We start from the raw sequence: 52539 nt of genomic DNA on the forward strand, positions 1-52539 counted from the left end.
CAGAATACCAGGGACACTGGCACTATGAAGACCCTGAGGGCAACAAAGAGATTTGTTGTTGACACCATGTTCATCAAGTAAATTAAACAGCCCCTTGATTAAAAAGAAAAAATGTCATTCAAATTAAAAACCAATATAAATCCTAACTTACAGCATGAGAGGCCACTTGGCGGTATTTGCTGAGATCCTCAGCTCTGACGAGCTCCTCTGGGACAGTTTTTCCTCTCTGGAAAAAGCCATCAAAGCAGTAAAAACAAGTGTGAGTAGATATTACCACCACAACAATTATGAACTTGTGCTAGATAAACTTTACATAACATTTAGATAGTAAAGGAGAAATGGGCACAAATAAGCTAAAGAGAAGAGCAATACTATACCTTCTTTCTTTCTGTGGTGAGGATAGTAGCTTTGTCTTGAAGCTGCAAACAGAAAATAGGCATATTGAAACACATCTTAGACCTGCTAAAGAAAATAGAAAGCTCATAGCCAAATAATGATTTATGTATAAATGGAAGGACAAACAACTGACCTTTTGGATGATCTCCGGGGTCATTCCCACCTGTTCACTAATCTCCATGGGCTCTCCGCCAGTACCCTGAGATGCAGAGAAAGGGATTGTTAGGAGGAAGTATGGCAAAAGATTTTGATAAACATATGTTCAGTATCTTATCGACTGGAACATATTTCAATCACTCACTGCTGTAGCTGGCTGGGAGGCAGGGAGTGCCTGAGGAGCGACCAATCCAGCCTGGGGTTTGAGTGTGGCAAGAGCTACAAATAGAAAACAGACGCCATTAGGGAAAAGATGCTTTCACGATATAATCTATGAGCTTGTGTTTTTTGTGAGTTAGATTCTGGACAGACTTGGTGATTGTTTAAAAGCTGTTCTTTGTGCTTCATAAGTTATGTCCTACAATAAAGCACACACAGACAACCCACCTTCTCTCGCAGCAGTGACCTCTTTGGTGAGTCGAGCGATGACTCTGCAGGCAGCATCATGTTGGTAAAGCGCGTGGGACAGTTCTTGGCGAGTAGTCTGCAGCTGTTGCCGCAGGGTGAAGCTGTGAAGCATAACAGCGTCCTAAAACAGAAAAAAGAAACAGGATGAAGGAACCCTTCATATTGTCTAAAAATCAATATTTAAAAAAAGAAGACGAATGAAGAAATGGCCAAAACTGACAAGATTCAAACACTTTAAATTATTGTCATCTCGAGATCACAAGTTAATTATAATGTCATCTCCACTAAACAAGCTTTGTTATGAAGAAACAAAAGGTTGTTTCCTTTTACGTCAAATGTTTGGGTGAAATCAGTCGACGGTCAATGTATTCAAGCAGCCTACCAGATCGAGTTCACAGTGGTGTGCTTAGCGAAGTTAGCATTACACCGGTTTTCCGTGTGTGTGTGTGTGTGTGTGTGTGTGTGTGTGTGTGTGTGTGTGTGTGTGTGTGTATATATATATATATATATATATATACACACACACACACATACAGGTTTTAACACCTACTTTTAAATTGTTTTGTTTTCTACTAACATGAGAAAGCAAAGCTCATTTTCTGCAACATAATTCATTGTGATCGAGATAAAACATTTTTGGCATCATGTCCGTTTAGGGCCTCTGTACTATATTAGAAGCTCTTTTGCAATAGTCAACTTGGCGTATAATTACGGTCTACTAAAGAAACTGTCACTGAAACATTGATACATTCTGATTTACTTCAGGCTAATTACCATTAAGAATGTTGGTTAAAAATGGCATGGGGGAAAAAAAAGAAGTCACCTGTTGATTCAAAACAGACATCATGGGTACAATTTACAGTACGACGGTATTTTGTTGTGGATTTCTCTTGTTCCACCCCCTCAAGGTTAACAATACTCACCCATTCATCTTGAAGTGACTTGAGAATGGCAGGAATGCTTGTTGCTGATGGAGCCTTTGGTCTAATAGGATGGGACACTAAAACAGAGAGAAGTCGCTCATGTTTAGTTTGGTTTCATTTTAAATAATCAAATTGGTTATTTATTGTAATTTGTGAGATTTCAATAACAATTGCTGCATGATAAGATACTTCATACAGTACTCTACAATAGGGGACTCATACTGAAGCAAGTACAATATCTGATATTTGCACAAGTTTGTGTTTAAAACAATGGGTCAAACAAGCAATGGTCAATTGACAAACTATTAAATCACCAATTATGCTGATAATCGATTAAACTTTTTCCATGCGAAAATATCAAATATTTCCAATGTCCATCCCCTCAGTTGTGAGAAAAGTATTATTATTTTCTTTTCTTACAGTAAACAGGGTGTTTTGGTGGGTTGGAAGTGCTAGTTGGATAAAAGAAGAACTCTAGTACAAATCCATGTTAGGCTATAACACATTGTGACACGACACTTCATTATTTTCTGACATTTTACAAATTAAAAGTTGTATCGAGAAACGAATACCCAAGTTAATCGATAATGAAAAAATAAATTATGAGTTTGCTACATTGTACATCAATTTCACAATATTGGCAAAAAAGACTACAGATCATATCAGATTAACACTGATATAACTTTTTTTTAAACTCTTTCAGTTCTCACTTTAGCAGGTACACCCAACTATAATCAAAGCAGCTTCATGACGGCTATAATGGTGGTTTGGCTGCTTTAGAGAATGTTCATTCATTCATTTTTGGGGGTATTTTGCAAAGCAGTTAAAGAGCGCTCCGTTATACTAAGGGATTCAACTGCATTAGTTTTTGCTAATGGTGGTGCATTAACTAATACACCGGCCACGTAGTGCAGCTCTCCAGCGGCTCCCAGTCGCTTTACCTTTGATATCTACGAGCTGCTCCTCAGACAGCGGCTGTCCGTTCATCGGGTCGGTCCCATTCTCTGCGATGTACTTTTCGATCAGCCTCCGCTCGAACACTTGGCTGGACACCGGCGACACGCACGGGTGCTCCGGCACCTCGTTGGAGACTGGATAAAAGGCAGTAACATCTTAAAGATCACACGACACCGACGACAACACAACCACAGACAGGACGGATTGAGTATCACGAGTAGAAGACGGGACTGCATGGCCGTTAGCTGAATTAGCAAGTAGCATTAGCGCGGTGGCGAGCTAACCTATACTTCTTCCGTCATATCAATGAATCCAACTTCACTTACTTGCACAAACCAACGACATCTTTTCAACAGAGTCCTTATAGTCTCTTCTGCGAATCGATTGATGCTAGGACTGTGCCTTGATAGTTATTATCTCTAAAGTAGTCTTTCCTTATGTTTTGCTCGAATTGGAAATGGCACGCTGTCCTTTCATTGCCGCTACAAACGGACTTCTTCTTCTACGCTTTCTTCCAGCAGGGCTGCGAAGCTTCGCAGCTGCTCCACTGCCCCTACCGGCGGAAAGACACCACTGCTCTCAACAATGCACCAATAACGGGTGCTGGAATTAGGAGTGGATGGACAGAGGATTAACCGACGACACAATTTGACAATTATATGTGTAAATTGTTATTATGACGTGCTTTCTTCAGCTTCTATTAAAATAAGAGCAACATCGTAGTTTTTTCAATTTTAACATGCCACCTTGGGCTTTGTGAGCTGATGGCCAAGTGTTGACTTCCTGACATTTTCTGATACTGACAATTAATGAAAACAAATCATCGTTTTTTTTTCAGCCAAACATATTTAGATGATCATCAACAAATTGGATATAAAATGTGTGTTAAAGATATATTTATTGTTTAACAGATGACGTTTTGAACGTCCAAAAATATCACAAGCAGCAGTCCAATCTCTTTTCTCAAAAGAAAGATTTGGTGATAAGATACTATCCTGTACACAACGTTCATAGATTAATAGGCTATTGCAATATTTGGTGGAACAATTCACAAAGCTACTACAATTACCTTGAGGGTAAATACACTGTATCACTGCAAAAATCACTGAACTGCTGAGCAAACATTGAACATGATAATTAATTGTTGTTGCATTTAGAAATGGTTAGCATGGTGGATGGAGAAAGACACATACATAAACTCTCTATTACTGTACAGTACTTTAGAATTCCCTTTTGCAAACTTTTGTATCACAACTCTTCTTTCTACATAGCCCTAGACATCACATCACAAGCACACTCGTACCAACACTCAGCAAATACAGTGTAGATCATACTGGCCCTGAGGGTCTGGAGGTAGGTAACAGCAGGAGATTTCAGGAGCACTATCATCAGTGTCCAGAAATGTGTACTATGAGACAGGAATGCTAATGCTCAACTCATGCTTCATAAAAAAATGACATGCAATTATCATACCAAACCATTAAAACTAGGCTAAAATGCAAAAGGCACAGGTGGGGTATTTCTCTTCCTAATCCAAAACTGTAGTTCCTCCACGTTACTTCTTCTCTCTTCTTCCTTCAGCTCCAATTCTCTGTTTTATAAGAAGTTCAGTTTCTCTGAAGTGTAAACACTGCAGGATTCAGAAGTGTCCCTGTCTAGTGGCAGTGTGGAAAAGTAACCTTGTGATGTGCTCCTCCTGCCTTTATCTCCATCTTTTTTAATCTGAAATTGAATACAGTCCTCAGAGGAGTGCAGGCAGTCTGAAGCCCCAGGCACCGAAAAGGAAATCCTTCTCTCTTCCTCACTGTTGTGAGGTGTGTCCCGCTAGAAAGGAATAAAGACACATGTTTAAAAAACATTTTAGCCTGTGATATATAAATACTCACAACTGGGGTGTGGTATTACCTCAATGGTTGAATTACGACAAGGGGAACTCGTTGCTGCCAATCTGTGTGCTTCCTGATTCTCAGCTCTCGGAGTTTCAACCACAACTGGACCGTAATCCTAGAAAAATAAGTGGCAGCACACAAGCACATATGGTACATGTACACGTACACAATGCTATTGAAGAATTTTAAGCAAAGGCACAAAATATGTTCACTGATTTAATTCAGCCCTTGAGCCTTACAGTATGAGGAGGGCTGGCTCTTGGGGTAAATTTCCTTGGTGTTCCAGGCGGTTGAGAGTGACTGTAGTAGCCTGAGGGTTGAGGGCTTGGCTGGCTGTAATCCTGCAGAGACAACCATACACAGACAGACATGTAAAAGTCAGCGCAGCCACTTGATTTGATGACGTGGTGGCAAAGAATAGCTCACAGCTGACTTGATATTATACAACTAACTTGCATGCTTCGTTTGGTGTAATAGCTCAACTTTTCAGTCATATCTCATTATATGATCTGCATATGGGTAAACATTAAGAAAACAGGAACATGAAGTGACTTAGTAAGGCCACCAGGAGACATAAGAACAGCGTTAATGCTCCTTGTCGTAAATTGTGGAAGTATGTGGGTCCCTAATAGACGAGGGAAGAGCGTGACTTCAATAGATATTCCCTCTCTATAGTTTTGATGAAGGTGAAAGAGAGCACTGTCTATTTCCATCTCCATGCATTTATTCAGGTGTATTCTTTAATTTGTCACCTATCTGTATATTTTTGTTGTATGTCTGCTTCAATAAACCTCAGCATGTTGGCATTTTGGTATTGTATTTGGGGTCTTTGATATTTTTAATCTAATCTAATCTAATACCAGAAGAATATGAAGACTGCTGCAAATCACAAAGATAAACTGAAATGTTAGAACGTGAAACTGAATTGAAGAAGAAATGCAATGTCTAAAATACTGAGCTCAAGTAAAAAAATATGTGTTAGATGGCCATTTTTCCTATAATTACAAAACCTACTAAATAATAAAATGAGAAAGAGAGCAGATTTATTTTAAAGGCGAAAAGTATATCCCTCATATTAATGATCCTATCTGTCAGCTGTCCCAACCCGCAGAGCCACTAACCAGGTTCTCCTGATTTCCTTACCTGGATGTTAACCCTCGGAGGGTTGGCTGGTGGCGTGCGGTTTGTTCTGAGGCCAGCGATGATCTGTGACAGGCTGCAGTTTGGGTATCGCTTCATGAACAGAATGAAACCAACAAGTGACACAAACATGCCAGAAGGGACAGTGATGGACTTGAGAAATGCTCGCCATCTGACTCCTTTTTCTGGAGAGAGCAGAGACACAGAGACGGGACGCATAACAGAATGAGAAAACAAGAAAGTCAGAATAAAAATAAGAACACATTTAAAGACATGCTGTCACTCACCGATCACCTGCAACCAGGTGGAGGATACTAGGTTGCCAACCACATCTCTGATTTCATAAACCCCGTCATGCCTTGAAGTCAGCCTCATTATGATGACCTCATTGATGGTGCCGTTCCTGCCCAGCGAGATGAGGCCCCTGTAGCGCATGTCGTGGTCCGTTATATGGCCCTCGCGGATCAGCTGCACTGGGCCACGGGGGGGTTTGGGGTCAAAAGGGCCCAGGGAGGATTTGTCAGTGTATCGGGTGGGGGTAAAAATGAGGTGGGCATGAGGGACAGGAACAAAGAGGGGCAGGTTTAGAGACTCCTTGGTAAAGCGGGTGACATTGAAGGAGTGCCCTGCACCCAGGATCATGAATACATACAGACAGGGGTGCAGAAGGAAGGAAATGCGACGGTATGAGAAGGTGTCAGGTGGAAAGGGAAAGATAAAATATAAATGTTATAGATGATAGGACCCTAAAGTTAAAGAAATTCATTAGTCAGCTTCCTAAAAGTTATCCTGTCATCTTCCATCTTTGCTCACCGCGGACAGTGAGAGTGCTGTGGGACAGGACCTTCCCCTTGCTGCCCCTAACAGTGTAGTTGCCTTGGTCTGCTTGTGTCACTCTCTCGGCCACCCAGACCTTCCCTCCCCGCAGCAGCCGCCCCCGGCCTGAATCGCTGGTCACAGGGTCCGTCCGGTTCCACAGAACAACTGGCATGGCCTCCGGGGGAGCACCCCGGGGAGAAAACTCCAGTAGGGAGCCATTTTCAGGGATGTTGTGCTCATATTTATCCCCGTAGTTTCTGTGGTAGGACTTGATGCATTCTGAAGCAGGACGAAGGAATGAGGGATGAGAGAGAGGCAGAGAATGATCAGCAGTATTGAACGTATCTAAGTACATTTAATCATGTTTTGTTCTGAAGTACAATTGTGAGGTACTATACTTGAGTTTTTGTATGCTACTATACTTCTACTTTCTACATTTCAGATATTACTTTTTGCTCAACTGCATTGACCCTTGTAGTTACTGATTACCTATCAGATTGAGATTTTGCATAAAAAACACACACAATGTGCTTAAAATACAGAATGATTGTTAAAGATATTAAAGCAGATTAGAACATTGTTAACGTGTGACACCTTACTAAAAAGCAGAATCTCTTTAATGCCATTTATTACATTTCAGGTGTCTTTGAGTTTGTCAGCAGTTCAACCAAAGAGACATTGCCCCTCTAAACTTCTCTTAATGGTTTTATTGGTGATGTGTTGTGAAAAGGAGGAAACTCTTGTACCTGAAACAGTCAACCGAACAGCCTCGTAGGTAAAACCAGAGTACAGTTTGATGGCATAAAGTCCCTGATCACTGTGAGTCACTTCTCTCAGGACGAGCATCTTATCTCTGGTCCACTCAAACCGCCGGTCTCTTACCTGCAGTTGTACAATAAATTGTGTTTGGAAACTGGTACAGAGAAGCATCAAAAAGCATCAACACACTTCCACTTACAATGGTTTTGTCCAGCAGGGTGCGCCGCGGCCCCTCAGGGTCCGGTGTAAAAGTCACCGTTCTGGATGTTGAGTACACAGGCAGACGGAATTCCCTCCCAGCACACACCATCTGGGCTTCTTCTCTTTCACCTAGAGTGGAAGAGAAAGTCAGCAACCTCTTCAGAGAATATGTTTTGTAGGTAGAGGATGTGTGATGCATTTGACTCACTTGGTACAACCCATCCTGTGGGGAGAGCAGAAGTCATCTAATTATTAGTCATCCACTCCAACACAATGCTTAGACCTCACATACAATTTGGAATATTATTGAGGAGGTGGTACCACTTTATATTAGAGTTTACAGTTAGATTTGAACTGGGTTTTTGAATTGTGCAGTAATGAATGACTTAGCTGATGTTTGATGAATAATGGAGTTATTTTTCAGCCAGGTTTTAGAGGTCGCAGTAGCACAGAGTAAGTTCTTGTTCAGGTCACCAACGACCTTCTGGTATCTGACAGTCATGATCAGGCTGTCCTTGTTTTATTAAAGACACTATACTCTGATTAGACAGGCTACGTCTTAAAATATTAATTTAAAAGAAAGCTTTTATGCATATTTTACCTAGTTTTACCTTTCCAACATTGCTATTTTATATTGTCCCAGTTTAAAATGTTCAATCCCCTGTGATTTACGATCTCGTTGTTTGTCTTTATTATTAGCCTTTTCCTCTTACACGTAAAGCACTTTGTAACTTTGTTAAGGAACGTGCTTTACAAATAAGGTATCATCATTATTATTACTTCTAATGCTGTATTGATCAGTTCTAAATCAATAATAAGAATATATTTTTGTTTTCCCAGGCTGTGGTGATTATCCTTCTCCAGTGTGACACATTCTAATTCTTTAAATCCACAATTACACACTAAACTTCAGCCTAACAAAACAGCAATGTATTTCCCCAAAACAACAAAATAAGCCACCAGGTGTTAATCAATTTATCAACAATCAATAGGCTGACAAATCTGGAATACTACTTATTTTCCCCTGACGTTGTTTGTTTAAAATACAGATCATCAAATTAATGTTTTAACCTCAAATTATCATTTATAACTGTGGATTCAACAGATTATGTTAATAATCCTTTGTCAATGATTTCTGAATGCATTTGCATGTATAATTGCACATGACAGCTGGCAGCTTCTTAGAAAGTGAGAAATCTGTAACTCTCTATTCATGACTTCATTAACATTTGCATATGAAAACTGTACATCTTATCAAAATGGGGAAAACAATGCAGTTGATGGTTTACCACATAAAAAAAGGCTTTACACCAGTCAAAGGGACCTGGCAAATTGAGTAACTTATAGAGATGATATATAAAGCATTAGGAAATGATCAGTCAGTCATTATTTAAGCAGTTATTTGCAGGGTATGAAAACCAGAGGGTGTTTTATTAAAAGTGCACCAACGTGATATTCATGAACTTACCCAGAGCCAGAGGAAGGGCAAAAAGGACGGTGAGCAGGACACAGGAGGACATCTTCACCTGTCAAGACAGACCAAGATAGTTTTATCAACAAGCACAGTGGACAGAGATTGTCATTCACTCTCCTCTGAAAACGAGCCGCGGTACATGCCATCATCGCTCAACAAGCTACCCAAGGGGGAGCTCAAAGACATCTGTGGTTGTTTCTGCAGAGCGATGCATGCGTACATCCAAAGATAGCTCAAATCAATATTGTCACAGTGATCCATGACGTTCTGTCTGCTGTCTGGATGTCCATTCAGGTGTCCAACATGCTTCCCAGCCGATGGACAACATTTACTGCGATGCAGCGGACCATCAGGCCGCCAGCTATTGATAAACGTACACATGATCACATCGTCTGTGACGCATCTGAACTCACCTGGAGGGTGTGTGGAGAATGAATCCCCCGCTGTATATTTGTGAATGATTATGTCAATGTGGATAAGATGATAACGACGTCCTCTGCAGAGCGCGCATGGGCATTGGTCCACTTCTTGTATTTATGGCGATGGTGTGCTGTATTCTCTGCAGCTCCTACGCAAGATGCGTCACATGTTTCGTTATGTTTGCCAGGTCCTGGGTATAAATGCGCTATTAGCGTAAGAAAGTTCCCAGTTACAACGTGGGATCTGACGGTCTGTGTGACAATGTTACGTCTGAAACGTTCTCAAGAATTTACAAAAACACAAGGACACATGCTCACTTTTATTAGACTATTACTAGACTACTACTTAGTATTACTTAATATTTTTTCTGCAGATAAAAATTGCACTGAAGTAATAATCGGAGATCTTGTACTTAACTTGAGTGTATCCAATGCCACTTACAGTACTCGAACTCCACTTAAATTTAGAGGGAGGTACTGCACTTTTTACATTCATTCGACAGTTATAGAACATTTTCAATAAAAAAAAAGTACACACAGAAATATGATGCTTTCATACAATAGTATGTGTTTTTCTAGATCAAACTACCAAACCTAATTAGCTCAATCAACTACAACACACACATTAATCAAAATACATTGACCCATTAAACCCAACGAGTCCATCACCTCCTGATAGTCGGTATTTGCGCAGTTTGCGTAGTGTGCAGAATACGACGCAAACAGAGTGTGAAGGAAGCCTCGCCCAGTACATTGTTTTTCTTCTAACACGCAAATTTGACCGTAACACAGAAGGAAACTACTTTGCAGTGAGTAGACATCCTCTTGCCTGCACGTTGTTCATATGTTGTGCTTGATGTACAGTTTTGTGCTCTCATTTCTCGTTTAGACAAACGTAGTGGCCGTAGTAAAAGTGTACATGCTGTGCTAGTAAACGTCTTCTCTCTCTGCAGGACATGTTACTGTTGTACGCGGCTGTTGCCTGCGTTTTGTTCGGTGGTGAGTACAACTTACACAACCTCACGGTCCGCTTTCACCAAGAAGGAATGACCCGAGAGACATGATTAGTTTCATATTTGACATCTTCCTCCCTGACTTTGCATATGAAATTACACAACTTGTATTTCACAGCTAAAACAGTGATTAGCATGTATGTAAGTAATCTATTGATTCGTTTTTTATACTGTGGAATTATGTAAGATCAAAATGTCAAGTTAATTACGTAACGTTTATTAGACTAGAAAGTAGTCTCTTAGGTGAAATGGGAAGTATTTCATCCAAGCTTATTTCAAAACTGCGGTCAAGTGAGCCCACATTCGCCGAGTGAGCCGCAGTTGCAATTCTAAATGCACCTCTATTCAAGGTGTTACGGTACGGGGGCCAGCTCAATGTCACAATATTCAAACAGCTATAAAAACAGATCCATCGACATTGTACATACATATTCCACTGCAGGCCTGTTCAGGGGGACCTCTACTATGCCCATGTGCATGGCCTCAAAATATTACTGTACAGTTTTTGAGAAAAGTGAATTCAAAGTCAGCTTGAATTTCATAATGATATTCATAATTTCACAATTTTCAAACAGCTATAAAAACAGATCCATAGACTTGTACATAAATATTCCACTGCAGGCTTGTTCAGGGGGACCTAAGCTATGCCAATGTGCATGGCCTCTAAATATTACTGTACAGTTTTTGAGAACATTGAATTCAAAGTCAGCTTGAATTCCATAATAATATTCACAGTTTCACAATATCTCAATATTCAAACAGCTATATAAACAGATCCATAGACTTGTACATAAATATTCCACTGCAGGCTTGTTCAGGATGACCTCTGCTATGCCCATGTGCATGGCCTCAAAATATTACTGTACAGTTTTTGAGAAAATTGAATTCAAAGTCAGCTTGAATTTCATAATGATATTCATAATTTCACAATTTTCAAACAGCTATAAAAACAGATCCATAGACTTGTACATAAATATTCCACTGCAGGCTTGTTCAGGGGGACCTAAGCTATGCCCATGTGCATGGCCTCTAAATATTACTGTACAGTTTTTGAGAAAAGTGAATTCAAAGTCTGCCTAAATTTCATAATGATATTCATAATTTCACAATATTCAAACAGCTATAAAAACAGTTCCATAGACTTGTATATCAAAAATCCACTGCAGTCTTGTTCAGGATGACCTCTGCTATGTCCATGTACATGGCCTCCAAATATTACTGTACAGTTTTGGAGAAAATTGAATTCAAAGCCTGCTTAAATTTCATAATGATATTCATAATTCCCCAATATTCAAACAGCTATAGAAACTGATCCTTAGATTGTATATTGAAATTCTACTGCAGTACTGTTCAGGGGAACCTCTGCTATGCCCATTAAGACGTCGTATAATATTACGTAGACATTATCGAATTGATCGTCGAAATTGAGAATCAACACTTAATGGAAGCGTTTGTCTTTTTAGTCATTTTGTATAAAGATACATTAATAGTTATATTGTTAGGGTAGGGCCCAAGCACAGACACAGGGACGTCAAGGTAGGGTGACGAAATGGACTTTATTTACTAAACACAGGTGATTTGGGTATAGCAGGAGTTGAATGCATGTTGAGCGGTGAAGTGACGGGGCGGCTGGGCAGGAATGCAGGCATGGAATCCTGGGTACAGGGAACAGGAGTTAGTATCAGTCAAAAACAATGTAAAGCATAAGAGTAGTCTAAATCATTGCAAGGACTAAAAGAGGCCCAGAGTCAACATACTCATTGAAATGGTGAAATAATCTGGCAACTGGAGAGCTGGAAGCCAGGGGTATTTAAAAGGAAGGATTTGATGAGATGACAGGTGCTGAAGATGATGTGCAGGTGTGGAGATGAGCCCAGGTGCTGTAAGCCACGCCCACGGCACGCACAAACACACACGTAACACAGACCAACAGGAGACACGAGACACATGGAAAAACCCCAAAAGGACCGGACTATATCTAAAAAGAGCCCCAAAACCACAAGAAACAATGTTTGTTGATTTATTTGCACAAAATAATAAATAAAAAATAAAATTTTTTGATCAATTCTAGTTTTGTTTTGTTTATCTGCAGGCAGTCGGGATGAAACCACCTGTTACAAGCATCACACTGAATCTGAAAAAGAAAAAATGAAACAATTGAATTTGAGAATTTCATTAAAACATGAATTCACCCCAAACGCAAATAGCATCTATTTGCAATTTTTCTAAACAAATATTTAATTTTATTGTCATGTTCATCGCTTGTAAAATGTTATTTTGATTGACTGACAATCAACTATAGCACAGGTACTATTTTAATTTTACAGCTGCCATGGTACAAATGCAAATAAAATAGCAAGGCAGAGTACATGGACATATCCGAGTGGCTCAGATGGACCATAAAGAAGTATGAATTAAAACAACACATTACCCATTCAGTGACTGGAGGCCTCAGAGTGGGTGGCTTTTTTGCCGAACACATGGCACACTGTGTTTCGATGTCAAAAACTAATGAAAAGAATTATAGAAATGTTACATCTTTTGTAGTACAATATCACAATATAAATTAATATGAAGAAAAGCTGTCACACACCTGATGCGCGGAGTAATTCAAGTGCCATGTTTTGTCGTTCATCAACAATGTTGTCCAATTGTGTCCCAAAGGCCATGCACATGGACATAGCATAGGTCCCTCTGAACAAGACTGCAGTAGAATTTCAATATACAAATCTAAGGATCTGTTTCTCTAGCTGTTTGAATATTGTGAAATTTCGAATATCATTATGGAATTTAAGCAGACTTTGAATTCACCTTTCTCCAAAACTGTACAGTAATATCTAAAGGCCATGCACATGGACATAGCAGAGGTCCCTCTGAACAAGACTGTAGTTGAATATCGATATACAAACCTTAGGATCTGTTTTTATAGCTGTTTGAATAAAGCTGACTTTGAATTCAATTTTCTCAAAAACTGTACAGTAATATTTTGAGGCCATGCACATGGGCATAGTACAGGTCATCCTGAACAGGCCTGCAGTGGAATATGTATGTACAAGTCGATGGATCTGTTTTTATAGCTGTTTGAATATTGAGATATTGTGAAATTACGAATATCATTATGAAATTTAAGATGACTTTGAATACAATTTTCTCCTAAATTGTACAGTAATATTTTGAGGCCATGCACATGGACATAGCAGAGGTCCCCCTGAACAAGCCTGCAGTGGAATATTTATGTACAAGTCTATGGATCTGTTTATATAGCTGTTTGAATATTGTGATATTGTGAAACTGTGAATATCATTATGAAATTCAAGCTGACTTTGAATTCACTTTTCTCAAAAACTGTACAGTAATATTTTCAGGCCATGCACATGGGCATAGCAGAGGTCCCCCTGAACAGGCCTGCAGTGGAATATTTATGTACAAGTCTGGATCTGTTTTTATAGCTGTTTGAATATTGAGATATTGTGAAATTATGAATATCATTATGAAATTCAAGCTGACTTTGAATTCACTTTTCTCAAAAACTGTACAGTAATATTTTGAGGCCATGCACATGGGCATAGTAGAGGTCATCCTGAACAAGCCTGCAGTGAAATATTTATGTACAAGTCTATGGATCTGTTTTTATAGCTGTTTGAATATTGTGAAATTATGAATATCATTATGAAATTCAAGCTGACTTTGAATTCAGTCTGAATTTTTCATTCTTCACTCTATTTGTTACAACTTACCCCAGTAGTGGGGCAGGTTGGGAGTACTGGAACTTCTTGTATTTGACATAATTTAATTAATTATGTGATAGATTGGAGAAGATGCATTCAGAAACATTCATTGTAGTGTCAAAATTGGAGAGCTCTAATAAGTTACAACCATCCCTGATGTAAGTATGTTCTGCGAATAAACGTGGAATAAAAGTTGTATATCTGGGTTGCTGAATTCATGTTTGCAATGAGATCAAATCAAACAGAAAACAACTGTCACCACTGCTCCCTCTCTCCAATTTGTTAAATATTACTTATTGCAAATGTGTTTTATTTATATTTTAAATATATATATATTAGCTATTATTAGTACTAATTAAGTACTGCATCTTGTTAATTAAAGAGCAGAACAAGTTTGAGGTGTTCATTAAATTAAATTGAAATAATTCAGTAAAAGTTTATAAAACACATATTCCGATTCTTCTTTACATTTTATTAGCTTTAAATCTTTATTTAAATTGTATTAATTTATACAGACCTTCTACATTTTGGTACATTTGACCTATCATAAGTTTAGTTCTGATTTTGAAATTGTATCATTGTTGTCTATTTTCTTTTTTAAAACATGGTTTATTTTATGTTATGATATCTTATTGTTTATCTTGTGGCCACTGGAACCAACAGAACATGCAATAATACATCTGCCGCCATTATTACATTTATATATATACAAAATAATTAACACATTTTCTGTGGTATCAAATTTAGTGAAGTTGCTTAAAGTATGCTATTCACATGTCCTCAGATGTTTTGAAATTGACTTATCTTAAAATTCCCTCCATCTATCTCTTCACTTGTATTCTTCTGATTGAAGGTTCATTTTCTGATGTTACGCACGAAGACAGGTGCTATGGCAGAAGTTTGACTTTACCACTTCACTATACACCACCTATTTTCAATGGACAGTTGTACTTCACTCCGAGTAATGGGGGATCCAGGCAGCTAGTGATGGATAAGGGGGAGGTGAGCATCTTTAATTAACACTATCACCCGTAGTGTGACAGAATCTACTCTCTGTTCTGAGTAAATGTTGTATGTGTGTTGTCCACTGATTCAGGCAAAGCACCCACGTCTCAAAGTCCAGATTGGCTCAGTTAAATTAACAGATTTGACAGAAAGGGACAACGGAATTTTTGATGATGGACATAAAGATGTTCTCCAACTGACAATTCAAGGTGAGAATGTTACACTATCTTGTATATTTAAAGGCCCTTTCACCAGAAAACCTTTGTGAAAACACTTATGTCTGTTGCAATAAGTCTTTCTGTATATGCCTTTTCAGATTGTGCATACACGGAAACGTGGTATTACGGGAGCAAATTCTCATGTGGTGTTCCTAGACAGGCTGAATTCCTGGAGTTCATTCCCCTTCACAATGTGGACCAGTTAAAGGTCTTGTGGAATCGCACCGACCGTCAGACCAATAAGGGAGGCAGAGGGCAGATTCGGCGTAATAATTGGGAGATTAAGAATGTCATTCTAGCAGACATGGGACACTACAACTTCAGAGCAAAAAACCACATTTTGCTGTCTAGGACACTGCTCGAAGTCAGAGGTGATATTAGGAAAATTAATCTGCATGTGAGCTTTTAGACTGCTGCGTATCTAATATAATGTTCTTACACTATACTCTTTATCACATACAGAGCACCAATCAAACTATACTAAAATGGCGAAGGAGCGGCTCTTCATCCGATATCCTCTGGGTACTCTCCAGTGGACTGTGGATTTTACACCTGAGGGGGAAATAGAAAAACAAAGATGGATGCATGACGGCAATATGCTCATAGAACCTTTTACAGAGAGGATAATGGCCAAGCATGATGGCTTCGCGATTGACCCTTTGGAAATCATAGACTCTGGCACCTTTGTGTTTAGGGACCCACAAGGCAACCTGGCCAAGACTGTGCATTTGTTGGTGAAACCGGGTGAGCAACAGCACATTATTTTGTAAAAAAACATATGAACTGATGATTCAAATTAACATAACTCACTCCAGGTTATTCTGCTCTTACAGAATCAGGTATGACAACAATTTTTTATGCTGGTATTATTGCCGGGAGTATCTTTGCTGTGATTGCCTGCTGTTGCTGTGTGAGGAAGTGCTGTTGTAAAAAGAGCTCCTCTAAGAGGGCCGAGCCTGCTCCTCAGACTGTAGCCACATCTGCTGTGTATTACCATGTAAGTACCTGCTCAAATTAGACCAACTGGTTGTTATATGTATTGTTATTTTTACTTCAATATCCTCCGTTCAATTGCAGGATACGAATCAACCTGTGGGCCCAAGTTACTCTGCTGCACCTGCTCGAGATCACTCTACTTATTACTCAATGAATTCCGTAGTTTCGAGAGAACGTACAACTATCTCACTTGACCCATTGGTAAGTGTTGTACAAAGGTTTTCAAACTACGAGGTGCGCCTCCACAGGGGGTCACAAGAGAGTTGTAGTGGGTGGTGTGGACGGACAGACACTGTGTGAGTTAAAAGGCATGCCGAAAACAACAGGAAGTTACTTATTGTGGTTTAATACACTAATTTGGCCCAAGTATAAAACAATACTCAAAAGCCCATGTATTTGAAAAAAGGTTTTCTTGCTTAACCATTTTTCCTGTTTGTACTGCCCGTTAAGGAATCCCTTCTTGTTGTGCTTATCATGTAAATGATGGGGGATACAATCAAGAGTCAAAAATACATTCAAATTGTGAATTGTATTCTTTAAATCCCGGGTGATCATGGGAAGTAATAGTCCGGAATTCGATGAGGTATAATTAAAAAGTATTTAATAAAATGTTCATCACAAAAACAGCTTATGCATTCTCGCTTGAGGCCCTCTCTTGCTCACAGATTCACAGTCTGTCCCCCAGTTACCTGCCGCCTCCGTGGTTCAAGAGCGCCCCTTCCAGTCTTGCATGTTAGTTTATCTCACTCACAGAGCTTAAGGCCACTCATTGGTTAGTTCTACGGCATGCGATTGGCTAAAAGTCCCACAGGGGCGGAGTCTCTCTTTGGCGCAGGTTTTGAAAATGGCTCCATAACATTCATGTTTTCCAGTACCTGAAGTCCTCACTCCGCCCTGTGTTTGCTAACGCAATATTTGACCTAGAAGGAATTGTTCTTCAGTTCTATATGTTACAACTTATGAGAATCTTGCTTCAGCCTACAGTCATCCTTCCCCAGAAACCTTTCATCTCGGCTGGCTCAAATCCCCCTCCAGTTCCTTATCTCGTGTCATAAACCACAGGACGAACCACAGGTGGTCCATTCTCTTTGTTCCTTAAGACCAAATGCTCCTTTGTAAAACCCTCAAACACTGTCCGTGTGCAAATGACCTCTGAACTCTGCAGTACAGAGTTCATGTGACCTCAGCAAACTAGTGACTCTGTGACCTGATAAACAATAATCTATCTTAAGCATTGCAATATACACATGGACATCATTACACAGTAATAAAAATGACCTTAAAATGCATACAATCACAAATCCTTCATAATAATATCCCTTATTAATTATCATATTTCATGCATTGTAATCTACACATAAACAACTCATTTTTCATAGATGTGCAAGTCCACATGTGACAAAGTAAGCTTAAAAAACACTACACAACATACAGTATATCTGAAGTCTGAGTTTATCAAATCAAGTTGGTATCTTTCAAAGTTTCTGCCTTTTAAGGACCAAATTCCCTTCTTATATTTCCCTGGACAGCGCTTCTTGCTGAGTTGTGAGGGACAGTAAGGCGAGAAGGACATTTTGTTAAAAAAAGATTGTAAGCTTAGAAGATTTTGTCGGCGATCGTTTAAATTGGTTTCACATTAAGAAGGAACCCTTGCTGGCCAGTATGACCAGGATGAGCTAGTGAAACATGTTGCATAGTTCTTATGGGCACCAGACTATTGTTTTAATTGTGAACCTACTCTTTAATACACACATACATGATACACACATTTATGGGTTTAGTGTGACTTATACTTTCCCGAGGATATCATTATCTCAAATAATTATGATCATTGTGAAAGAATGTCCATTAAGCCAATAGGAAATCATAGTAAAAAGACACTTCTGACAACTTCAGAACTTTCTTGAAAATCATCACTTTTTTGTAATTGCAAAATGTTTAATAAAGTTTTACAATACGTGAAAAACATAATAGCACACAGACAGTTGTTACACTAAATCTGGGCACACAATGTTTGGTTCAATTTCAAAGTAATCCATTGTTGTTTATCCATGGGGACATTGCAAACAGGAACTGCTGATATGTAATTCTGCTTAAAATGGTGCCAGTTTGCCAAAATGTATACAAATGTAGACTAAAAATACAGAACTCAAGTTGTAGCCCACAGCATAACACATTGAATCCATGCTAACAATATTCTTCTTTCCATCCCGCAAAGTATTATAAGATTCCTGCAATATGTTCTAATCTTTCTGACTTGCATGTGTTTTACCTTATAGGGGTACAGCCCAGTGAATATAGATGTGAACCACCCTCCGCCTGAGGTACACACAAACATACAAAATCCACTATAAATGCATGAAATGTACGTTATTAGCTTGACAAATAAAGGACTCTTAATTTTTAGATTGATTTTTGACTCATCGCGCTTATTGACACAGTTTCATTAAAACACACATGTGCCTTATTCTTTTTTTCCCTTCTCTCTCCAGGTTGGTCATCTCAGAAGGCAGGGGGTCGGTCCAGCTCCTTTACTCGGCTCTGATTGGCTCTCCTCGGACCCTGAGCCAAAGTTTGAGCTGAAAGGACCATCTTCTGCTCTCCCCCTCAGTTCAGACTCAACTTTCTGTGATGTTTATACCTCAGATAAACTCAACTTTCTGTAAGCAGCAGAACAAAAACTCAGTGATGCATTGTTGAATCCAGCATTGAACTTTGTGACTAGCGGGAACAGCCATTTCATTCCTTGATAGGACTTGATAGGACTGTGTGAAACACACATGAAAAAAGTATCCGCAAACCTGCAAAGACATGGGGATACGTACATGGGATAAGGACCATGTAGACTCTACAGAGAAACACAATATAATTCTCACTATGTTGACACAGGACCAGACTTATCGTAGGGTAACGTGTGGGGTCTTTCTTGCGATATAAATCCAAACAGAAATGCTATGCGATCAAATAAGTGTGAGGCCAGTTCAGTAACTCTTAATAACTAAGCAGTAGAGAGCAGGCGTTATAATAAATAAATCAATTTAAGAATAAAACTAACTAATTCTAGCTCCATACTGTAGTTATTGTAGAGTGAACAGCTATAATCGGGATATCTGTGTGAACTATAATAGTAATGTGTTTTAAACTCAGGTTACATAAGGAATGCATAATGTACACTTTCTCCTGCTGCATAGTATAACAAAGATAAGAGACAATGATGACTGTGAGTCTGTGTAGCATATTTTAGAGTGAGGACATCAAACTGACTGCACTCATGGAGATCAGAACACCACACAGCAATTAATGCTACTTTTATCAGCTGTACTTATATTTTTATATGATTGTTTCAAACCCGTATGTGCCAATTCAGCCATATATATTAACCTATCTAGGTGGCCTTTATCGTACCATTTTTACAAATTATATGTATTATTTGTATTATTGTTATGGTTTGTAAAAAAACAAAACTAAAGAAGTCCTATACTAGAAACTGTTAAACACAATTTTTTCGTGAATATTTGTTCATATTGTATAAGCTGGAGCTTTTCCCTTCAGCTGTGGCTTTGAGAAACCTTGAGCCTTGATCATTAGCCATGAAATCACTTTAAAAGAGCTATATTTGATATAAATATTGGTCTGCATTGTGTGTAAATATATGTAACTATACTTTGACTTTTGCTTTTTTAAATGACGTTTTCTTCTATTTCTTGAAAACAAAATAAACTGCCTCACTGGACTGAATAAAATCCCAGATCAGTTTATACCATGACAACTACACCATTTAGTATAGAAACATATAAAAAGGCAATTATGTAAAATTATAGACGCCACAATATAATCCTAAAACAATCCCCACTCTTTTATCTTTTACATTTTTGAAGTATGCAGTAACATTGTATCAAAAGCACCTCCTTTCACAGTTGGATATACGCTTTTAAATGCAACTTATGTATGGTTGATGAATTAATATTCGATGTAATTGCCTAACTTCATGTTGCTGGTTAAAGGCCAAATAACTCAAATGTAACAATGTGCCAGACCGAATTAACCAAACTACACGTGTGAAGCTTGAGAGAGCTAGAGAAGACAATCGTACAACTGCAAGTTTCCTGTGAGTTGTGTAATATGCTCAGTTACATGTGTAAAATGGTTGGAATACCGCTTTAATAAGTAGTTACAACGGATTTCTGCTCTATACCAGAATACGTTTATGTGGGAATTAGACATTCGAAAGACAATTTAATTCAGTCGGAAACGTCCATGCTAAACGCAACAGGGATCTCCGACGATACCTGAACGCAACACGAGTGCATCCGTTGACACGCCCTTTTCTGTCGTTTCAGGCAATGGAGACCGAGACCAACGGAAGGTTACTCTCGTAAAGCCGTAATAATAACGTTGTTGGGTGGAATGTGTGCATTGCACACCTCCTGTCTCAGTGTTGTGAACACACTAAAGTGTTTGTCATCAGTTTGCGTCTTGATTAACTATAAACTGGTCGTAAGACGGTTAACACTGGACTCGGGTCTCGAGTAGTGAAACACAGGAGATGATGATAGTGTTGTTGTTGCTGGCTGCCTTTGTTGGTACGGGTGAGTAATAATGCGTCTACTTGTTAATCGTACTTTAGCGAGACTGCTTTCAAGACCGTTTCTACCGAGTACTTGACTCAGCACCAATGAAGTAATATGTCTGTAGTCATCTTATCTTTAGGGTCCATAATTGAACACTAACTAGCTTATACTTTTAGTTAAAAGTACCCTTGTACTTTTATTCAAGAAGGATTTTGAATACAGGAAACGTAAGGGTACACGATGTTTTCTCTTTGTGGTTTTGTTACTTTTACGGAAGTAACAGATCTGCATGTTAGTGACGATGCGCCTTTATTGAATCCAGATGGGAAACACAGAACTGTAAACATATAGTTAGTATCACATTATGTATACTGTGATATTCTGTATGTCCAGGTGTATTGCTCAATTATTTTACATTTTATTGTATGATAGTCAACAACAAGTACAATTCTAAAATACAAATGCATGCTCAAATAATTTATGAAAAACAAGTCAAAAAGATATCTGGTACATTCACAATGTTTCTTCTGGACTTTCTCTCCCCAGGCCTCTCACATGGCAGTTTTGACGAGATGAAGTATGGAAACACACATTACATTCGAATACGCCAAAGCCCGGAGTTCATTGAATTCAGCCCTAGCTACAACTCAAACGTGACGACTTTGTGGAAACGGGGTGACCATCGAGTCAAATTGGGCCAAAAGTATATCATGACGGGGAGCTACTTTGCGATATATCATTTAACTCAGAAAGACAGTGGTCGCTACATATTGAGAGACGCAGATTTGAAGGAACTGTCCACCTACACACTTGACGTAAAAGGTGAAGAATCTTCTTAACTCTCAATCTATTTAATTTACTATCCCAGCACTTCTTTTTGTCAAGATACTGTGGCTGTAACACTCTTTTCTTACTCATTTGGGTTTAAGCATTTTAAGATAGCGTAATATTAAATTGGCTGTCAGTTAGTATAATATTATGGTTGCATGGCCATGTGGGTCAAGATAATACTCTGTTTATCAAAATCCTCTCTCAAGAAGGTCTCATGAAGGTCAAGCTAAAAAGAAGACAGTGCTTCATTTTCTTTACACTCTGAAGTGTTTATACTCAACATGGTATATGAACCAATTGTCAGGAAGCTAAATAAGGCTTTTTTGACACAGTCATTAACATTTGGAGGACCTCATTTAAAGTAAATACTTTGGAACATATGGATGAAAACATAGCATCGTTGAAATCAATTGTAACTGAAATCAATTTAAAGGAACAATTCCACATTTTGGGGAATTTGATTATTATTTTCTTGTTGAGAGTTTGATGAAAATATTGATAACTCTCATGTCTATACAGTAAACCTGGCGATATAGGAGTTGCTTAGTTTAGCACAATAGCTGAAAACAGCAGGTAACGTTAGCCTGTGTAAAGGCGACACAATCTGTACTGACAAGCTGCAAGTTTAAGAAAGGGTTGTGGGCCAGACTCAGTGCCTGTCGTTGCAACCTTTGGACAGAGCTAGGCCGTTTCCAGTTTTTATGCTAAGCTAAGCTAACCATCAGCTAGCGGGAGCTTCATATTCCCCACTGAAGGTCCACTGATATATATATTTATAACACTAAACGTTAGCAGAGTTTGATCATCAAAAGATTTTGCGTTATCATTTTATATACTGTCTCTTTTTTGTCTTCCAGCATTCACAAAGGCCTATGAAGAGAAACCTGGTGACAACTTCCACTTTAGTTTTAATCTGGAACCAAACTCCTGCAACATTTACTTCTTCCCAGAAAGCGACCGTCAGCCGAGAAAGTTGAAGAATGAGATTGTTCGTCAAGGCAGGCTGCAGGAAGGTTTGGATGAATTGCATTGCGTAGGGTTCGATGTATTAAAGCCATGTGGGATTTCAAATAAGGCCCTCCAGATGTCATGCAACGGACGCTATGAGATCAGAGATCAGAATGACAACACAGCCATAGTGGCGTCACTGGAAATGGAGCGTAAGTAACCTGTGTGTTTTTGAATGATCACTGTGTCATAAAAAACTTGATATTTAATGAAATAATAAGTAATAACTACTTCTAATAGCTTTTCTAGCCTAAAGGGTTTGTAGTTTTATCCTTTGCTGAATATAGCGGCTGAGGCCACTTTGAATTCACCCTGTTACAATTAAAAAACATCAGAAAGTCGTTAGAAACCATTGCTGAAGCATAATCTGCTGTTCATTCATATGCTCACTTACCGACCAGTCTGACCAACAAGACTTTGGTCTAAATTAATTGTAGTTAACTGACTGGCTCCAAGGTTCGCCACTCAAACATGACATGTTTGTGTAAAGGGATCAATGGAGGAACCCAATAAGTGCAAACTGATGAACACTAAATGGAAGACATGTGTGGTGGCATTATTTGTAACTCCTATTCACAAGCTTCAGATGAGATACTTAAAATAATGAGATGCAACAAACAACCTTTAAGCTTCCAAGTATTTATTCTTGCAAGAAGAAACAAGTCTGCAGGACGATGAACGTTCGGCAGAGAAGTACAAATGCACATAGCTAAAACGCCCAGTTATACTTTTAGCACATGCACATGCACAGATAGAGAGTGTGTAAGGACGGAAGGAAAGGTGACTTCATTGTATTATGGCAATTAGGGAGAGAGAGTGTTGTCTTAGGAAGGGTACGAGTTTCCGGGTCTTCAACGGCTGATTCATGAGTTGAAGGTTATAGCAGACAGATAAGGGAGAGAGATGTAACCTATAGGCAAGGAAGCAGATGTGTGTAGGGGGGGCGGGGGGGGTTTAGACAAGAATGTGTTAATAGGGGGATACCCATAAATCATGCGATTTCTCGGGAAGTTTAATGAGTATACTGAGGAGTTTCACAAAATAGGGGACTCAAAAGGTTGAATATGATATGATATGATATGATATTCAAACCTGCAACAATTATAATAATATTTTGGAGGAAATACTTTAGAACATGTGACGATATGGACAAAATGTATCATCGTTGAAATTCATTGTGACGTGAATTTTAAGGAATAGACCCATATTTGGGGAATTTTTGTTATTTGCTTTCTTGCTGAGAGTTGAATAAAAAGATAGATAACACGCTCATATCTTTACAGTCAACATGAAAATATAAGAGCTAAATGCTCAGCATGGCATAGCACAAAGACGGAAAACTACAACAATCCCTCTCAGCAAGAAAGCAAATAAACCAAATTTACCCAAATGTAGGATCATTCCTTTAAGCTGATCACAGCCGCCATGCTTTGTGAAAGACAAAACTAGAAACTGTCCTGGGCTGTAACTTTTGGGGTCTTGTGCGTCCTGTCTTCCAGAAATCACAAAGACCATTAAACTGAATCCTGGTGACCGTTTCGACTTCACTTCGAATCTGGAACCAAATTCCTGCAACATTTACTTCTTCCCAGAAAGTGACGGTCAAACGAGGGATTTGAAGATTAACATAGTTCATCGAGGCGGACTGGCGGGGCGTTATGATGATGTTGATTGCGTAGCGTTTTATCTGTTAAAGCCATGTGGGATTTCAAAAGAGGACCTTCTGATGTCATGCAAAGGACGCTATGAGATCAGAGATCAGAATGATGACACAGCCATAGTGCTGTCACTGGAAATGGAGCGTAAGTAACCTGTGTTTTTTTATAAGTGCCAGATGACTTTGTTTTTGAATGATGACGTTGTCATAAAAGTTCTTGCTTTTATCTACTTATTGGTGCCCATCAACTAATTGACTGATTGTTTCAGCACTACCTTATGAGTCTTCTCGTATTGGTATTGGGGTTGGGGTTTTCCTTTCCTCGCTCTTCTGCTATTGCCTGAAGTACTGCTGCTGTGGGAAGAGCAAAGCCAAAGAGGACAGATCTGAGATTGCTGCTGCTGCTGAACCAGATGCTCAATACCAAGTGGTAAGGCTACCTTACCGGTGTGTACAATCCTCTATAGTTAAAGGTCCTGCTGTTGATTACATAATTACCCATTGTGTTTCTGTTTCATTCAACCCGCAGTATGACAGCGAGCCTGTTGGAGCGAGGTCAGACCAACTCATGCAGCCCTCTGGGACACACAACCCCGCTCAGCCTTCTTATACTCTGGCTGGCCCGCTGGTTAGTGTGTGTTGCCTTTCATAGAGAGAACCTTTCTCTTGTTGGCTCAACACTTGAGCTCTGTTTATGCTCTTGCCCCATCACAACTAACATGTCATGTGTTGCTTCACTCTGTAGGATCACGATTATCCTGTGAATTTGCCGCCACCTTATACTGAGGTAGAAAATACTTGATAAATTAATTAAAGTGTAATTGTATTTGCATTTCATAGAGAACCTTTCTCTTGTTGGCTCAACACTGGAGCTATGCTTATGCTCTTGTCCCTTCATAACTAATATGTCATGTGTTGCTTCACTCTGTAGGTACACAAGCATCCTTCTGTGAATTTGCCGCCAGCATATTCTCAGGTCGGAAATACTTGATCAATTAAAGTGCTATTGTATATCTAAACATTACTATTTACAAACCATATTGGATTTTTGTTAGTAGCTCTCCAATGTGTTGTTTGTGATTGTCAGTGTTTCTTCAAAGAAACATGTTTGGCCTTGCTTCCTCAAATCACATTTGTAAAGACAATTTTTCCTAAAACGTTGAAACCTGCCTTATTTACATCCACGTTTATGATCTAGGAATCTTCCCTGCTTTTGCTGGTGCATTGCTATGTTTTATCCACATATATATATATATATATATATATATATATATATATATATATATATATATATATATATATATATATATTAAATGGTAATGTGAAACCTTTGGCAGCAAGGTCTATTGTGTCAAGCATGGGCACACGCTTATGCTTCCGTGTGCTTGTGTACGTTTTGGTTACATTTTTACTTTTCAATTGATCTACCACCATGTGCCATTTTTGGGAAACTCTCAAATCCCTCCAGTTTCTTCTTCTTGTTTATAATAAGTAAACCCCATATATACTCTCAAACAGAAGCTAATATCTATATTTCAATTCATCAATTTTAGCCTGCTTGTAATACTCTAATACACTGTGACATGTCTTTATCTTCTCCAGGTTTCAGCTTCAGCAGAGCAGCCAGACGCTCCAACTGTCCCTGTCTACTCTGACATTGAGCCAACGTTTGAAATGAATGGGGTGACCTTTCCTTCTGCTTCTCCACTCAGTTCAGACTCAACTCACTGTGATGTTTATACCTCCGAAAAACTCAACTTCCTCTGAGAGCCTTGATTTCTAAAGATACACTTCATTTGTTAACTCACTCATTAGTGTGACATTAAAGGAGTAGTTTGACATTTTAGGAAGTTTGGATAGTGTAACCAGTGCCCCCTGGCAGAAAGTGTACAAGGGAGGTTTTTTTTTAATTGTAGAAGTGTCCTTATATCCACATGCCGACATTTGCGAAGCTTGTTATTTACGGTAGATTATGATCAATATTTCCCCCAAACTGTATTCCACGAAGACCTGCCCTCCTCTGTCTCTGATTGGCCAGGACTCATTGCCTTCTTCGGCGAATTTGTATAGCTGATGAGCAAGCTTGGTGGGAGGTTAATAGTTAATGATTTCAACTCAGGTGTGAATGTTTTCATATTGATAGCGGCCTTGTGTAGTGCTCTCTTATATCACAATGTCTTGATAATGGGAGATTTTTTTTCTGAAAATGTTGCTATGCACGTTGCTGTTTATGATCCTTTTGGAAATTTAAATTTAAATATGGTGTTATGAGTAAACCTAATGTTAATCAAAATGTTTATATGGTACACTGATACAAAAGAACATTAATAAATTGCACTCCATATCAAATATATTACCGACACCCAAATCAAAGAAACAAGATATAACATTTTAATTAATGATGCTGGTCAGGGAATATAATTTGCACACTAGCAGTTTCCTCATTTCTAGTGTTTGTGCTAAATTAGATGAGCGGATTGTCATCCCTCCTCTCATCTAACTTTCAGCAAGAAAGGAATAACATTTCCCAAAATGTTTGAAGGAAAGAGTGGAGACCATATTTTGCATCTGAATTAGCCCTTTTAATTTTTTTGTTTTAGGTCGTAGAAAGGATTGAAAAACAAAGATGAAGAACCTTTCATGTTCATTAGATTGAGAGAGCCTGCATTGTTAACAATAATGTCCTACCTCATGAGTCTCACTTTAGGAGCTCGCTAGATTGTCAGAGTAGGATAATGAGTGAATAGCTGCCTCCTTCAGGGACACATGATTTATTGCAGACCAGCTTAACTGTGAGCATTTTCAGGGAAGACCCAAAGATAAAGTAGTCCTATCTTTCCAAAGTTCTCTGTATTTAAAACAAGTCTTTATTGCACTTGAGTTACTTGCACATTTGCGGGATGAAATTCAGCTTGCAGCTCAAGTTCACTTAAAAACTTGTAATATTTGATGCTTGCATTGTAGTTTAGTGTGGATTCTGAATAAGAATTCACTTCAAATGAGTTGTAGATGTTAGCTAATATTGATACTTGTTGCTGTATTTAAGTTGCTCAGGCAAGCCACACAACCATATCTATATGTGTTTTAGTTATATTGTATGGATGAATATAAAAAGAATCGCAAGACCCAGTTGCCTTTTCCATGGCATAAAAACAACTCTGCACTGCATGTACTATAGGCCAACACTGTACCATCAGCGCTTTACTTTAAGTCCAACTTAATATAAATAAATATATATTGGGACTTTTACACACATATACACACACACGCACACACACACACACACACACACACACACACACAATAACATGTATTACAGCTGCAATGTGCTACTTTCATGACTCCATTTTGTCAGTCACTAAACAACTCTAGAGACATATTTTGAACTTTAATAATTGTTTAGTTGTTAGTTATCAGTTGTAATTTTAGTTGTGCTTTTTCTAATGCATGCCATAGTTTGTAATGGTTTAAATATGTATATCCATGTAAATATGATTTTATTTAAGGACTAACTGGATCCTTTTTGAGAACATGAGCATTAACATGTATGTATGTCCAGACAAGTAATCATCTTGTGCATGTATCGTTGTTTATTTGGACTTTGTGTCAGGTGGATTAAATATAATAACACCCAACTATTTAACTTGTATTTGTATTTTTTTCCACTGTCTTCATGTTCTTAACTTGCAATTCTGTAACACCCCTTCACCAGCACTCAGCCAAAAGCTCATCCAAGCAGATAAAATCCTTCACACTAAACCAACTGGTTCACAGAGGAAGCTCGACTGAGCACAAGCCAGAATACGACAAAGCCTTTTGTGTGCCGAAGAGAAATACTACAGAGACATCAATCTGTTTGTGTGCGGGATATCAGAATATGATCCAAGACGAGTCGTCACTCCACTACAACTGACCCATACTTTTATTTTTTTAATTTACGTTAACAAGAATGTGGTATAAAAATACAGCTCTAAGTATCAAATAAAGTAGGAAAAACAAAGATTGAGTCCCCTTTGAGTGGAAACCTTAAAAAAATGCTCCTTTAAATCAAGGAATTTCCAATAATAACTAAAAACTTACGAGATAAATTACCATGTATAACAATTGGTATTTTAGCAATAATAAAGTAATTATGTAGCTTTTCCTTTCTTTGCAACCTGTAACATATACATTGTATCGCCTTTTTATGCACCATTTAATATCTTCCACCTTAAACACAAATGTGAATTGAAACATCACCATAAACCTAAGAAACATGTTTATTTTAATAACCACAATCAGTTATAACTGTGTTAACTCTACTCAGCGCATTGGCTTAAATGTCAACAAAATAAGGGTCACCGCGCTATTGGCTGTTCACTAACCAAAGCTAGCAATTAGCTTCGAGATAAGCGTTGCCGATCTTTTTACAAAATGTTTACAATGATATATAGTATGTGCGTGCACTCAGATTGATTTTTTTATGAGAAGTATTTTAATTTGAATAGTTAGTATGGTGTTTCATTCTCTCCTCACAATATACGAAAACTAGCAAAGAAAGTTGAGCTTCACTCACCAGAAACACTAATAACACACCAGGTTCACAGCTGGCTCTGACAAACTCTTATTAGTGTTGACATATGGAAATATTCATAATATTTGGACCATTATGTGACATTTCAGATGAAGAATCTTTAGTCGGTTGGCAGTTTACAGAAAGAGACGTCCAGACAATGACCGCAAATTGCTTATCCATGCTGTAGAGATGGATTGCGCTCAACTTGGAAACAACATGCTACTCCTCTAAATGATAAATTTGTGATACTAGTAGCCCTATTATTTATTTATTTTCAAGCAGGACAAATAACCACCACATTACACAGACATTTGATCAATTGTAAATTATAAAAATATTCATTATTGCAGCTTTAAAGTAAAAGCACCATTTGCATAAACTGTGTAGTCTTCTCATTTAGGTATTTTACTTTCAAAATAAGATCAAATAATCATTTTGTAAATGCATTTTAGTCTTGAATAAGCTCTATGGCTTTGTGTTGATGCAGTGAGGTGGCGACACCGAGTCAGTTTCACTGTGTCATATCAGGCCGATATCTTGGCACTCCACCACAGCAAAGTGGAGGAGGAAAGTGAGTTTTGCTGCTGCAGAGTGAGCAGGCAGGACTGATTATTCTGGCACCGAGGTCATGTTGTTCCACTCAGCCGGAGTGGCAGTGAGGTCGACAACCATCGATGTGAACTTGGAGGATCAAGAAGGCTTCCAGCTGAATGAGCAGCAGGGAACCAACCCGGCACACGGGAACTTAACAGGCTGTAAACGGGCCACAGGTCAGCCCGGGATGAAGGTGCTGGTTGATTGTGATGAGGTCAAACTGAGGCAGCAAAAGATGACAGCTTGATACTGGATTGTTACAGTTTCTCAGACAAAGCTAATCTAAAGAATTATCTCAACTAATAAATGGGTTGCCATGACATGAAGTGTCCATTTTCTTTAGGTAAAACAAAGAACATTTCTGATTTAAAAATCCCAGAGGTTACTTTATTTCCCATATAGTTTGACACACATATAGAAACCATCAATGTTACTGTTTTCATAACCGACATTACCATCACCGTTGTCCATCTGTAACTCTTTTCCCTCCACCCTATCTGGCCACTATTCACTTTTCCTACTTTTCTCGACTGCTTTCACCCGGCCCTCCAGGGAGCTCAGCCGGTGTTCCACTCCACAAGTCTTTTCAGAGCAAGAAGTGAGCAGAGTCAACAGGACGCACGCCAGCACCAGGCCGCCCAGTCGAACCGCCGTGATGTCGGCAGTGGCCTGCTTGTCGGTCACGATCAGTCCAAAAAGCCAGAGCGCCAAGACGGTCTTCACCACCCAGAACACCTGCCTCATCACGCCAATCAGCAGACGGAGAACGATGGTCAGCACCCAGTAGCCGATCAAGGCCACCAGACCCCACTGGGCAATGGCGGCCACGGCTTCTGGAGTGAAGAGGGGCGACGTAAGTGCAACTGTGGAGGGAGGAAATCCAGTTTAGGGATTGTCTCATTGGAAGAAAAAGGCTTAAAGACACCCGTCTGTTACTCCGGAAGTAACAGCAGTAAACATTCACACTGTAAAAGGAGTGGCTGACAAACTGCCGGAGGGAGTGGCAAGTCTGCATATTTTCAATTCAAACTTTCATTGTCACTGATCCTCTCTTACTCAGGTAAACTATTTGTAGAAAGCTGCCCATACAGAAGGGGAAAAGCCTTATCAGACACTCTGTAGCTCAGTCGCACACATCTATTCGTGACACCCACCATCAAATCCTGTGACCCTGAGGATCTCTGTGACGTAAACAGCGATGACGTTCAGGCCGCTTGCAGCTCCTTCAGCAAGGAATCGGATCACCATCTCAAAAAACTATGAAGGTGTGGAGGGAGAGTGGAGACTTTATCATACAATATAACAATCAAGAAAGGCAGCATTCTAATCATAGTAATAATCATGCAGATAAGACATACAAATAGGTGGACTGAAACACAGCATACCTATATTTATTCTTATGGCTCCAATGCACAGGCGGATAGAGTACATAATTCATTAGAATGCATTGGTATTTATACCTACAGGAGTGATATTCACTGCAGCTGTTTGTACAAACTCATTTAGATTGTACTGCTGCTTAGCTGCACTTTAAGATAGAAGAAGTACATTACTGTTGACTTGGACAAACAGCTGTGCATGCTAATGACAGCTGGAGTGACCCTCTCTCTATTCCTGTACAGTCTTTGCTGCTCACAACCCCCCAAAACTCACACAACACACAAACATACACAGTGTAGCCTCATCAGGCAAGGTCAAGGGTAGCCGAGTAAGTTGGACAAGTATCTTATCTGCACCTGTTGCACTACACACTGGCACATACGTGAGAACTGTACAGTATGTCAGAGCATGAGCCAAGCATCTGTCACTCCATTTCAGCAAGTGTATTTAAACTGAATACTGCTGTTTGGTAATATAAGGCTCAACTTCCTCACAGATTACATACTTAATGTTTTAATGAGGTCTGATCAAAGCCCAACTTTAGTGCTAAAGGCAGGCTGGTATAGCCACAGACTTTTTTAGAAGGCGTGAAGCAGCCCATAAAGGGCCATGCAATGGTGTGTATATTCAGCTATTATTACAAAGTCCTAAACAACATTATAGTTTTATTTGACCTGATCTAACATCATATTAAAGCTTTCAAACGACTTTTACATGTGGATCAAAAAACAAACTGAAGGCAAAAGTTAGACAAAAGAATCTGTACAATGTCCTGGCAGCTCCCACAAAGCAATGTTATCAGACAATGTACTCAACGACCTTGTTGAAAAGAAATGTTGCTCTGTTACATTATTGGGAAATCTCAGGGCGGTGTGGAGATCCTTTGTCTAACTTTTACCCTGAGGATTAAATTGTATCACTATCAGATTATGTTTCCCCCTCTTTTAAAGTGTGTTTTCTCACTGGAAACAGAACCATGTAAAAACCAAATTCACATGGAATAAGGCCATATTTCAATTCAGGGCTCATTTAAATGTAATTGATCATCCAAGGATTATGTACACATCATATATGTTAAGGTCAGAGCTACCACCTGAGCCAAGTTGAAGCATTTCAGCCTACTTATCAGCATGCCAGCGCTTACCACTGCAAGCTCAGTATATTGTGGCCTTTCATGCAATTACCACAGTATAGAAACACGGATAAAGCCACAGCGTCACTACAGTCATGCTCCTACTCTCTGCACTAACTTGAAGGTGACAAAGAGAGGACTCTGTTTAAAAAGGACCATGTCAGGGCAGGCTAGATGGAGACACCCAGGAAGGTTTCTTACCATGGCCACTGCATAGACGTTCTCCTGACCAAGCAATGACTCAAGAAACAACACTGCACGCTGGGGGAAAGGGAGCCACAGCCGGGTGGAAGCAGGGAGGTAGAAAAGTGTATGCATGGGTGAGGGGAGGGGTGGGGTGCATGGATATAAGAAGGTGTGAAATGAGGGCAGAGAAGATGAGGGGATCAGGAGAGAGATTAACAAGTTGAGGGGCATGGGGAGAGGAATGTGTGCGAGGGGTGAGGAAATGGATGGAGAGAGATGACAGGGTTAGAGTGGAAAATTAGTGATCAGGTACAGTTTTAGATCAAGAACAGTGGCAGAGCAAACAGTAAAGTTAGACCAAACATCCAGTAGACTAGGATGTTAAATACTTGAGAAAAAGAGGGAGAGGTTAAAGCCACTTCCTGGCGGAAAGAGACACTGTTGCTATCAGCCAGTGGTGCACATCTTCTGTAACGTTACCTCAGCAGCTGACCGGATCACACCGCTTCCCACCACGGACTCCGCGTACCGCTGGATCTCCAGGCAGGTTCCGGTGATCAGAGTACTGAGAGTGACCGTCGGTGGGCTCTCCCCGGTCGGCTTGGCCTGCTGAGCTCCAGCCGAGCCCACAGCCAACGCCAGCACCACCACATAGGTGGCGAGGAAAACCCGAGCACATCCACCGCGCCCATAGCCAGACGCACAAACAGTCATTGTTGGGGATTTAAGAACAATAGGGGGAGGGGAGAAAATGCTACAAATGTATGTGTGCACAGGTTAAAGCTGCAGACCAGAGCAGGTTAAGCTGCTCGTGTTCAATGACTGTAAATCAAAGACTTAAAAATGGCTTCGGTAGAGAGCAGTCATCAGCTAGAGAACCGTTTTTTTTTTTTTTTTTTTAACACCAACACGCTGCAGCTCACAACAAGCAGACAAATGTTAACAGCGACAGCTTTTAAATTAACTCACCAACGGAATCAAGTGAGCAATTAGCAAAAAATGTTGGTTAAAAAGCAGCGTAATGACTCAAAAATAAACTGAGAATTTAATTATAAACTTTGGCAGCGCTGGAAATATCCAATTTAGGACCGCTCAGCTCCGGCATTAACAGTGGCTATATTTGGGAAGACACTGTTAAAGGCTTACGATCCAGCAGCGACCGAGATATTCAAGTCAGTCGAGATGCAGCAGAAAGTAATTTAGAAAAAATGTAAACGTCTCCTGAAGTTTTCTGTTGTCGCTTTGAAAAAGAAAAACAGTAGAAACGCGGTGACGTTGGTGACCACCAGTCTCCGAAAGCTTATTTCAGCTCTGAGCTCCACTACAGTCAAGTTTAGTGCTTCTTTGTCTCCGAGCTCGCATCAAATGGCTCGAAGGATTCTGTTGCAGCTTTTACAAAAACCCGTGTCCCCGCATGGCGCTCCCTTTCCTTCCAGCGTTTCTGACGAGCTTCTAGTAGGCTGTGCAAACACGTCTGATGTTCAGGGAGGAGGAGGAGGGGTGGAGGAAGGCTTTCTGCACACGGATGAAGAGAGATTTGCACACTGGGAATTGTGGTTTCGAACTCCAGGTCAATTATTAAGATTACTCACAGGGTTTCATTGAAATTAAGAGACCGAAAAACAGAGAGATGGAAACAGGAGCTGGACAGTTTAGATGTCACTTTAATAACTAACAGAACAGCAATTAGACAGAATCAAGTCAGATTTGAGAGATTTTGAGCAAGAAGTTTTCAGATATATATAAAAAAAATGAAACAATCACTACACAGTATGTACACACAACATCATCATACAAATATCCACTGGACTCTTTCTTTTTCTTCTGGTTTGTTCTCAAATGTACACACACACACACACACACACACACACACACACACACACACACACACACACACACACACACACACACACACACACACACACACACACACACACTGTGAGACAAACTCACAGAATCTTTCTCTACCTTCTTCCTGCACCAATATCTGAAAACATACAGTGAAGTAGTGGACACTGGATGGGAGAAGCTGAATTCAGTCAATGTTAACGAAACCAAAAAAATATGAAAGCGTTCAGTTCAGAGCATCACTGCGGCCCGGCGAAGTTGGAATCATCAGGAGATATCACACTGAAGCTATCCTGTACACACAGGAGCAGAGGAGGCACGTGTTCAGAGCAGATATGGGAGCACAGTGGTGAGTCTCACTCCCGGCACCTTTTGTACGCCTGCTTATCACGTTGAACATTTTCCTTGCAAAAATCCACGGCGAAACGCATCTTCAGCCGATGTATATGCGGTGGAAGTCATTCGCGCCGAAGGCAGCGTTGCACTTGGGGCACTTCCTCTGGCGTGTGTCGTAGCGTGTCTTAACGCACTCGAAGCAGAAGACATGGAAGCACTTTGTCAGTACTGCATCCTTCACCCGAGAGTTGCAGCAGGGACATGTTAAGCGTGCCTGGGGGAGAGAGAGAGAGAGAGAGAGAGAGAGAGAGAGGGGGGGAGGGAAAGGTTTGAACAATAAACTGAAAAGCCATTCTTGTTCGAGCCGAGTGGTTTTGAATGAGTGGACACAAATATCTTCCAGCTCAACTGCCCTTCAGCAGCAGAACTGATTTCAGGGACACATCACATGATACGAAGGCTGATTATAGCTCCGATGTGGCCTTGACGGGTTCTCATGACCATGAAGATTACAGAGAACAGTTGACCCACAAATCTTGTGGCATGGCAGTGAACATCGGAGCATTTGGAGCACTCATGATTACATCAAACCACTCGCATGTTTATGACCAAATCTGGAAAAATTGCCTGATCCATTTGAGCTACAGAAAACTAAATGGACATTGACTACACAAACTACTATTTGCAAAAGATAGCTATTTATAATGTGTGATGTTGAGTCTTTGCACAGAATTTTAAGTGTCCTTCTGTGTTCCTGTCAAGAAAAAGTGTGATCACACTGGCAGTTGGTCACGTTTGCTGGAATACACAGTGTTAAAGTTTGCTCAGATTCATTCAGTTAAGCTGCCTACATACAAGAGAAACAGATAGCTTGCTGTTTGCCCAGTTTCCAATCATTGTGCTAAGCTAAGCTAACCAACTGCTAGCTATAGCTTCATATTTAGCATACAGACATGAAACTGGTATAAATCTGTATTTTACAAAATGTGTGGTGGTGTAAAATGTAGGTGATCTTATGCATGCATCAGTCACACACAAAAAAAACTTGGTAGAGCACAACAAATATTGGTGCACCTTGGATTAGTTAATTTAGTGACAACTGACTTTGAAAGGAATTAAAAAAAAAAAAAAAATCTACAGGAGTATACTCTCTAGTGCTTGACTGAGCCATTCAAAATATGTGGATGTGCCCTAAACCATCGTCCACAATGCTTCCGTAAGTGATTCTACATTTTAAAGCAGAAGTGAAAGCGGAATTTTTTTAAATTCAAAATGTTGCATCACAGAAACCTACCTTATAGTCATTGATTTCTTCATTTAGGATATCATCTCCATTGCTGATTTTCTCAGCTGGTTTCTTGGCCTTCTCAATCTTTCCCCTTAGTTTGGAGATGTCCTCCTGAAACACAGTCAGAGTTAGCAGCTGCAAGTAAAAGGAGTCTGTTTTGACAGCCGTGGTTATAAAAGCAATAATCCTGAGCAGTGAATCTTGAAGACTCAGATGTTGGAGCTTCCCACCATCACAGGAATGCACAACAGTGAAAATGTTTGTGATGTGCAACTATTTTGCCAATTCAGAAGTGGACAGGAAAACTGGCAATAACTATTTAGCACACATACAGCGAGGAGTAAACAAAGGGGTTGTCATTAGAAAACATGCAGAGTATTTTGGGAGTCATCCCATAAGTCTTATGACGATCAAAAGGGGTTAACTACAATTTTTCAATCTGATGGGTCAGGACTATTGGGGAGAGGTTTGAAAACCTCTTGTCCTCAAAATATACTATGTTTTAACAAATGTAATCGTGCATTAGGACAATCACTTGTCTTTTAAGTCCATGCACTTGTTGACATTTTATGGCTCGAGAGGATTTGTGCAAACGTGTATATTTGTGGATATTGATACCTGTGCTCGTCGAGCGTTAAAGGACTCTTTCTCCCTGGAGATGCTGTTCTCTATGACTTCCTCTCTGACCAGGTTGAGCCTCTGCTGAACCTGCTCCAGCTGAGTTCGCACCTCCTCCGACAGCAACGCAGACTCCTGAGCCTGGGGGACGACAGACAGATGTTGTTATTTTGTCTCAATGGCAATATATTTTCTTCTCATACTGTACAACCCTTTATGTATAGTATCTGAATGTGTGTTTAGGAACAACTGTGTACATCTAAATGTCATAACATTACTAGCAGCGCAACCGTTTTGTCATCATTTAGCTCTGCAGCTGTGGCTCATCCTTCCTGAGCGATGTGTTACCTTGCGTTTATTCATGTCCAAAGCTTGTGTCCGAAGTGCCAGCTCTCTCTCAGCAGTGCTGATGGTGCCCTGAAGGAGGCGTTCCTTTTCCTCAAGCTTCCTCACAACCTGCAGCTGGGCATCGACCTGACAAAATCCCCAAAAATCATGATGGTGAATGAAGATTAAAATATATCGGGGATAGAAGACAATTGTGAATTTTTTAGGAAAAGACGACAAGCAAAGTAATAGTGAAGCGCAAAATATGCACTGTGTAGATTTTGTATTATTTATTGACATGCCATTTTATTGAAGAAAGAAAAAGGTTTCGTTTTAAGTTGAATATAAACCCAAGAGCCTTCAAAGAAAGTAACTGCAGGTGGGGTTCACTGCAATTTAACTGTATCACAACACCCTTGCAAACTTGTAAAAACTTGCAACTTGCTCCTTTCGGTGTTGCCTGGAGGCTCACCTGAGTTTTTAAGGTAAGCAGTTGGTCGGCCAGCTCCTCCTTCTCTTCTTTTAGCAGCTTGTGGATCTGGTTGGACTTGATCCGCTCGCTCATTAGCTTGAAGTTGGCGTCATCTTTTTCTCTGAGCTGCTGCATCAGACGGATGTTTTGTTCCTGCATGTCCTCAAAAGCCTGGCCAGTAACGTCCATCTCGCTCAGCAGCGCGTCCTCCTCCTGCAGAGGGAACAGTGAAGGCGATACGAGTGTTAGAGATTAAAAGCAGGTTTTGTTTGTGCAGAATTATACAATGACCAGCTCACGCACCTGTTTTGCTATGGAGAGCTTCTTGTTGAGGATATCAATCTGCTCCTCCACAGAGCGGATCTTCCTCAGAGCCTCTTCGTCTGCCATTTTCTTGCCTTCCCTCCTCTCCCTCTCTTCCAGCTCCCTCAGTCTCTGCCGCAACTCCTCTCCCTGGAATCAGCATTCTTATTATGGGACTGCCACCATACAACAATACAGCAAATATGCATAAATCATGATAGAAATTGCAATGAATGGACCTGGGATCAAATCCTAAGACTTCAACATATGAACACAAACTTCATACACATCACCTCTGACTTGGACTTCTTCTCTGCAGCCATTAGCTGGACTTTGTCCCTCTGCTCCTTTGGTGCTGAGCGGTACATGTCCAGCAGCAGCTTCATCTCCCTCTGGGACTCCTGCGCTTTCCTGCACAGTCACAGGTGGAGAGTCTTTAAAAAAAAAAACAATCACCCTCATCTGGGCCCTATTTCTCGTACCTGGCTTACTGAGTTAGCGGGCTAATTGTCAGGATAAGATGACGTAGGTCAGGCTTTCTTGGTTTCTCGAAGCAAGCTTAGATTAATCACCATAGCAACACAGCCAAAAATGTAAACCTGGTCCCGGGCAGGCTTACTGAAATTCACTGGATAATCTGGCCACTCCTACGGAAAAAAAAGGCAGCTCACTTCCTCATTGATGAAGGAGCGATATTAGTTATATTAGTTTTATAGGGAGAGAGTTCTTTCAGATCGCCAGGATCCATCCTTTACCTCATCATGACTTCCTGTACGCGGCGATATAGATTTTGCCGGCAAGAAATAATTTATTTACGAGAGCTTCTCGAGCCGCGGACATTGATCATACAGGCGCAGCTGATCGCCCGTCTCAGACACAGACTATCAGCCGCTGCATGCCGCTGTTCTTAAGTTTATTTAGCTCTTAAGAAACTTATGGATGTGTTGAAAGCACTCATAATTATATGACAGTGCTATTAGTACACCATACATATCATTATTGTAGAACATGATTAAGGTGATCGTGATAATAATACAGAGAATCACACACAATTTATTTTTACTGCTTCAATTGATTGAATTTCTGATTATGAATAATGCATACATACTGATCCGCCCATACATATATTCAAACTCCTAGTTATATGGTAATCTACACATACATGTATATACATATAGTACATGATTCATACGCGCATACAGTACATATATCCTCATAAGTATATATTTATTCGTAAATATAAGCTGATTGAAATGGGTGATGAAACACTTAAAATTTGCAGATACATTTTCCCAACACTGACGTATTTAACTTGTCTGATATATTTGCGATGCTTATGTCTCGCAGCGGGGGCGATGTTAAAGTTGCGTTCACGGCAACAATGTTGCAAAAACTTTGGAATATTCGCAATGCGTTTGCTGTGAATGATTACGGTATTGACTTCCTCAAATGCCTTGATGATCATCTCCTGCTTCTCATCAGAAAAATAAAAAGAGGTTCCTCTGAGTTTATTTGCCAGTGTACTGTTAGAACATCGTGGTGTCAGTGCTCGATTATTATCCCTTCTGAAGAGGAGCGGGCGCGCGCATTTATCCAGATGACTGACGTCTGGCTAGAATTAACGAGACGTTTCAGCGCGGTTCAGCTGTGAAGAAACCCAGATAGCCTGATGTCAATCATCTCACTAATTTAAGATGAAGATTAGGAAATTTGCTTGACTTTGTTTAGCCAGGTACGAGAAATAAGGCCTGGGGTCAGAAATCAATAACGGTACTACGCGTTGTTTTTTAAACGAAGATAAGGGACGAAATAGTTGTATTTTTCGCCCATTTCTCAGTGCTAACATTTATTGTTTACCTGCCACATATTGAGATAAGAGCGTACTATTCCCTATAAGCTACTGCTGTGGTGCGTGAATAAGACTAGGTTTTCCAAAAGGCAGACAAATACGTAAAATACAGGTCAAGAGGTGAAACCACGCCAAAAAAAATGCAACCTACTTGAGTTCAGCTCGGACTATCTTCAGCTGCTCCATCTCCTTCCTCTTTGACCCCTGGACCACAGAGAGACGCTCCCCGGCCGACTCCTCAGTCTGGCTGCTGCTCCCTTGTTTCTCCTTCTCCTCCTTTATCACACTGCTGCTACCACCGCGAGTCGGCCTCTCTCTCTCCTTTTCCTTCTCCCTGTCTTTCTCCTCTTTCTTTATAACGTCCTTTTCTTTCTTTTCTTCCTTCTCTTTCTTCTCCTCTTTCTCTTCATCTTTTACTGTTGGTTCCGATTCAACTCCAGGCTCCGTTTTCACAGAGGCCCCTAAAGAAAACACAGTAAAGCATGAACTGTCAATCAGAACAGTCCTAATGTCTTAATAAGTATCATAAGAACAGTGGGAAATCAGTAAAGAAAACGCTAACTCCTAGATTTATATTTACAGTCGGTCATCTCAGTGTTACCTGTGCTGCTGGGTGTGGAGGAGCCGGTGTCAGGCTCTGTCTTGACCACAGGTTCCCCAGAGATGGCTGGGGTTAAAGGAGAGGTTGTCTCATCCTTCACGTCCAACTCTGTGCTTGACTGGGACTGAAGGATGGCGTTGCCCTTTGAAGCACGGACCTAAAGAGGCAACAGAATGTGTTTTAGTGTGATCCTATTTTACAATACTATACCAATAGGATGCGTTGCTGTGCAAATGACCAATGACTCTTCAATTTCCTAAACTGGTAAGAGATGAATGACTGCACAAGTTTCTATTTGTGACCTACCTGGTTGAGCTCAGTTTGCGACTCTCTCAGTCTGATTTTATATTTCACCACTTCTCCCTTCATCTGCTGATTGTGGGTTTGTAGCGTGCTGATCAGGTGACGCATCTCCCTGTTAATAGGACCTGAGCGAAAAAGGCAGGCAGAGATGAAGGTTGGGAAAAACAAACAAAAAACTGATCAGGAAAGTGAACCTAGTTACTTTGTCAGTGAGGTGCTGATATGAATCTAAGTTACAAAAGCATTTACAGCACAAATCATGCACCTAATTCAGCATGTAACCCAATTATGTTAGTTACCTGCTTGCTCGTTGGCAGCAAGTGTCTGTTCAAATTCGATGCGCAACATCTCGTACTCCTTCCTGACCTGAGCCAACGTGTCCTCCAGCTGAAAAACTTCTGTACGAACCTTCCTCTGCAAAGCCACCTCATCATTCTGCACACAGAGGGGATGAGAGTAAGAAAATGATGAAAGGTCACATAGAAAGACACTTACACAAACACACTTACACAAACACAAGTACACACACACACCTCCATGTGCTCCAGCTGTCGAAGCCTTGCTGTCCTGGTAGTGTTAAGACGAGCACGCGTCTCATCTAGTTGACCCTTGAGAATCAGAGACTCGTTGTAGAGCACAGAAAACTGTGACTGCAGGCAGCGATACTCAGCAGTCTCTTTTACCATAACTGCTGCTCGACTCAGCAGCTCCACCTGAGAGAAAGGCAGAAGTAAAAAAAAATATATATATATATATTTATTTAATACAAAAGTACTGAATGACTTGCTTTTGTAAGGTTCAACAGGAAGATTTATAGGTAAACATTTACACTGAGACAATATTATTACAAGAATCATTTTTGTTTAAATGTCCTCTTTTTGTACTCTCCATAGTAGAAGTTATAGGTGTAAGAATAATGTAATCCATTAATGAGTCATTTCCAAATGAAAGTCAAAAGAATGACGTGTGAGAAACACAAGTCCACCTTCATGTTGTTGTTCTCCTGGTGCACACTCTGAAGGTCCTGCTGGAGCTTCTGCAGCTCAACAAAGCGGTTATCTGCCAGCTCTGTGTTTTCCTCCATATCACTGTTCATTTCTTCAAACTTGACAGAAGAGAAGAGGGGCAAAAAAGTCCAAAAGTAAGGTGTATATATAGAAATCACACCTTTATAGTAATCAGCAAGTTTGTGAAATACAATTCATACCTTTCTCTTGTTAATAGTGATGGTCCCACAAACGCTGCTGGCCTCCCCACACACCTTATAGCCTTTGCTGTTCACCTGGGATGCATGACAGGATGTGTTATGACATGCCTCAATATAATATAAACATATGCACAATACTGCGACGGACAAATTCTGAGACAGAAGAACACATCCTCACCCTCTCCAGTATCTCAGTCAGGTGTGCATTGAGTCTGTTCTCTCTGCGGCGGATCTTCTCCATGTCCCACTGGAGCTCCTCGATCAGAACCTGCAGCTCGCTGACACGCTGGTCTGCTTTGTTAGCAGCACGACCCAGAGGCCGGGACTGGACAAGACAAGGAACACAGAGATTTGAAACCACACCCACTAGGGCTGCAACTAACGATTATTTTAATAATCGATTAATCGGTTGATTATTTTTTCGATTAATCGATGAATCGGATAAAAAAAAAAATAAAGCGTTCATTTCCAAACCTTTATTCAAAAACAGAAGTGACAGTGCAAAACATCTTCAGAAAGTGCACAAACAGGTTGCTCCTTGAACATCCCTGAGCTGTTAATTAAAACAACAAAATGGACTAACACTAAAAACATACACATCTCTGCTTTACATCTGCCAAATGTGAGCCATTTTTACTGTAATTGATCCCTCCAGAGGCTGCCTTTACATACCCTGCTTTATCAATATGTATGAAATACTGGGACAGAGGGAAGCTGTACTGCTACATATAGAGCATCCTCTTCCTTAAACTCTTTCATTCTGGGTCTCTTATAACCACAACGTCACGTCGTTGGCTAAGCCCAACGACGTGATTTGCTTCATTCTACTTTGAGTAAAAAAATAAAAAAAACCTGCAGCCAGATCCGCCGGTGTGCCGGTTTAACGTTAACGAGTGACAGCGTGAACTGAACCAGACCGGGGGGTGACGGCATGTTTCATCACGTTACGTTTTTTTACAAGCAAGACTGAACTGTAACGAAACATAACGTAACTTTAACGACAATACACAACCAAACACGTTAGCTAACGCGATAGCAAGCTGACTAGCTTCCATTAAAAACAAGTTTGAGGAACATGAAGACGCTGATTGGCCAAGACTCGACTTGTCAAAGATCTTATATTTTTGAGAACATCACAACCTCAGCTTTTCTCGTGTCTCACTCCGATCTCAGAAACGCTGGCCGGCCAGTTGCTCTGCTCCGCTCTTTTTTTTCTTCTCCGCGACTTATTGCCCGACGTAATAATCGCGCGACACAACGAATCGATAATGAAATTCGTTGCCAACACTTTTGATAATCGATTTTTATCGATTTTATCGATTCGTTGTTGCAGCCCTAACACCCACACACAAAAGGGCCAACAGAAACATAATCCTTCCCAAGATATTACTCTTCAACAAAGCAGCTGTTGATAGCACTTTTCTAGAGTTACACTTTACACACATGTTTTTAACTTTTAAGGTTGGCTTAACCTGAGGGGGAACACACAGCAACATGGAAAAGGGATGGGCGTAGGAATTGTACCTCGCTCGTCATGTGACTGTGTTTCTGCTTCAGGTCCTCAGTCAGCTGTTGCAGCCGCTGGTTTTCGCTGACCAGGAGAGAATTCAGTTTGGAAGCTGTCTGCCATAGACTGCCCTCTGGAAAGAAAAGTTACAATATCACATATTATGAGTGTAAACAGAATGTGACTTGATCAATTCCCCCAAAATAAATCCTCAGCCAAACTACGTTACTGCAGTTTCATCACGTCTTCCTCCATTAAAACCACCCTTCTTTGATCTTACCGGCACCAGAGTTCAGCTCTGCCTTCAGTTGGTCCACTGTGCTCTTCAGACATTCATAGATCTCCATCACGTGATGGGCCTGCTTCTGGCTGGATTCCACTCTCTCCTGAAGCTCAGCCTCCATCTCCTCACTGCTGCTGCTCGCCAGCGTTGCCAGGAAAGAGTTGGTTGTCTCTCCCTGGTGGCCTGAGTGACAAAAGCAGGAAAGAGGGTTTTGGCTTGCGTGTCTGGTATGTTAAACAAATATCTGCACGCTATTGCTTTCAAAGTCCTCGGTCTTTACTTCTATCCTTGGCCCGCTCCTGGTTAGAGTCGCCATCAGGTTCTGGAGTGTCCGGCTTCAGGTTCCGTCCCTCACCTGCCAGAGATTTCTCCGGTTCGCTGCTTGCTTGGTCATAACGCCTGATGGTCAGTTGAACGTTTTCATCAAACTGAAGGAGAGAGAGAAGAGCATTACATTTAGACTCCTGGATCTTTATGTGAGTGGCGACTGTTAATGTTGAACAAGTGATTCTTACTTCCTTCTCTGAGCTTGTTTACCTGGTTCCAGTATCTGTTGAGGATCAGCAGGCTGGCATCATCAGTGGCCTGGCGGGTCTCCAGTCTCTCAATTCGCTCTCGCAATTCATCCTCAATCACCTGCAAACCAAAAAGGCAAGAGATGAACCTCTCTCCAAACAAGACTGTGTGTATATAAAGAGTTTGTAAACCAAAATTGGAGAATGAATGTACCTGTCTTTGATCAAGAGATTCTCCCAACTTTCGGTTTTTGGCCTGGAGAGCTTTGATGTCTTGTTCTTCCTAAAAAAAAGAATGAAAAATAAAAAAAGAGCCAAAAAGACGGACAGGGTTTACACTTCTGAGGTGAAGGTTGTGAACTTATATTATCTGTAGTGGATCATAAACGAGGCCTTACTGAATTGGACACTCCTCCCAGTTTGATGACCGTCTCCACCGCAGTGCTCCCCCCGGCGCTGACACCGGGAGCTCCGTCCTCTCCGTCCCTCTCCCGACGCTTCTCCGGAGGCGCACCGGCGGACGAGGGGCCGCTTGGGTCCGCAGGACGCTTCTGTCCCGACATCCTCTGACGCCCAAACTAAACGGAAAAAAACAACAAAAAAGTGTCAGTTAACTAAACAACGAAGGAGGAGTTTTGTTGACACTCAAATGGTTCAGCTGGATGGACGACCATTTAAAGGTTGCGTTATGTTGCACCTGTAACGTCCGCTAGTTGACGTGAAGGTGCTCGAACATAACTACCTGCATGTTTACTATGACACCATATTCATCTCAATGTCGAAACAAATACACAGAAAACAAAGTAAAACCTGAGCGAGCTGATTGAATCAGTCAAAGCTACGTTAGCTGTTTGCTAACGTAGCGTTAGCTTTAAATGCTGTTGATGCTCAGGTCAACTTTACTCTGACCCGATAGAATAAAGCATTTACTTTCTATTAGTTATACTATCAATAACACCTCACCGAAGTCTTACCGCTGGTAATGTTACAAGTTTTGTGGTATTAACTAAATCTGTCTGTGGCTGTTGATGTTGCGGCTCCCTGCCTCTCGGAAACGGAAGCGTGAACGCTTTTTGTGTGACAAGCTTCCGCTGACGTGGCGCCACCTACCGGCGTGGAGGAAACCAGCAACAGCGACTCAGTGTAGAGGCTCTGCATAGAGCAAGTTAGTGTTGGAGCAAATTCACAAACAAATCATCAATAAGCAACTGCCGGTGGACCTGGAGCTTTTGGGCCCCCTCAAGGTCTGACGCCCCTGGGAAGTGTCCCGTTCTTGTGGTTGGGGATCATATATAGTGCAGTTTAATAATATACATTCCCCAGATCCTAAACATTGTGTGCCATAACCAAAGAAAGTGACAAGCCTGCAGCTACATTAGGCCGGCCATTTGTAATGCACATGGATTATTTCCCTTTATTGAACCTGCTGAGACAAATCCAAAATGTCCAAATTGTAGCAATATGGCTTTGTGTTGCTGTGTTGGATTGCAACTCCTAAAGATCCGTACATCTATGAGAGCTGTAATGTGTGGGGATATTGTGACATACTGGGCAGTTATTGGGCAACCAAAACAACGACACCAGCATTCCTCTGGTGCTATCTGCTGACAAATTTGTCTTAGGGTTTCTCAACTATCTTTTTTTCAGTCAGTCCTTAAGTACAATGGGACTTCTGGACAGAGCCTGAACTATGATCAGCACTATTAAAGAGTACATTGCAACGGGTTCAGAGTCCAGGTTGTGTAAAAGAAGGCCTACTTAATTTTGAATGACTTACCTCAGCCTATTAGTTCAAATATCCCTATCTGCTGAAGTCGCTCATGGACCGATGAGAGCACTACAAAAACCACAACATAGTGTTTTGGGCAGTTTTCAGCAATCAATAGGAGAACTGTTTATGTATGACGTGCTTGACAAGCAATGTGACGCATGAGGCAGATACACAAGGTAGCATGAAACAGCATGTTTATTTGTTGTAAATAAGTGGATATTTGTGTACAATAAATGAACTAGGCTAAAGTTTTGCCTTTAGCCTATACTATTGTGATTACATATTGTATCTGAAAATTAATCAATTATAATGACAATTATAATGACATCAAAATGAACACATGTACACATGAAATGTGTACAGGTTTTCCTAATTACATTCATTTTGAGTTCTGTTTATTCACAGTTTGAAATCTAACAAACAATGAAACAAGAAAAGGTGATTGATTGTCTCTACCTAAATAATATACAAACAAATGCAAGCTATTATATCCTTATATATTACAGTTCATGATCTCAAGGAATTTGTAAGATATTTAATCGAATAAGAAAAAATTGAAAAAAGATTTTCCTTTATGCATTGTATCTTGGACATTAAAGTGCAGATCTGGAACATTAACACCACATAGTAATGTAACTAAATTAATCCCATCCACCATTTTGGGATGGGAAATTAAAAAAAAAAGTGCCATCTTCTGAATACACAAACAGACGTATCACTTGCTGTGATCTACAACAGAAAAACAAAATAAAGAAACCTGAAATGCAACATTACAGCAGGCTTCTCATATTACAGCTTTTTTTCCCCAAAGTGCACATCGAGCAAGAAAAGAAGAAGGCGGGTCTGTTCCAGGTCTGTTGCATGCGTAAGCAGGACACCTTGGATTGTGTATCTTGTTTTCGACGACACGAAGTTTTCCCGTCCCGTCCTGTTTTTTTTTTACTGATTCCCCCTCAGTCAGGTTCTGATGTGAGTTTAAAGTCCACAAAAGAGTATTGATGGCATATCGCGCAAACTACGCCCCTGTCTGTCCGACAGGGCCAATCGCTTTCCCGGGGTAACGCACGCCCCGCCACATCACGCAGCGCTTCCTCCACAGCGCCAACAGGCAATAAATACAGCTTCACGCTCAGGGTTTCGGCCTCCTCAACCAGTCTAATCACTGCTGCCAGGCTTTACAGGCCGTTTGACACTTCTGTTGCCGTCGCTGTTTGACAAAACTGCAAAGTAAGACGTGTTTTTATAGTTTTAAGCTTTTCCATTCGGTTTCTGTCGCAGATTCCCACTTGTTGTCAGTGATTCCTTCTGGTGTCTGCGAGATTAGTTCGCTCTGCATATCCAGGTTTGCAGCGATGGAAGTAATGTTGCAGTTATTGTTTTAATATGCACGTTTGCAATAGTCTCAACTTTGTAGAACTTCATAAATGACTATTCTAATTATTGGCCTTCATATTATGCTGCAGGTGTATGTTGTGCTATTTGTATTATGCCTTCTGCAGAAAAGTATTGGAAAATGTCATGTGGGCAACACCTTTTCAGTAAATTAGGAATTTAAGATTTTAGGCACTAAATGCAGAACTTATCTGTTTTAAGGCCAAAGTTCAACCATGCAGGCCAAATATTTACAGAGGTGATGCAAGATAAGCAGGAAGTCGGAGGCAACCTGAAGCGTTCATTGTGTTTGATTGGGGGAACAAAAAATCTTCCTCATACTTCAGTCTTTCAGAATTTCTAACCAACTGTGAATTAACTTTTTTCTGTCCTATAGGATGACTCATCAGTTCCCATCCCTCACTCAGGGGCAGAAGAAGGAGCTCTCTGACATTGCTCAGAGGATCGTGGCTCCCGGAAAGGGGATCCTGGCAGCAGATGAATCAACAGGTGAGCCTCAAGTCTCTAGTTGTTTTTCTATATGAGGTGTGTGTTTGTGTGTATGCAACTGAAATTAATTGAGTGCGTTCTTATTATTTCAAGGAACCATGGGAAAGCGTCTCCAGAATATCAATGTGGAGAACACCGAGGAAAACCGTCGTTCCTTCCGTGACCTCCTCTTCTCCACTGACCCCTCAATCGCCAACTGCGTGGGAGGGGTCATCTTCTTCCATGAGACACTCTACCAGAAAGCAGACAGTGGCAAGCTCTTCCCCCAAGTCATCAAGGACAAGGGCATTGTCGTCGGCATCAAGGTGAGGAGCCTAAAAGTGCAAAGAGGCATGCACACATCTTCCACGTGATACACCCTGTATGTTAATGGATATGTTTTGATTGCCTTGCTTTAGGTGGACAAAGGCACAGCTGGTCTAACCGGAACGGATGGAGAGACCACCACACAGGGTGAAAAATGTTTTTTTTATTCTTATTTTAAAGCCCAGAAGTGCAAGCCACAGTATTCCTAAATATGTCCCTGAACACATGATTGCAGAATGAGCACAACCGCCACTGAATACTAACATTCAGTGGCTTGTTGTTTCCCCCCCACAGGTCTTGATGGCCTCGCAGAGCGCTGTGCCCAGTATAAGAAGGACGGTTGTGACTTTGCCAAGTGGAGATGTGTGCTCAAGATCTCAGAGAGCTGCCCAACATCTCTCGCCATTGCAGAGAACGCCAATGTCCTTGCCAGATATGCCAGTATCTGCCAACAGGTGTGTGTGTGCGCGCAGTCATAGTCTTTTAAAAATGACAGCATCAAAAATATTAGCTGCAAGTCATTCATTTAAAATTGACATTTGTGTTCTTCACCAGAATGGTCTGGTGCCTATTGTGGAGCCAGAGATCCTGCCTGACGGAGACCATGACCTGCTGCGCTGCCAGTACGTCACAGAGAAGGTTGGTTCATGATGTTCGGCAGAGTCAGCCAAACCACCAGCAGTAAAATGTTTTCTCGTCTGCTGATATTTTGAACCATGTGTAGTAATAAATATGCCTCTTCATGATTTAGGTCCTGGCTGCTGTGTACAAGGCTCTATCCGACCACCACGTGTACCTGGAGGGCACTCTGCTGAAGCCCAACATGGTCACGGCTGGACACTCCTGCATCAAGAAGTTCACCCCTCAGGAGGTTGCCATGGCCACGGTGACCACTCTGAGGCGCACCGTCCCTGCTTCTGTGCCTGGTGAGTGTCATGAGGCCCGCTTCTCCCTCAACAGACAAGAAAAGCACGAAGACTCATTTCTCAATGGAATGCCGCGTTGTGTTTTTTCCAGGCATCTGCTTCCTATCTGGAGGCCAGAGTGAAGAGGAGGCCTCCACCAACCTGAGCGCCATCAACCAGGTGCCCCTCCATCGTCCCTGGAAGCTGACCTTCTCTTACGGCCGCGCACTCCAGGCCTCTACTCTTGCTGCTTGGCAGGGCAAAGCTGCCAACAAGGCAGCTGCACAGGAAGTTTTCTGCAGCAGGGCCAAGGTTAGTCTCAGAGCATTAAGAGCTATCACTAATAATACATGATGTGTAGTTGTGGACTGTGTCCAGAACTGGCTTTTAAATTGCTCTTATGTTTTATTACACAACTCTATACTGACTGGTAAATGATTGATTCTAATGCTTAGATCCATAAAGTCTTGCAGTAATGTGGCCCAGGCTGATCATTAACACTCGGATTTGACTTTGCCCTAACTTTTCCTCCTTTGTTGCGCTCTTCAGATCAATGGCCTGGCTGCCAAAGGAGAGTACAAGCCCTCCAGCGCAGCTGACAAGGCCTCAATGCAGTCTTTGTACACAGCCAGCTACGTCTATTAAATACTGTGAACATTACAAATATAAAATAAATGCCATGGGCCAAATATGGCAACAAGAAAAGCCTCTGCTGGATTTCTCTTCCAACACCAGGGGAAGACTTCCATTAAAATGAACTACTGTTTGTCTACTCAATGGAACGACTGGAAATAAATGACGTGACCAAAATGTTGCTGGTGTCATTGCTTTTTTGGCTATAGTGTTGACTTTCATGAGAGCCTGGCTGTTGACGCATCAAAGGTGTTTTTCTAAGCTGTGTGAAATGCTATTGATTGCAACATATTAGCTTGTGGATTTCATCCACCACTGATTCAATTGTTGTAGAAGGGTTAATAGATAACTAATACATCGCTCCGATAACGTCTAGTGCATGGCTGTGAAGCTCACCCAAGTTTACTTCAACTGAAAGCAGTTTCAACACCTGATTAGAACCTGAGAAACCCTTTGAAATATTCTGATGCTCATCAGTTTGGTAATATAAAAATGGAAGAAATTGACTTACTTAATACCTAAAATACCCTTAATATACAGTGGCTTGCAAAAGTATTCATACCCCTTGAACGTTTCCACATTGTCACATTACACGCCACAAACATAAATATATTTTATTGGAATTTTATGTGAAAGACCAACACTGTCACATAATTGTTAAGTACAAAGAAAATTATACATGCTTTAATTTTTTTTTTTCACAAATAAACTGAAAAGTGCAGTGTGCAAAATTATTCAGCCCCCTTTTCTCTGAGTGCAACCAATTGCCTTCAGAAGTTGCCTGATGACTGCTGAATGATTGAATGTTGACCGAATGACTAAATAGAGTCCACCTGTGTGTAATCTAATCTCAGTACAAATACAGCTGTTCTCAGAGGTTTAAGAGAATGTTGGAGAGAACAGGACCATGAAGTCCAAGGAACACACCACACTGGGCAGAGATAAAGTTGTGGAGAGGTTTAAAGCAGGGTTAGGCTATAAAAAGATTTCCCAAGCTTTGAACATGTCACGGAGCACTGTTCAATCCATTATCCGGAAGTGGAAAGAGTATGGCACAACTGCAAACCTACCAAGACACGGTCGTCCACCTAAACTTACAGGCCGAACAAGGAGAGCACTGACAAGAGATGCAGTCAAGAGGCCCATGGTGACTCTGGACGAACTGCAGAGATCCACAGCTCAGGTGGGGGAATCTGTCCACAGGACAACTATTGGGTGTGCACTCCACAAATCTGGCCTTTATGGAAGAGTGGCAAGAAGAAAGCCTTTGTTAAAAGAAAACCATAAGAAGTCACGTTTGCAGTTTGCCAGAAACCATGTGGGGGACACGGCAAACATGTGGAAGAAGGTGCTGTGGTCAGATGAGACCAAAATTGAACTTTTTGGCCTAAATGCAAAACGTTATGTGTGGCGGAAACCTAACACTGCACATCAACCTGAACACACCATCCCCACTGTCAAACATGGTGGTGGTAGCATGATGCTCTGGGGGTTCCTCCCTTCAGCAGGGACAGGGAAGTTGGTCAGAGTTGATGGGATGATGGATGGAGCCAAATACAGGGCAATCTTGGAAGAAAACCTGTTGGAGTCTGCAAAAGACTTGAGACTGGGGCGGAGGTTCAAAGTCCAGACCTAAATCCCATCGAGAATCTGTGGCAAGATCTGAAAACCGTCGTTCACAAACGCTCTCCCTCTAATCTGACTGACCTTGAGCTGTTTTGCAAAGAAGAATGGGCAAAAATCTTAGTCTCTAGATGTGCAAAGCTGGTAGAGACATACCCCAAAAGACTTGCAGCTGTAATTGCAGCAAAAGGCGGTTCCACAAAGTATTGACTCAGGGGGGCTGAATAATTTTGCACACTGTACTTTTCAGTTTTTTATTTGTGAAAATTTTTTAAAAACATGTATAATTTTCTTTGTACTTCACAATTGTGACACTTTGTGTTGGTCTTTCACATACAATTCCAATAAAATATATTTCTGTTTGTGTCGTGTAATGTGACAAAATGTGGAAACGTTCAAGGGGTATGCATACTTTTGCAAGCCACTGTACATACATGTATATTTTACTCTGACAAACTAAACTTAAAACAAAGATCTTGATTAATTATCTGCCCATCTAGCAAGGTGTTCAAAATATTCTTGCAGGTTCACATTTTAATACAAGGATTTCTGATCGGAGCTATTTATAGTTTATGGTAATCTAGAACACTGGTGTGACTGGCAGACAATGTGTTAGTGCAGTCTATGCACAGATGTGTATAATATGATCAGAGAATAATTTGATTGTTTATTTAACAAAGACAATTTACATTATATTTATTGCACCTGATAAACTGAATCTAAATCTGTGTTTTACACACACTTACAAGCAAAAGATGGTAACAGGTTTTTCATATCAGTCATGTACATGAACATATACATTAAGTCATATTCTTTGAAAAACATGCTGGATGTCTAAGGATATTACAAGCCAAATGTATGCAAATATACTGTAAATCTTTAATTGCAATTGCATATATACGTTGTCCTGTAATCAAAACACTGTGAAATACCTGCAGCTATGTGTATATAGAGGTTCACATTAATTGATCAAAAGCTTCAATAACCATAGACTGCACAACTGTAATAATAATGCAGGTAACATAGACAATGATCACACATATAGATGACATATGGGTTAAAGGCTAACAGTGAGTGTCCACAATATAAAATATAAATTGACACACATATATATACTATGTTCATTTATTTTTTAGATTTTGGACTCATGGCTTTATTATTAATGTAAATATGACTTATGACTCATCTAGCAACTCAAAAAGAATTAGACGTGTTGTTTTGACAGGAGCAGCTGATGGAAGAAGCTATGGAGCCTCGTTGTTGAGAGTTGCACATTCACAGTACCGATCAGGCATTTGTGAGTAATTGGTGGCGAAAGACAAACACTGTGTTCCAAATAGCATACTTTTTACTTTTACTTTTAGTACATACTGCAGCTAAGTATACACTGTCGCATGCAGTATGCATTTAATTGGGACATACTACTTTGTCATAACATGGCACCTTTGAACTTTGATCATATATCCGACACTCAGAGGATTGTGTGGCGTGCATACTGCAAACTGCCACGGCAGGTACTTCTGGCATATTGCATTTGACACACTATAT

At 40.5% G+C, this 52539-nt stretch overlaps 6 protein-coding genes across 7 annotated transcripts in view; 3 read left to right on the forward strand and 3 right to left on the reverse strand.

Moving 5' to 3' along the window:
- The window catches only part of prpf19 (pre-mRNA processing factor 19), a 5439-nt gene extending 2131 nt beyond the window's left edge, over positions 1-3308 (reverse strand). Inside the window, exons 1-9 of the mRNA XM_079229121.1 lie at positions 3167-3308; positions 2825-2974; positions 1884-1960; positions 940-1081; positions 698-771; positions 530-595; positions 378-419; positions 152-226; positions 1-33 (exon numbers count right to left, since the gene is read on the reverse strand). The exon at positions 1-33 is cut by the window's left edge and continues 43 nt beyond it. Coding sequence (XP_079085247.1) covers positions 1-33; positions 152-226; positions 378-419; positions 530-595; positions 698-771; positions 940-1081; positions 1884-1960; positions 2825-2974; positions 3167-3185 — 678 coding nt within the window. The 5' untranslated portion in view covers positions 3186-3308. The remainder of the gene's footprint in view (positions 34-151; positions 227-377; positions 420-529; positions 596-697; positions 772-939; positions 1082-1883; positions 1961-2824; positions 2975-3166) is intronic.
- An 11841-nt stretch (positions 3309-15149) lies between these two features.
- Positions 15150-20234, forward strand: LOC306745462 (uncharacterized protein). The gene is made up of 8 exons (XM_079228252.1): positions 15150-15284; positions 15379-15496; positions 15604-15876; positions 15968-16249; positions 16339-16502; positions 16583-16702; positions 18781-18825; positions 18994-20234. Exons 1-8 carry the CDS (start codon positions 15270-15272, stop codon positions 19165-19167), a joined length of 1191 nt encoding a protein of 396 aa, XP_079084378.1. The 5' UTR covers positions 15150-15269; the 3' UTR covers positions 19168-20234.
- A 1408-nt stretch (positions 20235-21642) lies between these two features.
- On the forward strand, positions 21643-28206 carry LOC306745906 (uncharacterized protein). 2 transcript variants are annotated; one of them, XM_079228768.1, is made up of 8 exons: positions 21643-21894; positions 22761-23063; positions 24411-24713; positions 24838-24998; positions 25098-25196; positions 25314-25355; positions 25500-25544; positions 26171-28206. In XM_079228768.1, the coding sequence occupies exons 1-8, from the start codon at positions 21645-21647 to the stop codon at positions 26333-26335; spliced, it is 1368 nt and encodes a 455-aa protein (XP_079084894.1). In that variant the 5' UTR covers positions 21643-21644; the 3' UTR covers positions 26336-28206. The 2 variants fall into 2 exon arrangements, with proteins under 2 accessions (XP_079084894.1, XP_079084895.1); XM_079228769.1 differs by lacking the exon at positions 25500-25544.
- A 270-nt stretch (positions 28207-28476) lies between these two features.
- Positions 28477-33743, reverse strand: LOC306745522 (uncharacterized protein). The gene is made up of 3 exons (XM_079228327.1): positions 32896-33743; positions 30872-30974; positions 28477-30580 (listed from the first exon to the last, which is right to left on the reverse strand). Exons 1-3 carry the CDS (start codon positions 33127-33129, stop codon positions 30222-30224), a joined length of 696 nt encoding a protein of 231 aa, XP_079084453.1. The 5' UTR covers positions 33130-33743; the 3' UTR covers positions 28477-30221.
- Positions 33744-34061: 318 nt separating this feature from the next.
- rnf20 (ring finger protein 20, E3 ubiquitin protein ligase) lies at positions 34062-44435 on the reverse strand (the record flags this gene model as incomplete). The annotated part of the gene is made up of 21 exons (XM_079228550.1): positions 34062-34873; positions 35894-35998; positions 36506-36646; positions 36854-36979; positions 37305-37517; positions 37608-37757; positions 37901-38018; positions 39608-39917; positions 40058-40214; positions 40364-40485; positions 40660-40795; positions 40894-41073; positions 41346-41465; positions 41568-41642; positions 41746-41892; positions 43092-43207; positions 43355-43540; positions 43638-43785; positions 43895-43993; positions 44087-44155; positions 44271-44435. The coding sequence occupies 21 exons, from the start codon at positions 44433-44435 to the stop codon at positions 34697-34699; spliced, it is 3060 nt and encodes a 1019-aa protein (XP_079084676.1). The 3' UTR covers positions 34062-34696.
- A 2277-nt stretch (positions 44436-46712) lies between these two features.
- Positions 46713-49535, forward strand: aldob (aldolase b, fructose-bisphosphate). The gene is made up of 9 exons (XM_079228282.1): positions 46713-46870; positions 47412-47524; positions 47618-47829; positions 47923-47977; positions 48125-48285; positions 48386-48469; positions 48582-48756; positions 48848-49047; positions 49285-49535. The coding sequence occupies exons 2-9, from the start codon at positions 47413-47415 to the stop codon at positions 49378-49380; spliced, it is 1095 nt and encodes a 364-aa protein (XP_079084408.1). The 5' UTR covers positions 46713-46870; position 47412; the 3' UTR covers positions 49381-49535.
- Positions 49536-52539: the final 3004 nt, after the last annotated feature.

Source organism: Taurulus bubalis (genome assembly GCF_910589615.1).
Source record: "Taurulus bubalis genome assembly, chromosome: 13".
In the NCBI taxonomy this organism is placed as follows: Eukaryota; Metazoa; Chordata; class Actinopteri; order Perciformes; family Cottidae; genus Taurulus; species Taurulus bubalis.

Coding starts and splice junctions, on each gene's coding strand:
- LOC306745462 (XM_079228252.1), top strand. Junction 16,250..16,338: donor GCATTTGTTGGTGAAACCGG/GTGAGCAACAGC, acceptor CTGCTCTTACAG/AATCAGGTATGACAACAATT. Junction 18,826..18,993: donor TGAACCACCCTCCGCCTGAG/GTACACACAAAC, acceptor TTCTCTCTCCAG/GTTGGTCATCTCAGAAGGCA.
- LOC306745906 (XM_079228768.1), top strand. CDS start 21,645: ATGAAGTATGGAAACACACATTACATTCGAATACGCCAAAGCCCGGAG. Junction 21,895..22,760: donor CTACACACTTGACGTAAAAG/GTGAAGAATCTT, acceptor TTTGTCTTCCAG/CATTCACAAAGGCCTATGAA. Junction 24,714..24,837: donor GCTGTCACTGGAAATGGAGC/GTAAGTAACCTG, acceptor TGATTGTTTCAG/CACTACCTTATGAGTCTTCT.
- LOC306745522 (XM_079228327.1), bottom strand. CDS start 33,129: ATGACTGTTTGTGCGTCTGGCTATGGGCGCGGTGGATGTGCTCGGGTT. Junction 30,975..32,895: donor TGATCCGGTCAGCTGCTGAG/GTAACGTTACAG, acceptor ACACCTTCATAG/TTTTTTGAGATGGTGATCCG. Junction 30,581..30,871: donor CAGGGTCACAGGATTTGATG/GTGGGTGTCACG, acceptor CTCCCTCCACAG/TTGCACTTACGTCGCCCCTC.
- aldob (XM_079228282.1), top strand. CDS start 47,413: ATGACTCATCAGTTCCCATCCCTCACTCAGGGGCAGAAGAAGGAGCTC. Junction 47,525..47,617: donor GGCAGCAGATGAATCAACAG/GTGAGCCTCAAG, acceptor TATTATTTCAAG/GAACCATGGGAAAGCGTCTC. Junction 48,286..48,385: donor ATGCCAGTATCTGCCAACAG/GTGTGTGTGTGC, acceptor GTTCTTCACCAG/AATGGTCTGGTGCCTATTGT.